This window comes from Panthera onca, chromosome D1 (genome assembly GCF_046562875.1).
Source record: "Panthera onca isolate mPanOnc1 chromosome D1, mPanOnc1 haplotype 2, whole genome shotgun sequence".
Lineage (NCBI taxonomy): Eukaryota > Metazoa > Chordata > Mammalia > Carnivora > Felidae > Panthera > Panthera onca.
The window spans coordinates 14,247,862-14,318,186 of NC_138348.1; the positions used below are offsets into that span (position 1 = coordinate 14,247,862).

General features: G+C 36.6%; 5 protein-coding genes across 5 annotated transcripts; all 5 read left to right on the forward strand.

Annotated features, from left to right (window-relative positions):
- Positions 1 to 955: 955 nt before the first annotated feature.
- On the forward strand, positions 956 to 1,924 carry LOC132662512 (olfactory receptor 10AG1-like). The gene has a single exon (XM_060607969.3). The coding sequence runs from the start codon at positions 974 to 976 to the stop codon at positions 1,922 to 1,924; it is 951 nt and encodes a 316-aa protein (XP_060463952.3). The 5' UTR covers positions 956 to 973.
- A 26,099-nt stretch (positions 1,925 to 28,023) lies between these two features.
- OR5I1 (olfactory receptor family 5 subfamily I member 1) lies at positions 28,024 to 28,968 on the forward strand. Its single transcript, XM_078434050.2, has one exon. It carries the CDS (start codon positions 28,024 to 28,026, stop codon positions 28,966 to 28,968), a length of 945 nt encoding a protein of 314 aa, XP_078290176.2.
- A 6,210-nt stretch (positions 28,969 to 35,178) lies between these two features.
- On the forward strand, positions 35,179 to 36,111 carry LOC132662511 (olfactory receptor 5W2-like). Its single transcript, XM_060607968.3, has one exon. It carries the CDS (start codon positions 35,179 to 35,181, stop codon positions 36,109 to 36,111), a length of 933 nt encoding a protein of 310 aa, XP_060463951.2.
- A 6,665-nt stretch (positions 36,112 to 42,776) lies between these two features.
- On the forward strand, positions 42,777 to 55,158 carry LOC132660685 (olfactory receptor-like protein OLF2). Its single transcript, XM_060604469.3, is given in 4 exon segments — positions 42,777 to 42,920; positions 50,767 to 51,424; positions 51,427 to 51,695; positions 55,117 to 55,158. Coding segments are annotated over 4 exon segments (1,113 nt in total).
- A 6,932-nt stretch (positions 55,159 to 62,090) lies between these two features.
- LOC132660684 (olfactory receptor 5W2-like) lies at positions 62,091 to 63,026 on the forward strand. Its single transcript, XM_060604468.3, has one exon. The coding sequence runs from the start codon at positions 62,094 to 62,096 to the stop codon at positions 63,024 to 63,026; it is 933 nt and encodes a 310-aa protein (XP_060460451.3). The 5' UTR covers positions 62,091 to 62,093.
- Positions 63,027 to 70,325: the final 7,299 nt, after the last annotated feature.

The following is a 70,325-nucleotide window of genomic DNA, read 5'->3' on the forward strand; positions in this document are numbered from 1 at the left end:
GAATATCAAAACAAGCTTTTACTCTAGTTATACAAATGACAAAAGTACATAATAAAGATAAGAAATTCATCCCAATACACTCATGTGCATGAACACAGACACATATGTGTGCAAGGAAAATACAGGATGGATTAAATGGAATCAGCAGAATAATTGCAATTATTGAGGATATGGGTAATTTAGAGAGATCTCAGAGATGAGTTTTGATCGATATTTCTTTTATATGGGAAATGTGTGAGGGGTATACATTGTAATTGGGATTGCTTTTTTGAACAAAAATGCCTCTGAGTATTTCTGAACACATAGACCATTTTAGACCTCCTTTTCTCTCCACTGCAAAATATGAAAAAAAAAATATGACTGCTTATTTCATGGATCTTACACCGAAACACGCATTTTTAAAGATTAAATAACACCCCATAATATTTAGCGGTCAGCTCATCAATTTTGTCTTATAGTAAAACAGCTGAAAGTTAAACCCACAAAAACCCACTACTTTGAAAAATGAACTACATTCATTCATAAAACCTATTCAGGTGACTTACAAGATATTGACTTATGAAGTGAAATTAACTTTGAAATTGATATTCACAGAAAACAGATTTGAGAGGAAAACACAATAGAGTGAAAGCATGAAATCATTGTCAGGATTGAAGATAAATTCAGATTTTGCAATTTCGAATGTTCAGATGGAGAGCAAAATTACAATGACATATCTTCAGAAACAAAAAAAAATATGATAATTCATAGCAGAAAAAAAAAGACTAGGGGGATTTTTCTTCTTACAAATACATTTATTTAATAATAATGAAAAATACACCTCACCACACTTTTAGAGCGCTGGAAGTTATAGATTTGTTTTAATAGGTAACTGGGAAACTTGGGAAGCATGCCATCCTCTTTGTGTATCAGAAGAAAACAAGAGCCAAAGGCATCGGAGTGACCTGCACTTCTGATTAAATCATTCCCACAGATGAAGTGTGAAGAGGTGAAAGCAGATGATAATACTTCCACCATAAAGCAATTTGTGCTCTTGGGATTTTCTGACCTTCCAAACCTCCAACGGTTACTATTTGGAGTGTTCTCCACCATTTACGTTATTATCTTAATTGGAAATAGCCTCGTAATAACAATAACCAGGCTTGACAAGGCACTACAGAAACCCATGTATTTTTTCCTGGCGCATCTTTCCTCGTTGGAAATCTGTTACGTGTCCGTCACTCTCCCTAGGATTCTGGTGAACCTTTGGACTCAGGATAGAAGCATTTCTATGCTGGGCTGTGCCTCCCAGATGTGCTTCTTCCTCGCGTTGGGAGCCACTGAGTGTTTCCTCCTGGCAGTAATGGCCTATGACCGCTACGAGGCCATTTGTAACCCTCTGCACTACCCTCTAGTCATGAACCAGAAGATGTGTATCCAACTGGCTGTTGGCTCCTGGATCGGTGGAGTCCCAGTCCAGATAGGACAAACATGTCAGATTTTCTCTCTGCATTTCTGTAATTCTAACCAAATCAACCACTTCTTCTGCGACATACCCCCCATCCTCCAGCTAGCCTGTGGGGACCTCTTTGTACATGAGATATCGGTCTATGTAGTAGCTATGTTGTTTGTCGCACTTCCTTTTGTGTTGATACTTGTCTCTTACAGCAAAATCATTTCCACCATTCTCAAGTTGCCAACCGCCAGGGGACGGGCCAAAGCTTTTTCCACCTGTTCTTCCCACCTGCTGGTCGTGTTTTTATTCTTTGGATCCGCTACCATTACCTACTTAAGGCCCAAGTCCAATCATTCTGCAGGAACTGACAGACTGCTCTCTCTTTTCTATACCACAGTGACGCCAATGTTTAATCCCCTGATATACAGTCTTAGGAACAAGGATGTGACTGCAGCCCTGAGAAAACTATTACTTAAAAAAATGGTGTGATGAGTTTAGCTGTCCACGTTTTAGCCGCTCGCCACACGGGTATCAGGGAAACATTTCAAATCTCTACGCTCCCTTTAAGGAATTAACCACTTCAGCTTATGATAGACTTCTAGATGCAATAAGTTGTATCCAGCCTACAATTTATTGTGCTTGGACACATACCAGGCAAATTAATCTGTCTTCAGTGCTCCAAGCCTAAAGAGTAATCCCAACCCAGGAATAAAATAGTAATGTGCACCACAGATTTCATATGAAATTAGAACATAAATGAAATTCATATAAAATAGAATTCCATCTTTCAAGATTTTTCACTTGATTACGCTAAACAATGTATGAGATTATTTACCTAAATAATTTCTTCAATCTTCACACTTGTATTTGTTAACATTCTTTGATTCTAGAGGTGCCTGGGTGGCTTAGTTGGTTATAAGTGCCCAACTCTTCATTTTGGTTCAGGTCTTAATCTCATGGTCATGAGCTCGAGCCCTGAGTCTGGCTCCGTGCTGAGAATGGAGCCTACTTAAGAGTTTCTCTCTTTTTCTGCCCCTCTTCCACGTGCGTGCTCACCGTCTCTCTCTCTCTCTCTCTCTCTCTCTCTCTCTCTCTCTCTCCCTCTCTCTCTCTCTCACAAAAAAAAAATAATAAAAGTTAAACAACAATAATGAAAAACTTTCTTTGATTCTATAGTCAGAGACTGGAAATGGCACGTAAACAATAAATGTTGAATGAGTGAATCTACTAAGTGAATAGGTGAATTAATATGGTTGTGATATACCTCAGATTTTTGGCCAAATAAGAGCTTTCAGAGCATCAGCAAACATTGAAAGCATATTTATTTAACCTACTATGCAACAACGTGGAGTCACTCCGATCATAATACCAAAAGAAAATCTTACATTCAGTTCACTTTCTTCCTAGTAACTTCCAGCCAGAAGTTATTGCACATATTTCTTAATGTATATCTACTTTTTAAGAGAGACAGAGTGCAAGTGGGGGAGGGGCAGAGAGAAAGGGAGACACAGAATCTGAAGCAGCTTCCAGGCCCCACCCTGTCAGCTCAGAGCCCAACTCGGGGCTTGAACCCACAAACCGTGAGATCATGACCTGAGCCAAATTCAGGTGCTTAACCAACTGAGCCACCCAGGCACCCCTGAACATATTTCTATGTTTAACTCAATAATTTTGGCCTCAAAGTAATTTGCTTTTAATTTTTTTCATTTATTCTTTAATAGAACTCTGAACCGCTACTCCTATGCCAATTCATATTTTAAAAGTAAAGTGTCTATGGGGTGCCTGGGTGGCTTAGTCCGTTGGTTCAGTCAGTTAAGAGTCCGACTTCGTCTCAGGTCGTGAGCTCACAGTTCATAAGTTCGGTTGAGCAACCAGCTTCAGCTCAGGTCATGATCTCGCAGTCCGTGAGTTCGAGCCCCGCGTCGGGCTCTGTGCTGACCGCTCAGAGCCTGGAGCCTGCTTCAGATTCTGTGTCTCCCTCTTTCTCTGCCTCTCCCCTGCTCTCTCTCTCTCTCCCTCTCTCTCTCTCAAAAATAAATAAACGTTAACAATTTTTAAAGAAAATAAAATATCCATGAGTTTGAAAGTGAAGGAATGTGTTACAGGTTATTTCAGATTTATGCAAAGTCCTTACAGTAGCATTTACCTTAGTGTGCCTATTCCTTTATGCCTTCCACCCTTTCTAAAATGTTGGAAATTTTTAAACCTTTGAACTGGTTTTATCAAGGAAAGGGATCACCTGTCAATAGAACCATGAATGCCTGTCTCCCAATCCCAGATCTCAAGCCAGTCACTGGCATGAAGAGATTGTTGAGTGCATCTGTCTCTGAGACTTCTGTTAGTAGTTCTTTGACAATTATTATGTTCAATAGTTTTAGCTGTAATTGTACATATACTTATAAAACAATATTAGCTCCCGTTCTTTATTTTTTAATGTGTTTATTTATTTTTGAGAGAGAGAGACAGCATGAGCAGGGGAGGGGTGGGGGGAGGGCAGAGGATCCGAAGCAGGCTCTGTACTGATAGCAGTGAGTCCGATGCAGGGCTCAAACTTATGAACCATGAGATCATGACCTGAGCCAAGTAGGACAATCAACCGACACAGCCACCCAGGTGCCCCTTGCCTCTTTTTTAGATGGCTATATTTTATGTCATTAACCTTTTACATCTTCTACAATCTAACATAATGTACTACCTTTATTTATTTAGGTATTTTATCCATGAAGTATATGTGTTTATATCCCTCCCCATTAATGTTTTGTATACCAATTTTTATATGGTTATGATAAAGCCCATGATGGTGATAATTATGGTGATGACAGTGATGATAAAGATACGAGTGGTGGTGTTTTCTGTTTCTGACATTTAGTAAAGCTCGAATCACAATATGATGGAAATAGTGTTATCCCAAGAGTTCAGACAACTAAATTTTAATCTTTGCTTTACCCATATCTTGAGCAATTCATTTAGCTACTTTTTCATTACATTAAAGAACAGCAATTCAACTGAGTACATCTTAAAGTTATTATTGGCTTTTGTCAGTAATTCATGAATTGGGTAGTATCCAATTCAACAGGTAGGAAGGAGTTCCAAAGAGCTACACAAGGCAAGGGGACTTTATAGGCAGGAAGAAGCAGGAAAAAGGAAGTTATGCTAGGCAAAAATTGAATTGGTTACGGCAAAATTACTTTCCTTATAAGGCATGGAGGGATATATCAGGCAGATTACCAAGCTTGATTACCTTGATTGAGTGGTTTTAGATTACATTTTTGGGAAAGCCAAAACTGGAGCTAAGTTTTCATTTGGTGATGTGGGGCTTAACATAAGCGACTCTATTTTGGGCCTGTTGTCTTGTCTTTAACAATTCACAATAAATAAAATGGGAAAAACACTATTTTCTATTAACTCCCAGGATTATTATAAGGATCAATATATACCTGGCATGGAGAAGCATTTGGAAGAGTTTAAAGCACCAAAAATGGTAGTGCTGGCTGTTTTTCTCAGGGAAATCACTAGCTGTGTTGTATTTTATATTCAAATACATAGAGATAATCAATATGCGGCTATTTTTGAGGGAATGGGATATTCCACAATATGAATTACCTAGGGAATAAAACCTATTTATCTACAAATTAGAATTATTTTCCTATTACTTTATTTATGCTCAGTTTTTAAAAATGTGTTACTTAATTCCTTGCTCATCTAAACAAGGATTATGGAACAGAGCTAAATATACATTAACACTCGAATGAAATATAACATTTATATCATTATGAACTCAGTGTCAATTAAGAATTGTATGATTATGACTTCCTTAACACTTTTACAAAATTCCTTGAAACCTTTGTTTTTTCTCTTTTTGTATCCCTTGACTTCCCAGTCTGTTAATTCACAATGAGACAGACTCTGGAAATTACTACGTGGATTCGTTTAATTATATATGATATCCCTTATGGCTAATATAATTGAGGCTGATTGAAATTTATGAGCCACAAACTATATTTAGCTTATCAAATTGATAATCTGACCTTACACATAATCCTCTGACTAACCCATGATTGTTAGTGAGGGCTCCACACATTTTTTTGATATAAAGACCAAGAAGTTATTCTCATGCACCTTCCTTTTTTTTCCTGATTTTTATATTATACCAGTCTTCTAGATAGTGCCATTTTCTGACTTCTGGCCACTCAACATATGGGGAATGCAGTATATAACTTGGTGTGCCATTTGCTAAAGATTTACATTGTTATGTCAAAATAGGTGTCAGTATATACATCATCAAGAATATGTATATTTAATGAGAAAGGAAACATGCACATTCCTGTCTAAACTTGTATTGGATGAGTGTTACTATTTGTAGAAGATTGCCTCTTTCCAAGGGCTATTTACACATTGTTTTCTCAACAAAGTGACAACTTTGACATAATGTTCCTCTGAAGAAAACACTATTAAAAAATAAGCAGAGAGACACCTGGGTGGCTCAGTCAGTTAAGCAACTGACTCTTGGTTTCAGCACAGATCATGGTCTCATGGTTCATGGGATTGAGCCCCACATCGGACTCTGCGCTGACAATGCAAAGCCTGCTTAGTATTCTTTCTCCCACTCTCTCTGCCCCTTCCCCTCCTCCGCTCATGTGCGTGCATGCACACACACACACACACACACACACACACACACACACATTCTCTCTCTCTCTCTCTCTCTCTCTCTCAAAATAAAGAACTTTGAAAAATAAGATAGTTACCTATAGGAATGTAGTAGTTATATTTTACATAAGCTTATTTTATCAAGGGATAGTATGACATATGAAAAATATGTGCCTTTACAGGATATATAAAAGATTTTAACATACAGCTTTCAGTCACAAAGTACTACGTGGCCTATTTTCTCTAGTGACTTCTAGAAGCTAAGCATACTACTTGGCTGGCCAATGGCCAGAAAGGAAACAAGTTCTTCAGTCCTGAAACGTCGGAGAACTGAATTCTGTTAATAGTCTAATAGAGCAAGGAAATGGAGTACTCACAAGAGCTCCGGAAAGAAGTGCAGCCCTGCCCATACCTTGATTTTTGCTCATTGAGACCCATGTAGCACCTACGATCCACGGAGCTCTAAGATAATAAGTGTGTGTTATTAGGGGCACCCGGGTGGTTCAGTCAGTTAAGCATCTGACTTCATCTCAGGTCATGATCTCCAAGACCCACATCAGGCTCTCTGCTGGCCATGCAGAGACCACTTGGGATCCTCTTTCTTTATCTTTCTCAGCCCCTCCGCCACTTGTGTTTTCTCTCAAAAATAAATAAGCATTAAAAAAAATAAAAGTGAGTTATTACAAGTCAACCCATTTGTGACAATTTATTACAATAGCAATAGAATACGAATACGGAGATTCACATATAACATGGGAGATGTTGTAGCCTGCCTCAGAACATGCTGAAGTAAATCTTCTATCCTATAACCAATGTAACTACAGAGTTTGAGGACTTTACACGCTCAACCTCCCAGCCCCCTTCCAGCTAAGTATGAGTGGATGACTCCATGTTGACTGAGGTGATAAATGTAGATCTCAGCTAGTGGCTCTATCTTTTGCTTTCATTTTCTTTCCTTCCTGAAAGGTTGCAGACATCATATCTAAGAATGGAAAATCAGGAAGATGAGAGAAACAGGGCTTTCTGATATCATGTTAAAAGCCCTGGACTATTTCCCCCATTCCCCAGAAATTTTGATGTGTGAAGCAGATAAATATGTTTTATTATATATGCCTAAATACAACCCTAAAGGAGAATACACCTACAATATTAATGTTTCGCAATGTTTGGCGGTGAATAGTACCTCTTTCATTTATTCTCGGCTTGTGCAGAAGTCCTTTTTGTGGTAGGCAATGTTTCTCAGAAATGCAAATTCTTGGTACTTTTAATGAGTGTGATAAGATTGAACACTTTGGGTGTTTAAAGGATGCTTTTCTTCACTTCACGTGTATTTAAGACATCTTGTGTTGTACGGACTTCTGTAGATATAGAAGGTTGGGAATACAAACATTTTATTAGTACTTGGCAAAAATTTAATATACCACAAGTATCAATAGGAGAGTAGCAAAAAAAAAAAAAAAGTCTAAGAGTGACCCATTGAGATTTCAAAGAAAAGATGTGTGTATTTCTCTAGGTATGGCTCTTCCAATTAAATCATATGCCAGACATTGGATGATTTGGAAGCAGTTCCTTCACAAATCTGTCACATTAAAAGAAATATATTTCACTGTGTCTAATATCAACTTTGCTCCACTCCTGGATGATTTTGGCATTAGAAAAACATTGCTAAATCTGTGGATTTTACAGATATTCTTTATTCCTTGGCTTCCAAAGAATATGATGTCTTCACCATTATTTGAAAGAGTATCCCAAAGTAAGGAAAACTATTTCAAGATCTTATGATTAATAGTACCTCTATCAGGGGCACCTGGGTGGCTCAGTCGGTTAAGCGTCCGACTTCAGCTCAGGTCATGATCTTGCAGTTCATGAGTTCGAGCCCCGCGTCAGGCTCTATGCTGACAGCTCGAAGCCTGGAGCCTGCTTCAGATTCTATGTCTCCCTCTCTCTCTGCCCCTCCCCCACTCACACTCCTTCTCTCTCTCTCTCTGCCTCTCTCTCTCTATCTCAAAAATAAAGATTAAATTTTTTTTTTTAAATAGTACCTGTATCAGTACTGACTTGTGGTTACTTTTTAATCTATGTTTCCTTTGAGCATTCATGCAACCATGATAAGTTCCTATAACTAATATTTCATCATCAGGATAAAGTCTGCTAAATACTGACAAATGGTCTCATAAGGAAGTATGATTTATCGTCTTGACTTGATGGGCTTCAATTTCTTGTATTTGAAATATAAGACAAATTTAACAGTTTGTGCAAATGTTTTAGTTATATTTGTGACATAAAAACCATATGTGCTCTGTTCTATCATTCACCATTGTCTGTGCCCGTTTCTACAGGCTCTGTTGACTACTTGAGAATGTCCGTGACAAACAAAAGTCAGTTCTGGGGAGCAAGAAAGACCTCCTTCCAGTATCTGAGATTATTTTTAAATATGCAGGCTGACATTGGAAAGAGTTTCTTAAATGGAGTTTCCAAGAGAGATTGTTTGTAAAATGGGGTTAAAATATAATCTTTAGACTGGATCAAGGAAATGGAATATACAGCCTCTTAGTGATGCCTTTGTCAACTGGTAGCATTATAAGATTTATTTTTAGTTTACACACAGTGAATTTTAAATTTATATACAAAGTAAAATTCTTTCTTTTCAGTCTAAGTTCTCTGAGATTTGACACATTCATGGAGGTGTATAATCACTAACATGATTAAGGCTCAGTCCCAGCACTCTCCAAAATTCTCACCTGTTGCCTTTTTGCAGTTGACAATTCCCACCAATGGTATCACCAGGCAACCTTCCTCTGTCCCTATAGCTTTCCGTTTTTCAGAATGTCATATAAATAGAATCAGACAGTAAAATCTTTTAAGTCTGGCTGCTTTCACTTGGCATAAAGCATTTGGCATCTACAATGCTGTTGCATGCATTAATAGAGTCTGTTCATTTTAATTGCTGAGTAGTGTTCCAATGTATGAGGTACTGAAGTTCGTTATCCATTTCCTAGATGGACAGCATTCATGTTGTTTCCACTTTTTAGTTGTTTTAAACAAAACTACCTTGAATGTTTTGTCTATATATATATATATATATATATATAGTGTGTGTGTGTGTGTGTGTGTGTGTGTGTGTGTGTGTGTGTGTAAACACAAATTTTCACTTCTCTATGATAAACACCCAACAGTGGGACTTTCGGGTAAATACATAAGGTAAATGTATAGTGAACTTTAATTTCAATTTAATGAAATTCAATTTCTTTTTTTCTTCCTCCATGATTCATGCTTTTGGGGTTGTATTTATGTATTTTTGGCCTAACCCAAGGTCACAGGGTATCTCCTATGTTTATTCTAAAACAGTCACAGTTATACTTTTATATTTACATCTATGATCCATTTTAATGATATTTACAAAAAACCAAGCTTTTTATTTCACTAATTTTCTCTGCTCTTTTTCTGTTTTCAATGTCATGGATTGCTGCTCTAATCTTAGTTATTTTCTTTGGTCTGTTTAGTTTGGATTTATTTTTCTCTTGTTTATCTAGTTTCTTATCATGGAAGCCTAGATTATTGGGCATTTTTTTTCTTTTCAAATGTAAGATTTATTTAATTATTTTGTTATAACAGATAAATTTTTATCTTAGTAGGATATTTTTTTATTATGGTAGGATTTATATGGCAGCTTTCTGGTGTCATCAGGGAACAGGATTGCAGGAATAAGAAAAGGCAGATGTCTCCATCCCCCTACCAATATTTTAAATTGAGAAAATTGTAGAATCACATGAATTTATGAGAAATAACACAGGGAGCTCATATTTATAATTTTCCCAGTTTCTTCTCTTGGCATATTTTACAAAATTATAATATAATATCAAAACCAGAATACTGACATGAATACAATATTGGTCTTATTCCAATTTCCCCAGTTTTTAAAGAATTTTTCTTTAATGTTTACTTATTTTTGAGAGACAGAGAGAGTGCAAACAGGGGAGGGACACAGAGAGAGAGAGAGAGAGAGAGACAGAATGTGAAGCAGGCTCCAGGCTCTGAGCTGTCAGCACAGGGCCCAACCTGGGGCTCGAACTCACAGACTGTGAGATCATGACCTGAGCCGAAGTCGGATGCTTAAGTGACTGAGCTCCCCAGGCGCCCCACACCAATCTCCCCAGTTTTACCTGTACTCAGTTGTGTGTGTGAGCACACACATACACCTGTGCTCCATGTTTCCCTCTTATATCATCTCCTTCATTCTGAAGAGCTGCCTCAGTATGTCTTCTGGAGCAGGTGCACTGGTGATAGAGTCTAACACTATTCCCTCATCTAAGAGCAGTGGGAATGTTACATCATGGAAATTATCAAAGGCTACAAATCAGGGTTTCCTTTTACTTTTCTTTCTTCCTTTCTGGGTATGTCTTTATGTCTCTGTCTCTGTCATCTCTCATCTCTCTCTCTCTCTCTCTCTCTCTCTCTTTCTCCATCATTATCTTTTCTATTGGTTCTGTTCTGATGGAGACCCCTGTCTAACATACCTTCAAAACTCTCCGACTCCAAATACCATCACATTGATCACAGCTTAAATGTATGCCTTTTTAGGGGTACACAATTTTCTTCATAGTACCCACACATTTAAAATAGTTAAAATATCCCAATGCAAAATAAAATGAGATCCTTAAGGATTTAAACGTATTATACAAGACTTATTTAGAGAAGGGGTGATTATCCCCACTACTTCTCCATCTTAAAGCCTAATTTGACCTGTATTTAAACTTGGAAATAATGGATGCCATGACATTACCACAGCCTTAATACTGTGCTCCCCCTCTTTAAGGTCCCCATGTGCAATATTATTGAAATTACTTACTCAATCAAACAACTACTGTTAAATGTTTTGAAGCTGTAGTTTTGGCTAATATGTTCCGTTTAGTGCCTATTTCGACAGTCTCTTAGAAACAGTTTGCCTTCAACTCTAAAAGGATATAATTCCCTTTGCTTGGCCATCCGTGGGGTATCTCAATAGCCCTGCCATCACATGCAATTTTTTCAGGCAAGATTTTAACAACATCCAACTGTCTCTGCAAACATAGGTATGATATTATGTATAAAGTGTCCTCCTCCAAAGAGATTCATTTGACAGAATAATTTAGGACACACAAACATTTACTAAGGAGCTCATAAAAAGGGGGTGGACCATTATCCCTTAACACAGTAAAAGACCCCACCAACTCAGTTAAAGCCCTGAAGATTATTTGGTAGACCAGAGATTATTCTATCCATGCCACTGTAAAGAAACAGCTATTGGGGCGCCTGGGTGGCTCAGTCGGTTAAGCGGCCAACTTCGGCTCAGGTCATGATCTCGCGGTCCGTGAGTTCGAGCCCTGCATCAGGCTCTGTGCTGACCGCTCAGAGCCTGGAGTCTGTTTTGGATCTGTGCCTCCCTCTCTCTCTGACCCTCCCCCGTTCATGTTCGCTCTCTCTCTGTCTCAAAAATAAATAAACGTTAAAAATTAAAAAAAAAAAAGAAATAGCTATTAATCATCTTAGCACTCACAATATTAAAACACAGGTAACATCTTATAGAACTTTGGGGATTCTGGAAGCAATATATGTTTGATTTTACTTAAGACGATTTATGCGTTTACCTGCTCATTGTTAATAGGGCTTCTTAAAAACAAAGTTTCTAAAATCCGTCCCAATCACCATACAACTGGCTGTCCTGTTAGTGCCTCCCAGAGTGTCCTTCATTTAGAGGTTTTAGCAACCTCTTCATTGGTCCTAGAAAGCCTGGATCCCCAATGGTGGCCATAAGTGTCCCAAGGACTTCTGATACAAGAAACTGCCCTCCTCAGCTCCATGCTCCGTACCATTAAAGTGGCCATTGTGGGTGCAGAGTTACCTGGGTTTTCACAGGCCCTATTCCCATGTCCTTCTATATTTAGCTGCTCCACTTTGTTTTGTGTCATGGAAACAGTACCCCCACAAGATTAGGGAAGCTGCTGAGGCCTCCCTGCTACAGGATAAAACCAAACTTGGACCCACAGGCATATCCCACTTGCAGGAGTATGTGGCCTCCCGTGCTCAGTCCCTTGGCAGAAACCGTGGTGCTGAGTGAGTTATTTTGGATAACTTAGGGGCAACTGGAGTCAACTGAATGTACAGGAAAGGGACTTTTTACACTTAGAGACAACATCTCAACCATTGCACATGATGGAGCTCCCCAGAACAGTTGCTTCTTGTCCCTTATCAAGACATCCCTGATCACAGATGAGAGCTCAGAATGGGCACAGCTGCTCAGACTTCAGGCAGTCAGTCATCTTAGTACTCTGGCCAATCATCAGTCCCATCTTTACCTTTTTATAAACTCTTGGACCACTGACAATAGTTTGTCCAATCAGCGTAATAGCAAGAAAATTGATTTCTTATCTGAAGTTGCCACAGCTTCTGGCAAATAGCCAACAAGGAAATAGGCCCTTTTATTACCATGGTAAATAAATTAGTTTTGCCAGGAACTTGAATGATCATAAACATAAATCCCTCCCCAGTCAAGCATTCGGATGATGCCCCAGCTCCAGCCAAGGCTTTTTGTTCACAGCTTTCTGGGGGACCCAGCTAAACCCTGTTCACAATCCTGTCCCAGAGAGACTGTGAGATGGTAAACAGGCACTGACTTAATCTTCTACGTTTCTGGTAATTTGTTATGCAGCAATAGATGAGTAATATAGATATTCTTTATCAGCTTGAGGAAGGCTTCTTTTTCTAATTCATTAAGACAATTTACTTTGAATGTACATTCAATGTGTCACATTGTTGGGGTTATTTTTTCCTCACTTATTGAAATAATCCTCTGGCTTTTCTCCTTTAATTTGTTCACACAGCTAAATAAATTGATTTTTAAATGCTCATCGACACTGAATTTCTGAAAGAAACTCTTCTTGGTCATCTTATATTATCTGTGTTAAGTAGCATTGGATTTGATTTACAAATATTTTGTCAAGGGCTTTTTGTATCTATTTCCAAAAGTCATATTATCATATTAGACTATAATATTCTCATTTTTTAAATGTTTATTTGTATTTCAGAAAGAGAGAGAGACAAGCATAAGTGGGAAAGGGGCAGAAAGAGAGAGAGACACAGAATCTGAAGCAGGCTTCAGGCTCTGAGCTGTCAGCACAGAGCCCAATGCGGGGCTTGAACCCACAACCCATGAGATCATGACCTAAGCACCTGAAGTCAGATGCTTAACCAGCTGAGTCACTCAAGTGCTCCTATTCTCATTTTTGCAAGTTCTTCTAAGGGTTTTTTTTTTTTTTTGAGGGGAGTGTCTTATTTGTTTATTTGTTTTGAGAGAGAGAGAAAGCTCAACTGGGGGAGACGCAGAGGGAGAGAAAGAATCTCAAGCAGGCTCTAGGCTCAGTGGACAGCCCAACAGAGGACTTGATCCCATGACTGTGAGATCATGACCTGACTTGAAATCAAGGGTGGACGTTTAATTGACTGAGTCACCCAGACGCCCCTAAGTTCTTCTCAGGTTCCTCATTTTATGGTTATTTTGGTTTCATACAGAAGGTATGAAAGTGTGCTACAGCTTTCTATTTTCTGAACTATTTTGCATAATTTTAAATTATTTCTTGCTAAAATATTTAGAATTCAGCAGATAAGCCCTGTGGGTTGGTAACATTTTTGTAGGAAAGTTTTGAGTGTTATTATTTTCTTGAATTCAGAATAATGGCTTAAATTTTTAAACTTCATCTTTCTAGTGGTAGTGTTCTAATGTCTTTTGTATATTTTATAATTGTTGTTTTGTTGTTGTTTTGTTTCATTTCCTTTTACTTACCTTTTCTATGCCTAGATTTGATTCACTTTGCATTCAGCATATGTTCACCAAGATTATAAATCTGAATATCAATGTCACTTATCTATGTTCCTATAGTATTGATTTTTTCTTTCTTTTCAGGGATCACATTTTCCTGCCTCTATACATGTTCCATTATTTTTTTTAATTTATTTTACACTGGATTTTTTTAAACTTATTTTACACTGGATATAGAGATTTAAATAGATAATATTTGCCTTCAGAATTATGAACGTTCCTCTGCATAACTGCTAGGATGAGGTGCTAAGTCAATCAAATCTATAGTTAAGCTTGTTTGGACTTTGCTGCCACTTTAATTAGATTCATTTTCCCATTCTAAATAGTTCTTTTATTTGTATGTAGTAGTGTGGTGGGGATTTTTCCTTCTTTAGTGCTCAGTTTGAGAAAAAGTAGAATTTCTTGACTATTCTTTGATGCTTTGTGTAAATTTAAAATAACTTCATTCTTTTATTTCAGTATAATGGATGGTCTGAATATCTTAGGCTGTCATAGTCCCAAAAGAAGAGTCTAGTTTCTTATGAAATACTTGCTCATTCATGTAAACTAGCTTTTCCCAAAGTTTTGACAGTTTTTCCAGGACTCATTTATGAGTTATATTTTATATATTATAAAATATATATTATATTATATTAATTTATACATTACATTTAATATACTATATATTATATATTTAATATATTTATATATAATTTATATATATTATATATTATATAAATTTAATATTTATATGTATATATATTTAATATATTATATATTAATTTAAAATATAACTATATATAATTATATAGAATTTATATATATATATAATATATATATATTTATATATAATTATATAGAATCAGGATTTATTGTTTGATGATGCTTTATGGGGAGCTGAGGGTCAGAATATCAGGTGCAGAGAGAGAAGAGATATATCTTACCCAAGTAATAGAAATGTTCCTTAAAATAAAATAACCAGGTCTGAAAAACACTTCCACAGGATGAGAAATCAAATACTGACCAGCCTAATGAAGTAACAATTACACCAAAGATCTGTAGGAACTTTGAAACATTAGGAGTCCTTACTACTGAGGTGATTACATATTTGTCTCTGGTGCCATCTAGTGTGTGGAAGATGTAACAACTCTAGACTTGGGGGTAAAAGGAAAGCACTAAATTCACGCACTCCCAAGCAGCCCCAGGGTGAAAGAGACTTGCTGGGGAAGTCTGATTTCTTAAGAGCTGGTTCAAGGTGGGTATTCTAAGTATTTGAGTGACAGAGCATATATTTTTCTGATTACTTTCTCTGCCACATTGGTTTCAGTTTCTAAGCAAAAGATCCTAATATACGCTCACTGACCCTCATCACTTTTCATTCATTTCCGTTATCTAATATTCAATGCACCGCTCATTAAGTTAAATTAGTTCAATAAGTTGATCATCATAAATATATTTTTTCAATCGATTTAATTTTTCTGTGGATTCCAATTCCTCAGTGAATTTCTCCACTCCTTTGCCATTTTCCAATTAAACACAATTTTTAAAGCTACTTTTACAATTATTTTAAAGTCCTTACTTGCCAACTCCAATATGTGGTACAATGTGCATTTGCTTTTAGCCTGTTTTCCCCGTGTTTGTTGCTCATAATGTCTTGCCTGTTCTCTGTATTTGTTTATTACTTGCCATATAGTGACTACACAGAAAAATGTTCCAGATGATTTCACCACCAAAGAGTTTTCAATCATTCCTCCAATGAAGTTAAAGCTGAAAATCTCAGTGCAATCAGAAACTGATCGAGTTGATTCTCCCTTACAGTTTTGACAAGATGCAGTGTACCCCCAGTTCACCCCTATTTTTAGGGCATGGCAATCCAGGACTTTTACTTAAGAACTTAGACTCTGTCTCTTCTGCAAGAAGAGAATGAAAAATGTCACTCCTGTGTTTCAGAGATTTCTGGTTTATATCTTTAAATTTTCTACCCCAACCAACTTTAGAATCGGCAAGTGCCATGAAAAAAAGATCACTGTGTTTGAGCCCACACAAATTTCCAATGTTGTATTAATCCTATGCAATTAACAAAGTTCTGAAAGTTTTTCTAAGTCCAGCTGAAACACTCTTCCAGGGACCATACCTGTATTCTCAAATGCTTTTGTGTGCCTAGCTTCTCAGATAAACGTGGTTTACGATTGTTAGATCAAATGACAAATCCCAGGGCGCCTGAGTAGCTCCATTGATTAAGTGATGGACTTGGGCTCAGGTCATGATCTCACGGTTCACACGTTTGAGCCCCACAACCAGCCATCCGGCTCTGTGCTGACAGCTCAGAGCATGGAACATGCTTCAGATTCTGTGTCTCTTTCTGCCCCTCCCCTTGTCTTCTGTCTGTCTCTCTCTCTCTCTCTCTCTCTCCCCTCAAAAATGAATAAACATTAATTTTCTTAAGTGACAAATCCCTCCAGGGATTTATTTTCAGAACCCAAATTAATAGCAAGTCTTTGTGTCCTCAGCACTAAGAAATTGCGAGAAATTCCACTTAGCTTATCCATTTTTTTTTTTAGCGCTTTTGTCTATTACATGCTAACGCTTTGAATTTAGAAATGGTCTGGAATAGGAAATCTACCATTTGTTTGAGGTTTCTCACATCTTCAGTTTTGATATTCCAGCACTACATAACTGCCAAAAGCTCTGGAAAATCCCGTATTCTCAGTATCTTGCCCTGAGTTTGCTCAGTCATGCTTGATAAATTCCTATAAGGACATCTGTAAGCTTTCAGCTCACCTTTAAGGTTAATAGTTATAGCTTTTCTTGAAGGTTCTCTAGTCCATAATGATGAGTTTACATATATGATGCAAAAGGTGATTTCCTTAAATATCACCAAAACAAACGGTTGATAACAAAGGTAAGCTTACTGCTCACCTTAGTAAGGGAGGAAAGAATTTATTAAGAAGTGAAAGTTTGGTTTAAAGCAGGGCTTTCAAAGGAAGGATTTGATAGTATTGGCTAGAGGTCAAGAGACAACAGTTCAGGTTGAGGGGAACAAGGAAAGGATTTTGCATCAAGAGATTCAAAGAATTTAAGGAGTAAGCTGTTGATGTTTTCCATTAAAGAGTCTGTGGGTTGTTCTGGAAATTTCTGCAGTGAGAAATCAAAACATTTACTGGGGCAAAAACTTAGGTAATTTTTTTTTGCATTTCTAACAAGTTCCATATTTTTTTATTTTTTTAATTTACATCCAAGTTAGTTAATTAACATCCAAGTTAATTTACATTCAAGTTACATCATAGCGCAACAATGATTTCAGGGATAGATTCCTTAATGTCCCTTACCCATTTAGCCCATACCCCCTCCCTCAACCCCTCCAATAACCCTCTGTTTTTTCTCCATATTTAAGAGTTTTTATGTTTTGTCCCCCTCCCTGTTTTTATATTATTTTTGCTTCCCTTTTCTTATGTTCATCTGTTCTGTGTGTTAAAGTCCTCATATGAGTGAAGTCCTATGATATTTGTCTTTCTCTGACTAATTTCACTCAGCATAATACCCTCTAGTTCCATCCACATAGTTGCAAATGGCAAGATTTCATTTTTTTTATTGCCAAGTAATACTCCATTGTGTGCGTGTGTGTGTGTATATATATATATATATATATATATATATATATGTATACCACATTTTCTTTATCCATTCATACATCGATGGACATTTGGGCTCTTTCCATACTTTGGCTATTGTTGATAGTGCTTCTATAAACATTGGGGTGCATGTACCCCTTGGAACCAGCATACCTATATCCCTTGGATAAATACCTAGTAGTGCAAATGCTGGGTCATAGGGTAGTTCTATTTTTAATTTTTTGAGGAACCTTCATGCTGTTTTCCAGAGTGGCTGTACCAGCTTGCATTCCCACCAGCAGTGCGAAAGAGATCCTCTTTCTTTGCATCCTCACCAACATCTGTTGTTGCCTGAGTTGTTAATGTTAGCCATTCTGACAGGTGTGAGGTGGTATCTCACTGTGGTTTTGATTTGTATTTCCCTGATGATGAGTGATGTGGAGCATTTTTTCATGTGTCGGTTAGCCATCTGGATGTCTTTGGAGAAGTCTCTCTTCATGTCTTTTGCCCATTTCTTCACTGGATTATTTTTTGGGTGTTGAGTTTGCTAAGTTCTTTATAGATTTTGGATACTAACCCTTTATGTGATATGTCGTTTGGAAATATCTTCTCCCATTTTGTTGGATGCCTTTTAATTTTGCTGATTGTTTCCTTTGTTATTCAGAAGTTTTTTTTTTATTTTGATGAGGACCCAATACTTCAGTTTTGCTTTTGTTTCCCTTGCCTCTAGAGACGTGTTGAGTAAGAAGTTTCTGTGGCCAAGATCAAAGAGGTTTTTACCTGCTTTCTTCTCAAGGATTTTGATAGCTTCCTATCTTACATTTAGGTCTTTCATCCATTTTAAGTTTATTTTTGTGTATGGTGTAAGAAAGTGGTCCAGGTTCATTTTTCTGCATGTCGCTGTCCAGTTTTCCCAGCACCACTTGCTGAAGAGACTGTCTTTATTCCATTGGATATTCTTTCCTGCTTTGTCAAACATTAGTTGGCCATACGCTTGTGGGTCCATTTCTGGTTTCTCTAATCTGTTCCATTGATCTGAGTGTCTGTTTTTGTGCCAGTACCATACTGTCATGATGATTATAGCTGTGTAATACATCTTGAAGTCCAGGATTGTGATGCCTCCTGGTTTGGTTTTCTTTTTCAAGATTGCTTTGGTATTCAGGATCTTCTCTGGTTCCATACAAATTTTAGGATTGTTCGTTCTAGTTCTATGAAGAATGCTGGTGTTATTTTGATAGGGATTGCATTGAATATGTAGATTGCTTTGGGTAGTGTTGACATTTTAACAATATTTGTTATTCTTATCCAGGAACATGGACTCTTTTTCCATTTTTTGGTGTCTTCTTTAATTTCTTTCATAAGGTTTCTATAGTTTTCAGTGTATAGATTTTTCACCTCTTTGGTTAGATTTATTCCTAGGTATTTTATGGTTTTTGGTGCAACTGTAAATGGGATCGATTCCTTGATTTCTCTTTCTGTCGCTTCATTGTTGGTGTATAGGAATGCAACCAATTTCTGTGCATTGATTTTATATGCTGCAACTTTGCTGAATTCATGAGTCAGTTCCAGAAGTTTTTTGGTGGAGTCTTTTGGGTTTTCCATATAGAGTATCATGTCATCTGCACAGAGTGAAAGTTTGACCTCCTCCTGGCCAATTTGGATGCCTTTTATTTCTTTGTGTTGTCTGATTGCAGAGGCTAAGACTTCCAATACTATGTTGAATAACAGTGGCGAGAGTGGACATCCCTGTCTTGTTCCTGACCTTAGGGGGAAAGCTCTGAGTTTTTCCCCATTGAGGATGATATTATCGTTGGGTTGTTCATATATGGCTTTTATGATCTTGAGGTATCATCCTACTATACCTACTGTCTTGAGGGTTTTTATCAGGAAAGGATGCTGTATTTTGTCAAATGCTTTCTCTTCATCTATTGAGAAGATCATATGGTTCTTATCCTTTCCTTTACTGATGTGATGAATCACATTGATTATTTTGCAGATATTGAACCAGCCCTGCATCCCAGGTATAAATCCCACTTGGTCATGATGAATAATTTTTTTAATGTATTGTTGGATCTGGTTGGCTAATATCTTGTTGAGGATTTTTGCATCTATGTTCATCAGGGAAATTGGTCTGTAGTTCTCCTTTTTAGTGGGGTCTTTGTCTGGTTTTGGAATCAAGGTAATTCTGGTTTCATAGAAAGAGTTTGGAAGTTTTCCTTCCACTTTTATTTTTTGGAACAGCTTCAAGAGAATAAGTGTTAACTCTTCCTTAAATTTTTGGTAGAATTCCCCTGGAAAGCCATCTGGCCCTGGATTCTTATTTTTTTGGCAGATTTTTTATTACTAATTCGATTTCCTTACTGGTTATGGGTCTGTTCAAATTTTCTATTTCTTTGTGTTTCAGTTTTGGTAGTGTATATGTTTCTAGGAATTTGTCCATTTCTTCCAGATTGTCCATTTTATTGACATATAAATGCTCATAATATTCTCTTATTATTGTTTTTATTTCTGCTTTGTTGGTCGTGATCTCTCCTCTTTCATTCTTGATTTTATTTATTTGGGTCTTTTCCTTTTTCTTTTTGATCAAACTGGCTAGTGGTTTATCAATTTTGTTAATTCTTTTGAAGAACCAGCTTCTGGTTTCATTGATCAGTTCTACTGCTTTTTTTGGTTTTGATAGCATTAATTTCTGCTCTAATCTTTGTTATTTCCTGTCTTCTGCTGGTTTTGGGTTTTTATTTGCTGTTCTTTTTCCACTCTTTAAGGTGTGAGGTTAGGTTGTGTATCTTAGACCTTTCTTCCTTCTTTAGGAAGGCCTGGATTGCTATATATATTCCTCTTGTGACTGCCTTTGCCACGTCCCATTTTGACTTGTGGTATTATTGTTTTCATTGGCTTCCATGTACATTTATTTATTTTTGAGACAGAGAGAGACAGAGCATGAACGGGGGAGGGTCAGAGAGAGGGAGACACAGAATCTGAAACAGGCTCCAGGCTCTGAGCTGCCAGCACAGAGCCCGATGTGGGGCTCAAACTCACGGACCGCGAGATCATGACCTGAGCCGAAGTCGGCCACTTAACCGACTGAGCCACCCAGATGCCCCTTCCATATACTTTTTAATTTCCTCCTTAACTTCTTGGTTAGCCCATTCATTCTTTAGTGGGATGTTCTTTAGTCTCCAAGTATTTGTTACCTTTCAAATTTTTTTCTTTTGGTTGATTTCAAGTTTCATAGCATTCTGGTCTGAAAATATGTACAGTATGATCCTGATCTTTTTGTAGTTGTTGAGTGCTGATTTGTGTCCCAGTATGTAGTCTATTCTGGAGAATGTTCCATGTGCACTGGAGAAGAATGTGTATTCCACTGCTTTAGGATGCAATGTTTTGAATATATCTGTTAACTCCATCTGGTCCAGTGTGTCATTCAAAACCATTATTTCCTTGTTGATTTTCTGATTAGATGATCTGCCCGTTGATGTAAGTCGGGTGCTGAAATCCCCTACTATTATGGTATTATTATCAACGAGTTTCTTTGTATTTGTGATTAATTGATTTATATATTTGGGTGTTTTTACATTTGGAGCATAAATATTTACAATTTTTATGTCTTCTTGGTGGATAGACCCCTTAATTATGATATATTGCCCTTCTTCATCACTTGTTACAGTCTATATTTTAAAGTCTAGATTGTCTGATGTAAGCATGGCTACTCCGGCTTTCTTTTGTTGACCATTAGCATGATAGATGGTTCTCCATCCCCTTACTTTCAATCTGAAGGTGTCTTTAGGTCTAAAGTTGGTCTCTGGTAAACAGCACAGAGATGGATCTTGTTTTCTTATCTATTCTGTTATCCTATGTATTTTGGTTTGAGCATTTAGTCCATTGATGTTTAGAGTGAGTACTGAAAGATATTAATTTATTGCCATTATGTTGCTTGTAGAGCTAGAGTTTCTGGTGGTGCTCTCTGGTCCTTTCTAGTCTTTGTTGCTTTTGGTATTCATTTATTTTTTTCATCTTTTCTTCCTTCAGAGAGTCCCCCTTAAAATTTCTTGCAGATCTGGTTTACTAGTCATGAACTCCTTTAATTTCTGTTTGTGTGGGAAACTTTTAATCTCTCCTTCTATTTTGAATGACAGCATTGCTGGATAAAGAATTCTTGGCTGCGTGTTTTTCTGATTCAGCACATTGAATATACCCTTCCAATCCTTTCTGGCTTGACAAGTTTCTGTGGATAGGTCTGCTGCAAACCTAATCTGTCTCCCCTTGTTGGGTAAGGACTTTTTTTCCCTTGCTGCTTTCATGATTCTTTCCTTGCCTGAGTATTTTGTGAATTTGACTATGATATGCCTTGTTGATGGTCAGTTTTTGTTGAATCTTATGGGAGTCCTCTGTGCTTCCTGGATTTTGATGTCTGTCTCTTTCCCCAGGTTAGGAAAGTTTTCTGCTATGATTTGCTCCCATAACCCTTCTCCACCTTTTTCTTTCTCTTCATCTTCTGGGACCCCTATGATTCTGATGTTGTTCCTTTTTATTGAGTCACTGATTTCTCTAATTCTTAAATCATGCTCTTTTGCCTTAGTCTCTTTTTTCTGCTTCATTATTCTCCATAAGTATGTCCTCTATATCACTGATTCTCTGCTCTGCCTCATCCATCCTTGCCACCGTGGCATCCATTTGAGATTGCAGCTCAGTTATAGCATTTTAAAAAGTTAAAAGTAACAGCCAATATCATACTTGCTCTATATCAGCTGATCTGGTGTGAAAAAGTTAAATTTCAACTGCAATCATTTGGTTAAGTGTTTTCCTAGAGCACTTGAATAATGAGTACAATTAGCTTATCTTTATTAGAAAGACTCCCCTCATCCCATCTTGCCTTCTATCTCTCCTGAATACGATGGCAAGGACATTTAGAATCATAATAAAGAATGGTGCAAAATCCCAGGAATTATGGAGAGATTCCAAATGTTTGCTACAGAAGCAGTGCTACTGCTACATGTTATAACAATCTCAAAGGCTTGGACCTCTGCCTATAGGTTCAAATAGATGACTCAATTGGTGTTAGGTTATCACTCTTGGAAATGTAGGAATAGGGAAAGATAATGGGTATTTTTAGCTTTTAAGGGATGAAAGTCTAAATAATTGCAGTTTAAAAATGTAAATCTGTGTATTTAAAAATGTAAATTTGTATATAAAGCATATATGGGAAATTGGTTTTAATAAAATAATTTATTAAAATTTTATTTTTTTAATTCATGTTTTTTAACTCACGTTAGTTAACCACAGTGTAGTATGGGTTTCAGGAGTAGAACCCAGTGGTTCATCATTTATATAGAATATCTAGTGCTCATCCGAGCAAGTGCCCTCCTTAATGTCCAGCATCAGTTTAACTCATTCCCCGCCCCCATCCAACACCCCTCCAGCAACCCTCAGCTTGTTCTCTGTATTTAAGAGTGTCTTATGGCTTGCCTTCTTCTCTCTTTTTATCTTATCTTATTTTTCCTTCCCTTCCCATATGTTTATCTGTTGATGAGTGAAATCATATATTTGTCTTTCTCTGCCTGACTTGTTTCCTTTAACATAATACACCCTAGCTCCAACCACATTGTTGCAAATGGCAAGATTTTCATTCTTTTTGGATGTCAAGTAGTTTCCATTGAATGTGTGTGTGTGTGTGTGTGTGTGTGTGTGTGTGTGTACCATATCTTGTTTATCCATTCATCTGTTGATGGACATTTGGGCTCTTTCCATAATTTGGTTATTATTGATAGCCAAATATTGCATTGTTATAAACATTGCAGTGCATGTGCCCCTCTGAATCAGCATTTTTGTATCCTTTGGATAAATACCTAATAGTGCAATTGCTGGGTTGTAGGGTAGTTCTATTTCCAGATGGTTAACAGATACATGAAAAGATGCTCAGCATCACTCATCCTCAGAGAAATACAAATCAGAACCACAATGAGATACGACCTCACACCTGTCAGAATGTCTAACATTAACAGCTCAGGCAACAACAGCTATTGGTGATGATGTGGAGAAAGGGAACCATTTTGCACTGTTGGTGGGAATGCAAACTGGTGCAGCTACTCTGGAAATCAGTATGAAGATTCCTCAAAAATTTTATTACAATTTTAAAACATTTCTCAATGTTTTTCATTACCATCATTATTATCACAGTAATTTTTTTTCAATTTTTAATTTTTTTACAGTATTTTTTTTACACTTTTAAATTCTCAGTATGACCATATTATGCTAAAATGGCTTCCATTTTTGCTTAAATTGTTTTTCTGCAGTCCATCACACCTGCCACTAAACTGTCCACAATCACAAAATAATTTCAGTATGGTTTACATATAGATAGGAGGATCACACTGCAAACAAAGAGGAAAAATAAATTCAGATCTGAGTTCACTATAATGGAGAAATTTTTAACTGTTAGAACATCCACAGTGAATTGAAAATGTGAAACTCTGGCCCTTATAAACAATTAAACTGAAGTTGTGTGACCATTTTTCAGTCCTGAATAAGAAGTAGATCTTGGCATTGGATACAAGTTTTAACAAGATTCCCTTAAAGATTCTGCAAATGTAGGAGTCATTTATAAACCCATTTTATACTGTGAAAAAAAATGTAGTTTATAATATAATTAGTGGAGCTCCACTAACTACGACTAGCCCTTAAATATCATTGTTTTAGTAAAGCTGTCAGATACTCTGTATGTAAGACTAATTAGCTGATGAAAGCTTGCACTTCTTAACTGGAATGGTTCTGTCATTTTTGATGCTTTCAGCACAAGATACTCACCTAGGAGTCCTTCCATCTACCAAGATGTACAGAAACCTCTACTGTGCTCAGCTTCTGATGACAGGAGAAAGATAATTATCAGTTTTCAGCACTGATAATAATAAGCAACAATGTTTGAGCTTCCATGGGGTTTTTGAAAAAAAATTAAATGGTTATAGTTAACATTCACAAATATTTGATTTCCAAAGAACCTCCACAATAGAGGATGCTTTGGGATTCCAAGTGTCAGTACAAACAACCCCAATATAACTGAGAGTAAAAACTGCCTATTCAAATTAACACTACCAGAATATCTGTTATAACTACCCATGGGTTTTTAGAAACATGACTCACAATGGCAATGACTTGTTAATTATTCTCTAGGTGCCCCTTGGAAATGAGCACATTTGGAATCCTTCATTTATGAGGTCCCCAATGACATGAGAATGCATGTAAAAGTCATCGGTGCTTCTGGAAAAATTATCGATGCAGGTTATTGGAAAACAGTTCCTTCCTTGGTAAGTGGTTTCTGTGCTTTAATAGAGAAAAGACAATCTTTTGAGTTTCTGAGAGCAAGAACCACAGAATTGCGTCTAAATGGTTCAGAGACCACATTCATCCATTAGTGTTAGACCCACAAGGTAATCTATTACGTAATGTATCTTGGGTCCTTATTGCTTATATAGCTTCTCCAGGCATCTAAAACACTTTTTGGTTTAAATAAGCTTTTTTGTTACTGATAAGAGAACAGAAGCTTGGCTGCTACCTGATAGATTGAATTAATTTCTTTTCTTTTTTTTTAATGTTTATTCCTTTGGAGAGAGAGAGAGAGAGCAAGTGGGGGAGGGACAGAAAGAGAAAGAGAGAGAGAGAATCCCAACAGGCCCTGTACTGTCAGCACCAAGCTTGATCACATGAACTGTGAGATAATGACCTAAGCCTAAATCAAAAGTTGATTTAGCTCACTTAACTGACTGAGCTACCCAGGAGCCCCTGAATAAATTTATTGTCTATACCAAGATAGTTTTGTTATAGATTTGGAAATAATTTAGTGAATCACAGTATTTTGATTCAATCTTTGTGCTCATTACCTTTTGAAGCAAGAATCTAACTTTCACTATCTTTTCCTACCTTTACCCTCATTCATGCTGTTCTCTCTTTTTTTTTTTAATGGAAATGATGACCAATTGGAAGCTCTCAAAACATATGCCCTGCTTTTTCTGTAAACATGTGAGAATTTATTCCCCTTTTCAGCAACCCTCGGCACCTCAGCCTGTCTTACAGTGGCCACCCCCCTTAATATTCCAAACACCTTCATGGTGGCTGTCATGAGCTTTGGCTTGGGACACACCCAGACTTGAGCTATGCCTATAAATGAGTAGCTGAATGACATGGTGTATTACTCTAAACCTCAGTGTTCTTATCCAAAATATGGAATTAATAAGAATGCAGCTTTGTAGAGGGGTGCCTGGGTGTCTGAGTTGGTTAAGGGTTCGACTTTGGCTCAGGTCTTGATTCCACAATTCGTCAGTTTGATCCCCCTGTCGGGATCTGTGCTGACAGCTCAGAGCCTGGAGCCGGCTTCTGATTCTGTGTCTCCCGCTCTCACTCAAGCCTTCTCTCTCTCTCTCTCTCTCTCTCTCTCTCTCAAAAATAAATAAACATTACAAAAAAATGATTTAAAAAAAAAGTATGCAGCTCTGTAGAGAGCCAAGGCTTGGGAGTCAGAAGCTTGGGATCCAATCTTGTTTCCATCACATCTTACCTGTCAAGCCCTGATCACATGTGCTTTAGCTTCCTCACCTGCAAAAGAAAGACCGCAGTGAGGGTAACTGCATTGTGATTTTGTTAGTAAATGGTGTGTGTGACCAATTATATATAAAGTGTTTAGACTGTTGCATTGCATGTAGTAACCATTGTATAAATGATAGTCGTTATTAGTAAGACCTTGCCACCTGGCACTGCTCATAAGCCAAGGATGGAAGAGAACAATAGAGAAATTAACACTAATCTTTGCTCTTTATATACCATGTGTCAGTCTCTCTAAACTGTGACCACATAGAAAGGTAAATAAGCAGATAAATGATAGATAGATAGATGATGATAGATGATGATGATAGATTCAGAGACGGACAAATTTTTCTAATACATGCAACAACCTTGTGATATACTTGTCATCTTTACAGTATAGATGATATAGATAGATATAGATATAGATATATATAGATATAGATATATATATAGACATAGACATACATATAGACATAGACATAGACATAGACATAGACATAGACATAGACATAGATAATTGCACTAGGTCACAGCTCACATGGGGCCAATATGAGATTCTAATCAAATTCTTTCCAACCCTGAAATAAAATCTTACCCTTTCCATATATCTTGATGAATTTGAAAACAGACAAAAGAATACATTAATCATTATCCCATTATAGTCCTTCATCTCATTCACACTCTGAGGTAATAACATGACAGTATATTAACCCTTCAGTCTCTCTCAGGCTTCTCCGTGCCTGTGTCTTACAGTGTTTGAATGATTCGATGACCTAAACAAATGAAGCTCACACCATTGTCACTGATAGAATATGTTTTACATAAATGAGAAAACAATACAAAACAATTTTGTTCCCTTTTTGGTAACACTACCATAGTTCACCGAAAACTGCTTGCTTGTTTTATATATTTTCAAATACACACTCTAAGATTAAGATAAAACTTTTTTTACTTCAAGTTCAAGTTTATTTTTTTCTACTTCTGGAAAAATTCAGAGACCCCATAAGCAAGTATTGACATAATTTTTAGACGCAGCACCCTGAATTAGGCTAGTGTAAAAATAAAAGGGAGGTGACTATTTTTGCTTGCACGGAACATATAATGCATGAGAAGGCCATGTAGTATAACAATATTATTTAATTAGAAATCAACCTACTACTAAATTTTTTCCCCACTTTATCCAGTTAGTCAGCTAATATTCATCAGGCCTTTTCTAGAAGCCAAGTATTCTAATAAATGCCAAAGCTGAAGAAATGATTTGTGTAATCATTTTGGTTTAGTATCTTGATGGGATTTGTGGAATTACCCTAAACTCTTTCCTGTCAAAAATATACTCAGAACTGATGTTTACTGGCATTTCCCCCTTTTATTATTATCACTTTGACTTTACATTAAAAAAATTAGCCAGCATATGTTTCATAACACCATTGTATCTGCTCTCTCAACAGTATAGCATACCCCTGTCTATTAAATCTTGAACAGAAAATGCTAATTGGTCTACAGTTATCATTCTAAGGTAGACTCTAAAGTCAAACTGATGTTAAGAATATCATTAGTCCATTAATCCATTACTTCCTTAATCCTCTACACCAGCTATTGTGCTATCCTTGAGTACAAAAAAAGTAAGCAAAACCAGATCCTTACATGCAGAAGCCAACTATCCAATGGAAGAACTCATCAATAATCAAGCAAATACGATAAAACTAGCAACCATGGAATCTGATAGCTACTAAATCCTGAAATATATTTCTCAGAGTTTATTTTTGAAAGGGAGTTTGGGTTTGGTTCTTTATTTGCTTGTTTGTTTCTTTATTCATGGAAACAATAAAATAACCTTGTAATTATATCTGTTTTTCTCTTTCCATCGATATACCATTTTAGGACATTAGAATTCCTGTAGGAAGAAAACAACACAGAATATGGAATTGATAGATGGAAACTACACTTTGGTGACTGAGTTTATTCTTTTAGGGTTTCCGACCTGCCCTGAACTGCAGATTGTCCTATTCCTCATGTTTCTGACACTGTATGGTATGATTTTAACAGGGAACATTGGACTGATGATATTAATCAGGACTGATTCTCACCTTCAAACCCCCATGTATTTTTTCCTTAGCAACTTATCCTTTGCAGACCTCTGTTACTCCTCAGTCATTGTTCCCAAAATGCTCATCAATTTCCTCTCAGAGAACAAATCTATCTCTTATTATGGCTGTGCCCTCCAGTTTTATTTTTTCTGTGCCTTTGCCGATACAGAATCTTTTATCTTGGCTGCCATGGCATACGATCGCTACGTCGCCATCTGTAACCCTTTACTGTATATGGTTGTGATGTCTCGGGACATCTGTATATGGTTGATTGTCTTGTCCTACATTGGAGGCAACCTGAGTTCCCTGGTTCATACGTCCTTTGCATTTATTCTGAAATACTGTGATAAAAATGTCATTAATCATTTTTTCTGTGACCTCCCCCCACTGCTTAAGTTATCCTGCACAGACACATCAGTTAATGAGTGGCTTCTCTCTACATATGGCAGCTCAGTGGAAATTATCTGTTTCATCGTCATCATCATCTCCTACTTTTTCATCCTTCGCTCAGTCTTAAAGATCCGTTCTTCCAGTGGGAGGAAGAAAACCTTTTCCACATGTGCCTCTCACCTGACTTCAGTGACCATCTATCAGGGGACTCTCCTCTTCATTTACTCACGGCCCAGCTATCTATATTCTCCTAATACTGATAAAATTATCTCCGTGTTCTACACCATCATCATCCCAGTGCTGAATCCACTGATTTATAGTTTGAGAAATAAAGATGTCAAAGATGCTGCTAAGAGAGCTGTACGATCAAAGGTAGATGCCTCGTGAGCTATAAAGTTCGGAGATTCATCTAAATCCCCAGTTACAAACTCTGGGAACCTGCAACACATGTACCAGCAGATACACAAGGGATTTTTATCAAACATTTGTTTTTCATACAGCCAAATTTAAATCATAACCCACGATGTAAGAAAACATTTAGAAGTTTCAAAATTGCTGCTAAAGAATAGACTACTGTTCAATGATCGCTAGCTTGGAATTAATACTAAAATGTGTTTTATCAGGCTGTCTTAAGGGATATAGTAAATACCTAAGAAAAGTGAGTGTGCGCGCATGTGTGTCTGTAATATATCTCATTTATATGATAGATTACTGGATGAAGAAGGAGGCCAGATTCTATTGGTTCATATGGAAGCTCTGTACTTGGCTAGTGAGAGGCATTTTGAACAAGTTACTTCATTTTCTTTTTTTTTTAAGTTTATTTATTTATTTTGAGAGAGACAGAGAAAGTCTGAGTAGGGAAAGGGCAGAGAGAGAGAGGGAGAGAGAGAGAGACCCCAAGAAGGCTTGTGCTGCCAGTGCAAAGCCTGATGTGGGGCTCAAACTCACCAACCATGAGATCACGACCTCACCCGAAGTCAAGAGCAGGGGGCCTAACCAACTGAGCCACCCAGGTGCCCCTAGTTCATTCATTTTCTATGCTTGTTAACTTATCTGAAAAATGGGGAGAATAAAGTATGCATGTCAGTGATTGTTGGATGAATAACTGAGCAAATGCTGTGAATAACACCTGTAATTTTTAAGTACTTGACAGGTGTTAATTATAAATATTTGTATTATAGCTAACGTTAATTCAAATGTACACTTTATGATGAGATGGTGAGAGGCAGGGATGTCATAGAAGCATTAATACAAAATCAAGTACACTTTCTTAAGTTCAGTTCAATAATACGCTGCTAATCTACCCCCATTCTACTCCAAAGTAATTTGAAAATTTTTTCTAAGTAGTACTTTGAAGAATATAGGTTAACTGCAAGGCAAACTTTTTGTCTTCCTATATTTTTCTTTTTTATACACCAAAGTATTACTAGAGGTATGGAAGAAACATCTTTCTCTGTCTTCTCAAAAACAGAATTGGCTCTCCAATATATATCACCTGTATCCTTTTGGGAGCTCAACCCATATGCCCTGGTGGGATGTTTGAAGGCTGAAATTGGAGGCATGTATCATGCAAAATGTATTTCAGTAGCTGATGTGGTTTTTTTTTTTTTCTGTATGTTATTTTTATTATTTTTTCTCTACATAATAAATATTTATAAGCTTTGACTCAGAAATATTAAAGTTTATAAGTACATTTAAACCCATGTACTCTTTGTTGTGAAAGTCCACAAGATCCAGCCCAAATCATTCTCAGTTTTAAATTCCTCTAAGAATCGTTTCTTTAGATTTCTGACCAACAATGCTTCTCTTGAGCATGTCTGTTGTTTTATTTGCTAAAAAGAGAGCACAGTCACTCACAGCTACATACCCACCACCATACTCTAATATTAAGTTTATATTTCCTTAGCCAAGGATTACTTGGCCAAGGCTATAGAGAATCACAAAAAGCAGTATTAGATAAGTATATCTCAACGGCTTTTCATGTTCACTAAACACTTAACAAATGCAAATATCTGGGGCACCTGGGTGACTCAGTTACGTGTCTGACTCTTGATCATAGCTCAGGTCTTGATCTCAGGGTCATTAGGATCTCGGGTCCCACGTTGGGTTCCATGCTGGACATAGAGCTTACTTAAAACAAACGTATGCAACTATCTATTAATGATATGTCTACAGCACAATATTACATATCCAGATGCCTGTGAAAATCTTATTTTTCCTACATCACTATGTTTTGGTGCTCAACAGTTATATCACCAAACATTATGCCACTTATGAGAAAATTTAACAGTTTCCAAGTAAAGGAATAACTAAAAATACAGGGTATCAGTATGTTTTCAAGGTCCCCAGAGCTGCTGTTAATTGCTGAGCTTTCTAGATGGCCTACACTGCTTTTCCTACTGGTAACATACAGTATTTCATTAGCCATAGGCCACCTGCTAAATCCCCAGGACTGTATGATAGTCAGCAAGGCCTGAATTTATATTTCAGGCCCGGAATGGTCAAACTTTCCATGGCAACCCATTTAGCTAAGCCGTCCTCTGTGGTTTTTGCTGAAGTCTATGTGGTCCTTGTGCTATTACTGAAGCTGCTTAATCATCATTTCAGTAATAAAAACAGAACCACTGTAAACATTATGGAAACAGGAGATTTATGCCCAACCCTCATGTAAATTCCTATTTTGTACCAATTCCAACCTGAAAACAGCATTGAAACAATTTAGAAAATGCATCTATAGACACACTGACGGCAAGATCCCAAATAATCCACTCCTTTTCAGCATGCCATTCAGGGACTTTCTTATAATCACATTCAGCTTTCAAATAAAACAACAGCAAACACATGCTTGCTTTTAACAGATTCACTCATACAACTGAAAGAAAAAAGAGGCTACACAAAGTTTCATGTGCCATTTTATCCTTACGGGGGTGACCTAGGGTTCTTCTAGCTAAGTCACACACCTTTGACAGCCTATAACTTGTGAAAATTTTGAGATAGAAGTCTAAACCTTCTCACGCTATCTTATGGAAGGAAGTAGGGGAATAGGCAAGGTGGGAATATTAGTTAACATATTTACCTCGAAACAAAAGGAAAACACAATCATAACTCCTACGGTGTTGTTTTCATTACTGGCCACGTGATCATCGTTCAAACATAGAATTTCCTTTTCTCTGCAACCTCCTCTGAATTCCCCTTAACTTCAACAAGCACCCCGTTGTCTTGCTTTCTTGCCTTGTAAAGTGGCCCAAACCTATATGCCTCAAGTATAGATATCATTGCTAGTTCTATTTGGGGCTGTTATGGTTTTCTATCAACATTCTAATAATGGATTTGAGCATTCTAAAAGGTGCCCGGGAGGCTCTCATGCATTCCAGGAACACTCCCTGCTACCTTAGCTCTATAGTAAACATCACATGTTCCCTTTATATTCAGGAACAATCATCCCAACTGGTAGAGAACCCCCTTTTGCCTGTTGATTAAGGAGCATGAGGGTCTTAAGTGACCAGATAGCTGTCTTGGCATTTGGTTCAATGGAACTAATTTGTGTTACCTGTTGGAAGAATTACTTTTTTTCTTTTTAAACAAAGACCAAAGACCCTAAAATTACAAAGGAGGGAAGCAAAGTTTTTGTTAATGGACCATTAGGAATAATAAGAGAAGGGCTACATCTTTTTCTCTGCTTTTTTAGAATTATCAGCATCTATGTGAATTTCCTTAGATGCATTATCCTTGTACATAGGAGGTATATTAATAGAAAAAATCCCCAAACCCAAATCTAGTATATTACTAATATTTTCACTTCACCTTCCATTTTAAATAGCCAGAAACACCCAACAATAAATATTTAGAAAACCACGACTTTTGCAAATCCCTATACTAGATAGTTTAGAACACAAATACAAACACTGGTCTTATTCCTGAAGTCTCAAATGTAGTAGATGAATTTTCATATGAATAAAAGGAACAGAATTTAGTAAAGAATGTACTAAGTGTAGATAATGTGAAAGAGTTCTAAAGTCAATGAAATGGTGACTTGCATGTGGTCAGGGGATGGGAAGAAGACCAAACTCCCTGAGGAAAGCAGACCGGCAAGCCAAGTACCATGGACAAGAATATTTTTAGCATTGTTGTTCGCAATAGCCAAAATGCGGAAACAACCCAAAATGTCCATCCAACTTATGAATGAATCAACCAATGTATTATATCCATAAAGTGCATCCAACTGATGAATGAATCAACTAATGTATTATATCCAGACAGTGAAGTATTATTCAGTCATAAAATGAAACAAAATTCTGAATCACGCACCAACATGGATGATCCTTAAAAACATTAGGCTGGAGGAAAGAAGCCCATTTCAACACAACACAATTGATGTTGTTTATTTGAGATGTCCGGAGTGGGCAGAGTGGAAAGTGGATTAGTGTTCTGGGAGCTGGGAGAGAGGGCAAGGGCTGTGGCAATTAACAGGTATGGGTTTCTCACAGGTCTGGCATTAGATAGTGGTGATGGCTGAACAGCCTTGAAAACATGCTAAAAACCAAAGAACTGCATTCTTTGAAAGGCTGAATTTTACAACGATCAATTATATTTCAATAAAAAGAAAATGTTATCAAATTATGCTAATATGCCTCAATACAGTGGGAAGGAGAATATTTCAAATATGGAAGAAACAAAATGAACAATCAAAAGGAGCTAGAAATGATTAAGGAGGGGTTTACTTGGGTTTTATTAGATTTCCTCTTTGACTGGAGAAGAACGATGCAAATTCTGAGAAGCTGAAGCATACTATAAAAATAATTTGGGGTTTTCTTCCTGGCAGAGATCAACAGTAGTGAAGCATTAAAGTTCAGCCTTTGCTACAGTTGTTTCCGAATTCACAGAGGGAATATACAGAACAGGAATATAATTAATGATATGTTTGCCTAACATCAAAGCCTAAGGGTAGTAGCTACAGATTTAAGTCCCAAATGCACCTGCTAAAATAAAATGCCCACTGCCTATTGTTCAACCACCAAAGACCTGCTCATCTCAGGTAGGCTTTTAGGTTGTAATTTAAAGAATATAGGGTTAAAAACTTAAATTTTTAAGAAAAAAAGTTCTTTTTTTAAAAAAGCATCTTTTTGCCTGTTTACTCAATGAAATAAACTCTGCAGTTTAATGGACAAAAATATTTTCTTCTCAAAACTGAATCTGTCTGAGCTTAGTATTCACAATATAACTTTTTAATTATTTTATTTGGATGTTGGTTTACAGGAAAGCTTCTATTACTGTTATTGCTGGGTAAGTATATACATGAATTTAAGCAGTTTTTTTTTTGTTTTACTTAAAAATAATGTAGGCACCACTTTACAAATAACAACATACACAAACGCATCTCCATGTGAACCACATGCCATATTTACCTCAGTCTAAAGAGCAAGTCCATTGTCCACTTTCTATTCTTATGTACGAGAGAGACATATATACACATGCAAATACATGACACACACATAAATACACACACAAGGAAGAGAACCTGTATCACTCAGACGTGTTTATCATTCTTCATCTTACTTTCGTTTTTTAATATAAAAGTCCATTCAAAATCCAAAGACATGCAAATGTATGTGTTGACTTCTTTTTTTTTTTTTTTTTTTTTTTTTTTGCCCTTTTCTTTGGTTAAGAGACTCCTCCTTTGCATCAGACCACTCCACAAACAGGTAGTGAGTATTTTGGCAAAGCAATAATACATTTCCTGAAAAAAGTCAGTAATTCTTACTCCTTGTCCTAGCAAACACTGAAGACAACTCACCCCAGGATCAGGAATATAATTATTTTCATTGTTATTAGTGTGATATGCTCATTGTTTCTAAAAACTAGTATAAAAAAATCTTTTAAGCCGATCATGTTTTTTTTAAAGAATAGAATAAATATACTCATTTTGTGTGTGTGTCCATGGAATACTTTCAAGCAGAGAAAAGGCTTAGTCCTCCATTTTATGGCCTAATATTGGTGCTTCTTCAGGTTATTTTGAAGATGAATGAGATATCAATTCACCCAAATATCATCCTTGATAAAAGGAGGGTGATATTTGGAGGAATTAAAGAGCTTGTTGAAAGTTGCATCCCTCATAAATGACATCTAGATTTATACAGTTTATTTATGTATTTATTTACTTGCTTATTTTGAGAGTGAGAGAGAGAGAGAGAGAGAGAGATAGCAGGGGGAGGGGCAGAGAAAGAGAGAGAGAAGCCCAAGCCGACTGTGCACTGACAGTGCTCTTCACAATGTGGGGCATGAACTCGCAAACCGTGAGAAACTGAGCTGAAATCCAGAGTTGGATACCTAACCGACTGAGCCACCCAGGTGCCCTAAATGACATCTAGATTTATATCAAAGTTTCTTAACCACCTATCGTAGATATTTTTATTATTGTCATAGAGGTAGCGATGCCTCTTTAAAGAATTGACCAAGTAATTTTATGAGTATAAAAGACAATTGAGGGAAGAAATTGTGTTCTGCCTTACAGGTATTTTGTGGCTGTCGGAAGAGTTACATGTGTATCTATCATCGTCTTGGTCATGTTCTCAAAAGTTTAGACAAGGATATAGAAGAATGGATGGAGGAAATTGTTCATCCTTGAGTGATTTCATTTTCTTGGGAATTACCAATAACCCTGGGATGAAAGCAACCCTATTTACAATGTTTCTTGTTATTTATCTCATTAATCTTTTTGCAAACCTCGGAATGATTATTCTAATTAGAATGAATTCTCAGCTGAACACGCCAATGTACTTTTTCCTTAGCCACCTCTCTTTCTGTGACCTCTGTTATTCCACAGCAATTGGACCCAAAATGTTGGTAGACCTTCTAGCCAAAAACACATCAATCCCTTTCGTTGGCTGTGCTCTGCAATTCTTGGTCTTCTGTACGTTTGCTGATTCCGAGTGCCTACTGCTGGCGGTGATGGCCTTTGATCGGTACAAGGCCATTAGCAACCCCTTGCTCTACACGGTCAACATGTCCAGCAGAGTGTGCTTCCTGCTCATGGCCGGGGTTTACGTGCTGGCAACAGCAGATGCTTTGATACACACGACACTAACATTCCGGTTATGTTTCTGTGGATCAAAGGAGATTGATCATTTCTTCTGTGATGTACCTCCTCTCCTATTGCTCTCGTGCACAGACACACAACTCAATGAATTAGCAATATTCACCATTTTTGGCTTCATTGAACTGAGCACCATTTCAGTAGTCCTTGTCTCTTATTGTTATATAATCCTATCCGTCCTGAAGATCCACTCTGTTGAGGGGAGGTTCAAAGCTTTCTCCACCTGCACCTCCCACTTAACTGCTGTTGCAATTTTCCAGGGGACCATTCTCTTCATGTATTTCCGGCCAAGTTCTTCCTACTCTCTTGATCAAGACAAAATGACCTCCTTGTTTTACACCCTTGTGATTCCCATGTTAAACCCACTGATTTACAGCCTGAGGAACAAAGATGTGAAAGAGACCCTGAAAAAAATAAAAATTAAAAGATGGTTTTAAATATCACATGCACACACACACACACACACACACACACATACTTTGTGGTTATAGTTTATATAAAATTATATTGCATAACAGAAGAGAAATAAAGTTGTCTCGAAAACTTTAATTGAATAAAATGAGTTTGTTTTGAAGCCCTATCACAATAATATTGCAGTTCCTTATATATATCATACTTTATTATGCATCTAGATTTTGTATACGGTACTCTTTCTTTGTGGAAAACTTTTCGCACTTTTCTCATTTTGCCAGATTTTTATTTGTTCATTCTTTCATTCATTCAAACATTAATTTATTATACTTAGATTGAGTGTGTGCTTACTAAGTGAACTTGGGTATTTAAGTGCTTTGTATCCCATGGCATATCCAGTAGTTTCTATACTAACGAATCTTGTTATCTACTCAAGGTAACCAACATTACTTAACTAAGCACCAAATAATTCATAACTTTCAAATTCATCATGAAGTAAAAAACAGGGGGCTTTATCCACAGAAAATGTCTAAACCTAGTATAAAAGAAAGGCTTCATTGGCTGGAGATATTGAGTCTCAAAAGATCTCAAAAGATGCAAGTTGGATCCTGGAGAAGTAAAGATAGTAGGCAGTGTATCTGACAGTTAGAGAGGTCTTGAGGTGGCCAAGTCATGACTTTTCAAAGTAAAGAAGTTGTGGTTGCCAAAACATGGATGGACCTTGAGGGCATTACGCCGAGTGAAATAAGTCAGACAGAGAAAGATAAATATTATGTGATCTCACTTGTTTGTGGAATCTAAAAAAGCTGGACTCATAAAAGCAGAGAGTAGAACAGTGGTTGCCAGGAGCTTGGGGAGTGGGCAAAATGGGGACACGTTGGTCAGATAGTACAAACTTTCTGTGATAAGCTGAATAAGTTTTGGGGGACATAGTGTGCAGTATGGTGACTACAATTAACAATACTGTATTGCATAATTGAAATTTGCTAAGAATTTGTTCTTAAACGTTCTCAACACGATATAAAATTGGTAACTATGTGAGGCAACGAATGTGTTTATTAACGTTATAGCAATGATGATTTCACCAAGTAGACATATATCAAAACCCACCTTGTACCCTTTTAAAAATGCCCAATGTTATATGTCAATTTGATCCCAAGAAAGTGGGGGAGAAGAAAAGGAGTCAAAATGGTTAGGTTATAAAGAACAGCGGAAAGGGCTTTGGGCATCATTGTGCTGTAATTATCAAAAATCAGCTCCTCTACCAATCCTCCAGGGAAATTTCCTTCCTTCCTTTTCTCTTCTCTGTCCTGGATAAATATCTCTTTTTTGTAATACATAGTAAAACCTCTCCCTGAAACACTGTTTTAATATCATTCCATTTATTAAATAACTGCTTCTAATATGTGGTTGGGAGCATTCTTTGTCAAGAATTGAACACTTTGGGGGCATGTGAGTGGTACCTGGGAGGCCCAGTCAGTTAAGTGTCTGACTTCAGCTCAGGTCATGATCTCATGGTTCATGAGTTGGAGCCCCATTCTGGGGTCTGTGCTGACAGATCAGAGCCTGGAGACTGCTTCAGATTCCCTGTCTCCCTCTCTCTCTGCCCCTCTCCCAATCACACTGTCTCTCTCTCTCAAAAATAAATAAGCATTAAAAAATTAAAAAAAAAGAATTGAACATTTTGTTTGTATTATCCAAAGTACCTGCTTACTGTATGGGACACAAAATGGAAAAAAAAAAAAAAAACAATTAAATGATAAATTAAAAACACCAGGCAACATTTTTGAATGTTTATTACAAATTAGTAACACAATTATATAACTGTAAAGTATGTAGCCAGAATATATATATATATATATATATGCAATTTATTATTATACTGTTATGTTATATATTATATTATATTATTATTATATTATATTATGTTATATTATATTATATTTTGTTTTCTATAACTTTTAAGGAAGTACATAAAATGATTGTGGATACCAAGATAATGAGTCTGTAAACACCTACATATTAGTTACACTAGAAATAAAGAGCATTTATGTGTGTATCTTCTTGATATTGGTGTATTTGAACTTTCTCTGTTTTAATTTCTAATGACTAAAACAACTTGTTGAAATAGCATGGGAATATCCTTATATTTAAAGAACTATATCAGACCCAAAGACACTCTTAATTATCCATTACAATTGTTGAAGCTAAAAACCACTGAATTTCTTAGATTTTGTAGCTGCTACTTTTAAATAGTTTTGTGAGCAAACATTTTAGACTGGAAGAAACAATTCCTCTCCTTTTTCAGAGGGCATTTGTGGAATCCTGTGACCTGTCACTGGGTGTCATGCTGGAAAAGAAAAACTGTGAAGAAATTTATTTATTAATAAAAGGTTTGAAAGGTTTTCATCTGTACCATATTTTCTCAATGAACACAGGCACTTTTAAAATTAAGAGCAGCAGCATGGAAGAAAACATTGCTTAAAATATTTAAGTCCAAAAAAAGAGAGCGTGAGTGGATTGCTACTTAAAATTAGAGAATTTTAATATGCAATCTGATTAACCAGCATTGCTCCCTTAGGACAGCCACCATATTTTCCAGTATCTGAAGACTGATTTGATCTACCTATTAACTGTTTTTTCAGATCTAGTGGGTGTGAACGAAGAAATAGGAACTTCTACACCCCAGAAATGGAATTCCAAAAATAGAATTGACTGACTCAACTAATTTTGGGTTACCTCTCCCTAAATTTGAAGCCAGGTAGATAATACCAATTTCAGAGGGCCAAGTACTTGTCAGGGTGACCCTTTTTAGTGGCCAGTTATGCAAATTCAGAATTTCCTAGACACTTCAGAGAGTGGATATCCAGCTTCATTGGTATTCAAGAAAATAAAAATGAATATGTAAACGTAGTATATTCTGATTCACATATAGAACAGCAAAATATGTAAACAATTGAAATGCCAAGTATTGATGACGACATGGAAAAATCGTAGCTCTTACACACTGACAGTAGAAAGCAGAATTGGCATTTTACTTTGCAAAACCGTATGCTTTTGTCTGCTTGTGCTGGCCATATAAATGTCTTATGACCTAAAAACTCTATTCCCAGATTTATGCTGAGGTGAAATGAGCGAGTATGTCTGCCCAAGACATGTGTGCAAATATTCCTCATTGCATTATTATCATTAGCATCAAACTGAAAACAACTTAGATCAACACAACAGGACAAGAGTTAACAAAAATTTTTCCTAAAGTGTTAAATGCGGCATATTTTAGGGTTTGCAGGCCATAAATTCTTAGTCACAGTCCCTTAGGATTGTCCGTGTATTGCCAAAACAATCCTCGACCATATATAAATAGGAAGTGTCTCACGTCCAAACATACTTTGCACTATAGTTTGACTCCTGCTCTAGAGGAGATAAATTATTTCATGACATGTTAGCACACTGGAAAACGACACAGCAGGGAAGTGAACTCACTGCTTCCATGTGCAACAACACGGAGAAATTTCACAAACATACTGCTCCGCGAAATGAACAAGTTAAAAAAACGTGTAAAAGCTGTGTATACTTTAAGAACTTAAAACTAACCTAGCTCGCTAGACGTCACCTTGCAGTGGTTCTCGGACGATTTCTACAGACGCTAGTAACGTTCTCCTTTGGACTGAAGGAAATTTTTGTTTCTGAAAATAACTGCAGTATACATCCTGAGAAAGTTTCTATAAGTAGATTATACTCTAAATATATTTCCCAAACACATAGTATATTTTCTACCGTATGGTAAGCAACCTCAGGGTTGCTTAACCTAGGTTAACAACCTGCGTTGTTTAACCTAACAGTTCCTTGTACACAGCATGTGTTCTTAATATATCTGTAAAATTGATGTAGTGCCCATATGTCATAGAATATCTCAGTACACATTCTTCACGTTATTAAAAATTCTTTTTTTTAATTTTTTTTAACGTTTATTTATTTTTGAGACAGAGAGAGACAGAGCATGAATGGGGGAGGGGCAGAGAGAGAAGGAGACACAGAATCGGAAACAGGCTCCAGGTTCCAGCCATCAGCCCAGAGCCCCACGCGGGGCTCGAACTCACGGACCTCGAGATCCTGACCTGAGTCGAAGTCAGACGCTTAACCGGCTGAGCCACCCAGGCGCCCCTCACGTTATTAAAAATTCTGACTTGCTTGCAGAACGCCTTTATCCACCTGCAGGAACTTCTAGTCTTTCTTCCAGCAGCAGGGAAACTCAGTGTACTTTGGTACCATCATCATGCCAGGAACCCTTTGTCATAATACTCAATGTGACAGGACAGACAACTATTTTCTGAAGAAGGTGATCTTCTAGGTAGATGGTTGCCTACCTCCTACTGCTTGAGTATCACCAGGGTGATCCAGAAATCCCTAATTATACATACATTTTTCTCACTTGCCTATAATTGATGTATAGAATTTCTCCTAAAAACATTCTTTTTTCAATTATTTATAACTCTTCCTCTTTTTTTAAATTTTTATGCTTTATTTTATATTAGAGAGAGAGAGAGAGAGAGAAAATGGGGGGAGGGGCAGAGAGAAAGGGAGGCACAGAATCCGAAGCAGGATCCAGGCTCTGAGATGTCAGCACAGACCCCGATGTGGGGCTCAAACCCATGAACCGTGAGATCATGACCTGAGCTGAAGTGGGACGCTGAACTGACTGAGCCACCCAGGCGCCCCTGTAACTCTATTCTTTTAAAAACAATTTAACTAGTTGTTTTTAAGTTTATTTATTTTGAGAGAGAGAGAGAGAGAGAGAGAGAGGCAGAAAGAGGAGAGAGAATCCTAAGCAGACTCAACACTGGCAGCACAGAGCCCAACACAGGGCTGGAACTCATGACAGGGGAGATTGTGACCTGAGCCAAAATCAAGAGTCCGATGCTTAACCAACTGAGCCACCCAGGTGTCCCTTTATAACTCCATTTTTAAGAAAACCGAGATCCATTAGGGTACCTAAGTTATAATAATAATGTGGCTATAAAAGCTCAGATTTAAATCATGGGAAGGAGGAGAGTGAAGGGAAGTCAGTTTACATGGTCTTGAGGAGAAACCCTGTTTTAGAGGCTAAAGTTAGGTCCTGGTTGAACAAAATGGAACCTGTGGGATTTTCACATCCCTCTACACAGGGGAGCATCTGAGGAAACAATTAACTCGAAAAGAATCAGAAAAAAGGACTGAGGACAATTCCACATCCTCTGAATAAGTACCAAGGAAGTAAACAATGGCAGAAAATGTCTTGGGTAACAAAAATGAGTCGGTTTCTTAATTTTAACTGGTGGGCAATTAGTAACAATTAGTTACATGGTTTGAGCCTTGCCTCAACAGTATCTCCCACACGAATACTTTTGTTACCTTAGTACTGGGACCATCACACAAAGAATGACAAAGGAATATATGAAAGCATCAAAAATTGTCACTGAGAATCATTTTTTCAAATTTAAAAGTATACTAATTTCATTGTGGAGAGTTCTAGCTTTATAGAAAGCAAGAAACAAAAACAATACACTAATAAGAGAAAGAAAAAAAAAAGCAGAAGAAATCTTGTGCCCCTGCTAAGTCCCAGATAAAATTTCTGATTAAACAGGAAAGTACCGGACTACTCAAGAACATAAGCTAGTATACGCCTAACACATCTTAGTTTCTTTCCTCCTCAAGTTTTGCATTTACTGGTTTAGGAGCAATTAAATGAACTGCATTAAAGCTCAGAAAATACAGCTGATGTGCATGATTATTATACATTATCTGGAGACATTTATCCACAGTAGATATTCAATGAATGCATAGCAAGCTGTGATATTTAGGTGTCCTGTCTTGATTAGCATGTTGTAAAATGTCACTCAGAACATGGCCACTAAAGAGAGCATCCCCTGTGGCTACCACAGTGCACAAATTCAGAGGCCACTGATTTTCTTATTATGTGTTTGCTCTCTGGAATCCTGCAATGCAGCCACCTTCCACATTACTTTCTCATCACACCAATGTCAGCGATGTTCAAGAGTTCAGCTTAATATAAATTACAGACCACGCTTCCATCTGGTGACCCTCCTTATATGCCGCCTTCAGCCATCAATCACACAGGCTGGAATCCTGCTGCATTAGAGAACCAACTTAGAGGACCTTGAAGTTGCTTAGAATCCTGGAAATCTGTCATCCCCGGTTTTGTTCATTTCCAAATGAGACTTTAGGGTAAACACACTTTAGCATTCCCTGAGATTAGCCATGAGAATGATTTCTGGAGAGAGATTTATTTCCTGATGCTGTCATCAGGAATCTATCGAGAGCGAGGGTATTGCATCCAGAAAAGCCTAGTATCTGTGAGACTCCAGATGCCCATGTCTGCATCCGTATGAGAAGGTTGTTAATAACCAGTTAGAATACATAAGATAGCATATTAAATATGTGATATTGTATAGTAGTGAAAGACGTAATATATGACAAAATGGTCTTTCTTTCCTTAAGTTCATTTTGAAGGATTTCCATATAGAAACACAGCATCTGATGAATTATGGATGCACACTTTCATTTATCTCAAGTTATTTATGATATAAAAAATTGCATATAATATGGAAGGGAAAATTTTCCTTACTTCTCTCCCACGTTCTCTGGTCGGTCTAATAATTAAATTGGCCCAAAACAGACTAACAGGAGAAAAATGTGTAATTTCATATGCTCGGAGCTCATAGAAATACAAGACTCAGTGACCAAAGCAGGCAGCTTTTATACATTCTACACAAAGGAAAAATACAGCGTGAAGAACTGGAAAGTCAAAGAAGTTTGGGCTTCGGGGAGCAAATTAGTAAGGAAGTAATAAAGGTTTCTTTATACAGCCCTTTCTATTCTGACTTTTTCTGGTGATAAAGATGTCTCTGTCCCTTCTGGTACAGGGAAGGCACTTTTCACCTGGGACATTTAGTCTCTTCTTTCGGGGGGAAAAAGAGAGTGTGTCCTTCTTGCATCTAAGAAAAATATCACTAGTTCAGTTCTAGATAATAATATATTGCTGTGGTTTTCTTATTTATATTTAATTTTCCCTTAATTTAATTTAATTTTCCCTCAATTTAATTTAAATTTAATTTAATTTTTTTCATAAAAATAAAAATGTTCCCCTCTGGTAAACAAAATTGTGTCATTTATTGTGGAGACAATCTTAATTAACTACACGTTGTTACCACATAGTGAATCAGGACAGGCTTTAGAGATGTAAGTCCTAAGGGCTATCAAACAAAAATGGTATATTCTCTTCTTACTCAGTTTCAGAAAGAAATAACACATTATCAGTCATTTTTGTTCAGGTCGACTTTTCGCCAATTAAACACAGATCCATATTCTTTTTATGATAAAGACAGGAACTCAGAATAAGGGTTTTATGGTGATGCTGTATGTATTTAATGCATATTTATAAGTTTTAAAAGTAACCCCCATCTGTTAAATATGGCCAAAAAATATTTTTGACTTGAATTCAGATATATACATATATATATATATATATATATATATATATATATATATATATAAAGAGAGAGAGAGAGGAAAAGAGGGAGAGATATTTATATATCTATCTACATCTATCTATATGTATATATCTATCATCTATCTACATATCTATCTATGTATCATCTCTCTATCATCTATCTATCTCCCTGTGTGGGTGAGAGAGAGTGATAGAAATGACTATAAAAAGGCTATACCTGCCAATCATTAATCAGCATAGAAAGAATATCCTAACAGTTTCATACATAAACCACATACCATATTCTTTCTTGCTATTTATCTATTTCATCTGTCTCTGCTCTAGCTTCTGAAAATAAAAGCACTGAATCCACTTATTGAGATGCCATACATACAGCATATATTTGAAGGACCATGTAAGACTCAAAGATACTCTTAATTAATCATTTCCATTGTAGAAGTTAAAACCAGTGAATGTCTTCAATTTTTTAGCTGCGATTGAAAAATGCCTTTGTATGAAAACATTTCAGAATGGAAGTAAAGCCCAGGGAGATTCTCAGGTTTTCAAAGGAGCATTTATAGGATGCTGTGACTTCTCACAAAGTATCATGCTGAAAAAATATCTATGGAGAATTTTGTTTTATTTTTTATAAAGCGCTTCAAGGGTTTCCACCTGTATGATCTTTTTCCATTTAACACATACTTTTATGGAGCTCTTACTTATAAGTAGCAGCACAGTAGAAAATATTGTTTGAAATAAATTGTTCAAGAAGAATGGGTTGTCACTGGATTACTACTAATTTAGAGTATGTAAACCTATAATCAGATTAACCCATCTCTCTCCCTTATGTCAGCTATATATTATAGCATCTAAAGGTTGATTGATCTACGTATTGGCTGTTTTATCAGATCGAGTGGTTTTTAACTAAAGAATAAGACATTTTAATCCCTAAAAATGGAATTACAAAAATAGAATTGACAGATTCAATTAATCGTGGGCCTCCTATGTCTGAATATATGAAATTGAACAACACATTCTGGAAAATATTTTTTAAGGAATCGTGACTCAAATAGAAGCTTGGGCAGATGGCCTATAATGACTATCTTGGCATTTTTACATAAATAGGAAACACCACATTAAAAGGCTTTATATATTCTAGCCTGTCTACTTCAACCCTCCTTTTAGTCTCTCTACATCATATCCTTCTCACACATTCCCAAAGACTAAAGGTAAATAGCTGCTTCCAAATGCAGTATTATCAGGGCCAAGGGGAAGTCTTTAAATATGGTGACATAAGAGGCTCAACACCCTACTTCCCACGGACACACCAAATGCATAGCTACACATGGTACAATTCCTTCTGAAACAAACCAAGAAACTAGCTAAATGACTCCTGCACATCAGACAATTAGCAAAAAAAAAAAATACAATTGTGGGTCTTTTGTAAAAATGAAGTGGTACAACACAAATTTACTTTTTTTTCCAAATTTTTATTTAAATTCTAGGTAGTGAACGCATAGTGTAATATCGGCTGCAGGAGTAGAATTGAGTGATTCATCACTTACAGACAACACCCACTGCAAAACACAACAAGTGCCTTCCTTCATACCCACCACCCATTTAGGTCATCCCCCCCACCAACTCCCTGCATCAACCCTTGGTTTGTTCTTTATAGTTAAAAGTATCTTATGGTTTGCTTCTCTCTCTCTCTTTCTCCCTTCCCCTATGTTCATCTGTTTTGTTTCTTAAATTCCACATATGAGTGAAATCATGCAGTATTTTGTCTTTCTCTGATGACTTATTTCACTTAGCATCATACTCTCTAGATCCATCCACATTATTGCAAAGGACAAGATTTCATTCTTTTTGATGGCTGAGTAATATTACATTGTGTGTGTGTGTGTGTGTGTGTGTGTGTGTGTGTGTGTGTGTGTCCACCACACCTTCTTTATCCCTTCATTAGTTGATGGACATTTGGGCTCTTTCTATAATTTGCTTATTGTTGATGATGCTGCTACAAACATTGGGGTCATGTAGCCCTTTGAACCAGTATTTTTGTATCTTTTGGGTAAATACTTAGTCGTGCATTTGCTGGGTCATAGAGTATTTTTATTTTTAACTTTTTTGAAGAACTTCCATACTGTTTTCCACAGCAGCTGCACCAGTTTGCATTCCCACCAAGAGTGTAAAAGGGATTGCTTTTCTTCACATCCTTACCAACATCTGCTGTTTCCTGTGTTCATTTTAGCCAACCTGACAGGTTCATTTTAGCATCTGACAGGAGCTATCTCATTGAGGTTTTGATTTATGTCTCCCTGAGGATGAGTAATGTTGAGTATCTTTTCATGTGTCTGCTACTCACCTGGATGTCTTCTTTAGAAAAATGTTGTCTATATGTCTTCTGCCCATTTCTTAACTGGTTTATTTATATTTTGGATGCTGAGTTTGATAAGTTCTTTATAGATTTTAGATACTAATCTCATGCAAAATTTCAGAAAGCAGGAGAAAACTCCACAATATTACATGTCAATTGTATCTCAGTAAAACTAGGAAATCATACCCTCTTTGAAATACACAAATGAAAACACAAACACACACAATACACACATATATATAAAAATATAAATGGGATTAATTTACGTATGTTTTAATTTTATTTTCATAGTGGATAATTTTTCCCCTCATTACTTCATTCCACACATCGATCTCAAGTATGCTACATCTTTTTTTTTCTTATTTTCTCATCATGGTCATTCATTAGTGACTATATGATCATCATTTGCTTTCCAGAAAATAGTGTATAATACTGTATAATTCATTGCATGTTAAATTTCCCAATTAACTGTAGTCTTTTGCAAATACTTCTACACCAATACAAAGGGCACCAATGTATTCCTTTTAATGATTTTATAATGTTCTTAATATATTTATTCCCCTATTTGTGAACATCTCTTTGTTTCTAGTTTTGACTACCATTAACTTCATTAAAATAATTACATTTGTAAAAAGTATACACCATTTGAAAGTTGGTCCCAGAATGACAATTATTTTTTCTATACTGTATTCATCAAAGCAGTCAAAGTCCAGCCCAATTTAACAGAAAGGGGTAAAGATATCATGTGTCCATGATATCAAATATCAAAGAGTTTGAAATCATCTTTAATTAAGCACGACTACCATCAATCAGTTGTAGAACCTTGAAAATTCCCATTTTCTCATTTTTTATTAGTTTTTTATATATTCAAATTAAATACATAAGTGTGTGTGAATGAATTTTTCTTATACTTGGAAGTACACACAGAACAAAATGCACTAATAGAAAAGATAGTTGAGGGGTGCCTGGGTGGCTCAGTTGGTTGGGTATCTGACTTCAGCTCAGGTCATGATCTCACCGTTCATGAGTTTGAGTCTTGCATCAGGATCTGTGCTTACAGCTCAGAGCCTGGAGCCTGCTTCAGATTCTGTGTCTCTCCCTCTCTCTGCCCCTCCCCTGCTCATGCTCTATCTCTCAAAAATAAATAAACAATTTTTTTAAAAGGAGGGCACTGGTGATGAGCACTGGGTGTTTTATGTAATTGACAAATCACTGGATTCTACTCCTGAAACCAATATTGCATTGTATGTTAACCAACTAGAATTTAAAAGAAAATTTGAAAATAAAAAAGGAACAAATAGAACCTTGTTTTTTCCTAAACCTTTTTCATGCACACATGTACTTATGATCTATATTAGCTGAAACAGTCCAAAAGAGCTTCTTTATTCCAACTATTTATCACCCACCAGCCTATCCACTTAAAATACTTAAGAACAAAGTTTCAGTTTGTACAAGTGCTGGTGCTAGGGCTGCAAGATATACACAAATTAGCCCATTGCAGTTGTTATTATGAAAGAGCTTATAAGGTAGTCAAAGATACATATCTGAATAAAATAAAGATAGTACAAGAAAAAGTAGGCTATGTATAGTGGATGTGATGGTCATAAAATACTTTTTAAGTGTATATATGTCATAGACTCTAAGTCTAAAGTTCTTTCTTGGCCAGTAAGAAAGCAGATGCAGGATTAAAATGCAAGAGATGGCCAATGTCCAGAAAAAGACAAGATCCCCGAATAAAGGTTCTTGTCCTGTTTTTATTAGGATCAGCAGGCTTATAAACATGGTGATGGATGTGCACAAAGAGACAATGAAACTGTGAACATTAACTCATGGATGTGAAGGAAAGGGGGTCTTGAAGACATTTGGGGTTAGGGGTTTGGGTTAATACAAAACAAAATCCTGGCACTGGCAGCTGGGCAGAAGGTTGTTTACAGCAGACATGAGGCACCACCTCTGTTTATTTTAGCCAGCCTAGGGGATGAGACAGATAGAGTGAGTAACTTCAGGGTAAACAAGGCACCTTTTCTTTTGCTAATCAGCTCCACTCTGGGCAGCTTCACAAGCAGCACAGCAGCAGTCTATAACCCTATTTACCTGTTTACCTAACTTGGTCCTTCCCTCCTGTGAAAGCAATTTTCTGCTATACTACTAAGTTGGGGGACGCTTTCGCCCTGACTACCTAATCTTGCTTACCTCATATACCATTGTATTGGGGGCCTTTGCCCCCCTTCACTATTCTGGAAGCCTTTGTCCCCCCAACTCTATTCTGGGGCCTTCGCTCCCCTTCTTTATCCATATTCCCCTAATCTTGTTTACCTAAACTTGGGTGTGAGCATCCTATGGCTTTGTAATTCTTTGTGCCTTTTTAACGCATTGGTGCAAGCCCAGGGAATTCCTAAACTTGTTCCTCACATATTTACTTATTTTGAAAGAGAGAGTGCAAACAGCAGGGGAAGGGCACAGAGAAAGGGAAAGAGAGAGAATCCCAAGCAGGCTCCACACCAGCAGCATGGAGGCCAATATGGGGCTTGAACCCATGAATCATGTAATCATGACCTCAGCCAAAACCAGGAGTCAGACACTTAACTGACTGACACACCCAGACACCCTTAGTCATAAAGTAATTCAAACTTATTAATTTAATATATTTAATGGAATAGATAGTAATTAACAAAGTAATTCAGTAGGAGGCCTATTTGAGTTTCATTAGAAGTCCGATCTGATTGGAGGAAGATGTTATAGACTCAAGGTAACAATGAATCATACTATAAAAATCATTTTACCTTCCTAACGATGACCCATTTGGTGCAAGAGCAAAGAATTTAAATTCAGCCTTTGTGGAAATTGTTGCAACATTCACGGGAGAAAATACAGAACTAGATGTCTAATTGGATGCTTCTGTATAATATAGAAGCATGAGCACAGAGGCCTGAGATATTTAAATCCCAAATGACACTGAGTAAAAATAAAATACAATCTGTCTGCAGCATTCAGCTATCAGGGGCCAGCACAGAAAGGCTTGCCCATCACAGGTAGTTTCTGAGTCACTAAATTTAAATAATCAACAAAAAAAAAGTTTATATATGGAAAAATGAGGAATCAAATATTTTTAAAAGTGTGAATGATTATTTTACTCATTTTCTTTGGTTAATAATCTGCAATCAAATAGCAAAAAAAAAAAAGAGGTATTTCTCATTTAAGTAGGGTGAATCCATTCATTTTGAGTAGCAAATAAACAGTTTTACTTATTTGTATCCTAATCAAAATTTATATAGATAGATAGATATGAGATTTTTTACTCACTGTGAAAGGGTATATGCAAAGTTAAGATTTTTTTCTACTTTTTTTTACTAGTAATAGTTGAGATATCACTACACAAATACTAATTTGTGTAAATTGAACCCATATGAACCACATATGATATTTACTGAAATCTAAAAGAAAATCAGTTATCATCCATATTTCAGTTTTCATATATCAGTAGAAAGACGGGTACATGCATACACACTCACACACACACGGAAGCCTATAAATCAAAGGTATGTTTATTACTCTTGTTTTCCTCTTTATTTTTAACAAACAAGTCAGTTTTAAAATCCAGAGATGGAAATGTATGTGTTAAATTCTGCTGTATCCACCTGTTTTTAATATTCTTTTTTTACTGGTCAAGATAAATGTCTTTTGGCATGAGACCACTCTTGCATGTAAGTAATATAAACGTGGCAAAATAGTAATATATAACTAGAGAAAGGTTTATTAAGATATATCTAATGTCTCAGTAAATACTAAAAACAATGTGGGTGGAAATAGTCACAAACATATTGTTCATTATTCTTAAATCAGAGATACGTTCATTGTTTCAAACTTAACAAGTCTTAAATAAATCATGGTTTCTTTTTTCTAAATGTTTATTATTTATTTTGAGAGACAGAGAGTGCGCACAGGCTCGTGAGTGGGGGAGGGGCAGAGAGAGAGAGTGAAAGAGAGAAACCCAAGCAATCTCCACTCTCTCCCTATAGAGCCCAACTCTGTGCTCAATCTCAAGACCATGAGATTATGACCTGAGCCAAAATCAAGAGTCCTATGCTCAACCCACTTAGCCACCTAGATGTCCCAAACAAATTATGATTCTTAGAGAATTCAATAAATGTAATCATTTTATGGTCAATTAGGTATTTGGTTTTTTTTTAATTTTTTTAAATATATATATATATATATTTTTTATTTTTGAGAGACAGAGTGTGATCAGGGGAAGGGCAGAAAAAAGAGGGAGACACAGAATCCAAAGCAGAATCCAGGCTCTGAGCTGTCAACACAAAGCCTGATGTGAGACTCAAACTCACAAACTTTGAGACCATGACCTGAGCCAAAGTCAGGCACTTAACCGACTGAGCCACCCAGGCACCCCAATGAGATATTTATTTTTAAAACACAAGAATTCATATTCCAACTTTGTTTTTAATTGAGGTGTTACTTGTGTATTATATTTGATCTATAATGACTGACTACTGATATAAAGCAACGAAAGTGCACATAAATCATATATCTTATGGACGATACCTAAATTTACAATCAAACTTTCTCTAAATTCTATACCCAAACACTTTAACTTCTGCCAGCAACATAACCATGAAACTTGTCGGGACTGCTGTCTCAAGATTAAGACCGTAAAGAACATAATGTGTTGAAATAAATCCTTTGTGATTTACAGATGGTATTTTTCTGAGTGTTAAAACTTTTTTTTTGAGTGTTTATTTTTCTGAGTGTTAAAACTGAGAGTTAAAACTGTGTTCTACCATTTCTTGATCATTTCTGTAGCATTTTGGAAGAATAAAGAAGAATGGATGGAAAAAAAATTGCTCTTCTGTGAATGAATTCCTTCTCCTGGGAATTAGCAATAACCCTGGAATTAAAGTGACCCTATTTATCATATTTCTAGTTGCTTATCTCATCATTCTGGTTGCAATCCTTGGGATGATCATTTTAATCAGAATGGATTCCCAGCTTCACACACCAGTGTATTTCTTCCTCAGCCACCTCTCCTTCTGTTATTCTACAGCAATAGGACCCCAGATGCTGGTAGGCCTCACTGCAAAGAACAAGTCAATTCCCTTCTATAGCTGTGCTCTGCAATTCTGGATCTTCTGCACCTTTGTAGATTCTGAGTGTCTACGGTTGGCAGTGATGGCCTTTGATCCCTACAAGGTCATTAGCAACCCCTTGCTCTACACAGCCAACACGTCCAGCAGAGTGTGCTTTCTGCTCATGGCTGGGGTTTACATGATGGGAATTGTGGATGCTTCTGTAAATACAATATTAATATTTCACTTATGTTTCTGTGAGTCAAATGTGATCAACGACTTCTTCTGTGATGTCCCACCTCTCCTTTTGTTATCTTGCTCAGATACACAAGTTAATGAGTTAGTGATATTCACCATTTTGGGCTTCATTGAGCTGATTACCCTTTCAGGGCTTTTGAGTCTTACTTTTAGATCATCCTGGCAGTGATAAAGATCCGCTCTGCTGAGGGGAGGTTCAAAGCTTTCTCCACCTGCGCCTCCCACTTAACTGCTGTTGCAACTTTCCAGGGGACCCTGCTCTTTATGTATTTCCGGCCAAGTTCTTCCTACTCTTCCTACTCTGATCAAGACAAAATGACCTCCTTGTTTTACACCCTTGTGATTCCCATGTTAAATCCTATGATTTACAGCCTCCGGAACAAAGATGTGAACAAAGCTCTGAAAAAAAATTAAAAATAGATGGTGGTTTCATTGAAAACTTATATGTAGGCATTTTTTTTCTCACAATCTTACACTATAAATCATGGAAATCAGAATTGTTTTGGCTATAAGCGTGTGATTCAATAAGTATTTATAACATGTACCAGCCATGCCAAAATGTGTCATTCCCTAAATACTCCAGGCTTCATTTTATACATTGAATTTATGTTGGTACTCCTTATTTGTGTGAAATTTTCAGATTCCAAGTTTGCCAAATTTTTGTCTTCAGTCTTTCATTTGTGTATGAATTTAATTTTCTAAATGCTATTGAGTATTTTCTAAGTACCTTTATGTGCTTTGAATTTCGTGGTGAATCCAGCAGTTTATTTACTAATAAATCTCATTGCCTAATGGAAGTTACAATTTTAATTAACACTCAGATTATTTATAAAACTATAATTACCCATAATGTAAAAAAAAAGAAAGAAAGAAATGCTAAACGCTGTAAAACCAAAGTACATTTTTCAAATACAGTGAAGGAAATTGTTGTTTGAGATGACTTCAAATCCACTTATGACAAAATAAAATTGTTTTTGAGAGTAAAGTTGTTTTGATATAAGGATATCAAAAGGATATAAGGATATAAGGATGAAATAGTTTTTCCAGGATTTTGTTATCTCATATGTTTTTACTGATAATAACTCAGTAGCTCAACTGATGAAGGGCCCCACTGGGAGCTTATGAATAAACACACATGAAGAATCAACTATGGCAAAGGAGTACTTAGACTCTAAATATTGATTCTTGTGAGGACCACCTAAGAGGGTTCTGTCTGAGCAAGGCTACAATATATATCTCTATGTGTATTGCAGCATTATTTACAATAACCAAGGCATGAAAGCAAGCCGGTGTCCATTAATAAATGAACGGATAAAGAAGGTGTGGTGTATATATACAATGAAATATTATTCAGCTGTAAACTAGAATGAGATCTTGCCACCTGCAGTAACATGGACAGACATAGAGGCCGTTATGCTAAGTGAGGTCACTCAGACAGGGAAAGACAAATACCATATGATTTCATGTATATATGGAATCTCAAAAAACAAGTGAATAAACAGGCAACCAAAAGGCAGACAAGAAACTCATAAACGCAGAGTTTTGTTGTTTGCCAGAGGGGAAGTGGGGGCAGGGGAGGTGTGCAAAATTGGTGAAGGGGATTAAGAGGTACACACTTGCAGTTATAAATAAGTCACAGGGAGGAAAAAATACAGCGTAGGTGATATAGCCATTCATATTGTAGTAACAGTATCGGCAACAGATGATGACTACACTTAGTGCGAGCACTGAGTAATGCACAGAGTAGTCACGTGACTATGCTGCACACCTGAGCCTGATATAACATTGCACATCAACTATACTCAATAGTAAATTTTTTTTTTAATTAAATTTAATTAAAATAATATCTCTCCAATGACCTCGGGTCAATAAGCTCCTGCCTGGTAACGGTGACTCTTCCACTGGCGGTGGCAAAAACCAATAGCCAGGTAGCAGCAGCCTGTGCAGAAGATCATCCTGCCCATGATGCTCATGATGAGTGATTCTGTCATTCCCTAGCAACGTGCTCTAGCAACAGGGGACTGTTACTTTTGCACTGGCAACCGGACGTCAGCTCAGGATTGGCTGAACCGTCTCTCCTGAGCCCCAGCTCCCCTAAAGGTGCACTTCGACTAAATTTGAACTCCATTCCTTTCATCTCTCCCTGCCTGGAGCACTAGTGTGACTAATCTATCATTCACTGGAGTATATTATCCTTTATTGGCTTATTTGGAGACATTATTGTGTATGCCATTGCTTAGTGAAACTCCCACTGTGAACCTGCGTTAAATACATTGCTGGCAAAGACAAACCAGTCTCTGAGCATTAATTTGCTTCCCAAAGCGAAACAGAAGTTGAAAAGTAATTCTTGCAAATTCAGACAATTAGTCTGGGATCTAAAAGATAAGTAGGAATTCGCTGAGAGATGCACTAGGTAGAGAAAGCATTCTATGCAGATAGATCAGCAACTAGAGGGTCCCCAGGGGGACAGGACCACATCATTTCTGTGGAATTTAAAGAAAACCAGTAAGGCTGGGCTGTAGTGCTACCATTCACCACTCAGTCACTTCCTCCAGGGGCTTTTCTTCCCTCTAGCACTCACTAAAGCTTGGGTCCCACACCACCCTGAGCCTGGGAACTTTGTTGAATCTACTCTGTTTCCTAAATCGTTACCTTCAAGGTGGGGTAATGAATACTCAGAGTTTAAGGACTGGGTATTTTCATCTCTTTACTCAAGCCCCGCTATAGCATCTGGGTAAAGAAAAAATGAAAAAAGATGAAAAAAGTTAATTGTTATTGAATGTTTATTCATGGGAAGTAAAAGAAAAAATCGCTGAGGTCAAGTATGTGCCTTAAGTACGTTTTTGTATCATATACGTAAGCACGTAAAGTAGTTGTGGATGCTAAACGTAAGGGAAGCTTAAAGGCATATAAGTTACTTGGGAAAATAAACCAAAGAACTCTCATCTGGGCGTTCACAAGGTATTTGACAACTTAATTTGGTTCTGCTCCAGTTTGTGCATGATCCCATTGAGACAGGGAATTGGAAGGGACCCCGTGAGAGAAAAAGCTGCTTCTTTTCTGGCTTCCATTCTTGCGAGCACCTGCACCCGACCCCATCTACACATGCCTTGTAATGTAAATAACATATGTCCTCCTTGTAAGGGACAAATGTCTGCTACAATTACATAAACTAAAAGTCACTCAATGGCTAGGACTACCTAGGTGCCATTGTAGATGGCTTTGGTGAAAACACTTCAGATTTCCAGTAAAAACTAAGTAGGACGATGAGGCTCCTCTTTTGTCCAGGGTGATATTCTTTCTGACATTCTGAGACATGGTACAGGAAGGTATAGAGGTAGAAAAATACATAACGAAATAAAACAAGGGGGGGATGCTTCCTTTAGCCAAAATCTCTCCTCAATTAGGCAATGCTATTCAGACATTTTACCTATCAGTTAGGTTCTTTCATGAAGTACAGCATGTTAGGAGTGTAATTTAATCAGAACAAAGCCCAGACACAGATGGGTGTCAATCTTAGAAGCACAAAGATGCCATCTACCAACACATTGCCCCTTCATAGGACAACTGTAATGTATTTAAGCTCGGATTTGATCTACATATTGGCTCCTATAAGCCAATCTAAGTCTGATGTGTGAACTAAAAAGAAGGAGATGTAGGGCACCTGAGTGGCTCAGTCGGTTAACAATCTGACTTCGGCTCAGGTCATTATCTCACAGTTTGTGAGTTTGAGCCCCTCATCGGGTTCTCTGCTGTTGGTGCAGAGCCCCGTTCAGATCCTCTGTGTCCCTCTCTCTCTGCCGCTTCCCTGTGTATACTCTCTGTCTTTCTCAAAAATAAAATAAACATTAAAAAAAGAAGCAAACGTTAAGTCTATTAAATGAGGCACTGTAAGCTCAATGAACAAGTGTCTAAAAATAGAATCAACTGATCTATAAAATTTGCAAAATCCCTGTGCCTAAATCCGTGAGAGTGGGAGACGTGTAACTGCTTCACGGAAACTGGGGAATTCAAGAGTGAACGAGGGCTAAGGGGCTGCCCAAGATTTCTGTCTTGATTGTCCACAGAAAATCGGAGAAAGTTACCATCAAAATATTTTATGTTAACTTCTGTAATCCAATCCTCACCATTCCTTTTACCATCTATATCTGTAACCCACATACTTCTCAGAGCATACCCGCCACCTGTTGGCAGGAAATGTAACTGTCCCAGTAAGACATTATCAATGTCTGCATGTGATGAGCCAATAACACATGTCCCTTCCTTCATCTCAGTTCCTTATTTCTGCACAGGCACTGGCATCTTTAAACATAAGCAGATTAATGTGTATGTGTAATTACACAAGCAATTATTTCTATACTGTGAAAAGCTTAGCAAAATTTGCTAAATGCTGTACTGCTTCTCACTACTTTGCTAAGTGCCTTTAGAGGCAGCGAATATGACCTAGTTTGATATCCTCCCTAGAAAAAGGCTACCAACCGGAGAAGCAGCAACAACGTTGGGTCTGACTCTATTCCCAACTCACTATAATTGTGACCTTTAACAAATCACGTTTCCTTGTCAGATCTCAGCACCACCCTGTCAAAAGAGGAGTTTCTACTGGATAATCTTTATTGTGTGTTCCAGGTGCCACATTCTCCATCTATATTGATTTGATTCTATCAAAGAATAATGCACAAGCCTACTTCTATCTGTGGGAAGATTAAAAAAAAGAATAACAGATGGGTGGCAATATATTCATACCAAAGGACTACATTACATCACTAGGTCAATTTGACCCAAAGTAAGGGTGGTAATAAGGACAGATAGCATGAGCTACAGAAACCCCAGTACCATTAAGCTGGACTCATTTAACTTTCCTTCTGTTCTGGCATTTTGACTTTAAGAGACACTTAATAATAGCAGATACCCAACTTTATTAGTCATCAGGAAACCACATATTCTACCTAATGGCTAATATTAAAATGACAGACAACATTAAGTGTTAGTGAGGATGTGGAACAGCCAGACGACTCACACACTGAAAGTGTGATAGTGGAAATATGGATTGGCATGCTTCTTTAGAAAACCATATGATGATATTTATTAAGTCTAAATTTTATACAGATGTGTGTGCACACATTTCCAAATCCTGGTCTTATATTCCTGGTCTTATGTATGTCCCAAAGGGAGTACAAAAATGTTCAAAAAACATTTTGTGTATTGGTAAAAAGAAAACAACTCAATTGCCTATCAACATTAAAGTAGATAAATAATGGTATTTTTGTACAAAGAATACTATTCAATAATGGGAATAAATGTACTGCAACTGAGGAAATATCATGAATGGATTGCCCAAGTATGTTGTTCAATGAAGCAACACATATTGTAAGCATCGGCATAAGTGTGATTCAAAAATATACTAACCTGATATATCGTGATAAAAGTCAAGAAAATATTTACTCCTTGGGCTAAGTAAATAAAAACTTGGGAGGGAGCATGTAGAAGTCTTTGTTGATTCTGGTTTTGTTCCCATTCTTGGTCTGGGTCCTGGTTGTTACAGGTGTTTGTTGTTGTTGTTGTTGTTTTAATTCATCTAACAGTATGTTTATTATTTAAGCATTCTCCATATGTATATTCCACATCAAAAAGACTTTCCAGGGGTGCCTGGGTGGCTCCGTCTGTTAAGCATCTGACTTCAGCTCAGGTCAGGATCTCACACTCTGTGAGTTCGAGCCCTGCGTAGGACTCTGCACTGACAGCTCAGGTCAGAGCCTGGAGCCTGCTTCCAATTCTGTATCTCCTTCTCTCTGCTCCTCTCCTACTCTCTCTCTCTCAAAAATAAATAAACATTAAAAAAATTTACAAAAAAAAAAAAAAAAAAAGACTTTCCAAAAGCAAGGCCTATTCACCTTTAGATTATAAGAAATTGCAGAATGTTATTATAAAGTTTTATCCCTAGAAATGCTTTATACACAATAAATCTGGTCTATTTTTAAAAATTAATGGAAAAACTCTCAGAAGATATTTCAGTAAATAATTATATCTTTTGTTGTTGAAAAAAAGCAAAGATGTCTTATTCAATCCATAAGCACTCCGAATCCTGTTTAAAACAACAAAGGGACTTAGTGAACCTGGTTTTCCCTGCTGCCATTATCATGCATAAAACTTTTTCATAGTGACCCATGACTCAGGGCCATTCAACTATTTTCTTTTTTATCTTATCTTATCTTATCTTATCTTATCTTATTTACATTTATTTACTTATTTTGAGAGAGAGAGAGAGAGAGAGAGAGAGAGAGAGAGAATCCCAAGCAGGCTCCGTATTGCCATTGCAAAGCCCAAAACAGGGCTCAAGACCAGGAACCATGAGATCATGACCTGAGCTGAAGTTGCGCACTTAACCAACTGAGCCTCCCAGGCCCCCAGGGCCATACAACTATTTTCTAAAGACAGGACTTTTTAAGTAGACAGATGCCTTTATAGGATTACATATAGAAGCTCAGTGGCATCAGGGAAGTCATGTAGACACAGATTTTTTTTCCCACTTGCTTGTGTCTCATGTCTTAAATTCCAACTGCCAATTTTTCGTAATGTGAGAAAGCCAACTTCAATTAAAAACAAATCCCTTTAGGATGGTAATCATCCAATTTGTAATGATAATATAATCACTAAGGCTCAGATTTTAATGGAAAACTTTAGAAGGAAGTTAGATTAACTGGTCCACAGGGGCAGTCAAGTTGAAGAAGGTAAATTTAGGTTCTATCTACACTGAGTGCAACCTGAAGAAATTTGTTTTCCCTGGAGACAGAGAAGCATCTGATGAGAAAATGAGTTTGGAAAAAAAAAAAAAAAAAAAAAAAAAACGCTCTCTGGTAACACCAATTATTAATTGAACACACAGATTTGGCATTCACTGGATTTTTTTAAAGAAATAAATTAACTGCAATAAGGCAAAATATAGAGCAAGAATACATTATTTAAGTTATAACCAAAAGTAGACTTTAACAACAGATAAGCATCTGTACTGACCAGCATCCTGCAATAATTCATCTATTATAAAATGTCACTCAGGACAGGGCCAATACAGAGTGTTCCCCAAGATTGCCTGTTTGCACAACCTCAGGAGAATCATTTTATTTATTTTCTTGGCTCCTTAGATTTGTGAAATGCAGTGTTTATTTGACACATTTATATATTGGAGTTATTACCACCATAGCATTAATAACACCTGCATCCCATCATGTAATTATTTTTTTTGTAGTGAGAACATTTAAAATCTACTCTCATAGCAACTTCGAAGTATCTAATACAATATTGTAACTATAATCACAATGTTGTTCATTAGATCTTCAGAATGGGTTCATCTTATAACTTCAAGTCTGTACTCTTTGACCAACATCTCCCAATTCCTACACCCCCATTGCCCCTGGTAAATATCATTCTACACTCTACAAGTCTCTGTGAGTTTGGCTTTTTTAGATTAGACTCATAAATCATACCATACAGTGTCTGTCTTTTTCTGTCTGGCTCATCTCACTTAGCATAATGCCTTGAAGTTCATTACCCTGTAGTCGAAAAACTATTAAGGGCAAGTTCTTTGAGTCTTAAAAATATAATGTTTATGAAATTCCAGAATGTTACTGATTATTTCTGGATCCCACTTTCAGTATAAGTATAATGAGGTTGTTAAAGACAGCTCAGGAAACACAAGATAATGCTAGAAATATCCGATGATATATATGGATAAGCTAAATAATATATGAAAACCACAAATAATTTGGTAAGATCTCCATACCTTTTCCATTACAAATTGAGTGCTAAAAAAAGTACATTTCTAGAAGAGAGAGTTGAGATGTTTTATAGGGCAGAATAATGGGAACACAGGTTTTAACTCCCTGTCCCAGCGAAGAAGTCCAAAGAACATTCAGGGACCAACATGGTTGACCAAGATACAGGAAGGTGGAGCATTTCATTTGTATCTGTACCAGTGGGATTTGGGTAGGCACAAATTTCTCATCTCCGTTTCTCTCAATTCTCAAAGTACTGCCATGAATAATGGCACACAAAACTTGTTTTTCAATAAACAGAAGTTGGCTTTGTTTCAAAAGCATTATCCCAACACATTTTTTAAATAAAAAATCATCCTTGTACAGGTGAGTTATGTACATAGAAAGGTTGTTTATTACTCCTCTTTGTTGAACGTCCACCAGCCTAACAACAGGAAAATATTCAATACCCCACATTTACTGGCTCATTACTCATGCATATCCTATGCTAAAGGTTTTAGGAAAGTGAAAAGACGTATGTATAAATAAAGAACATAACTTGATGAAGAATGTACTAGGTGTAGTAGATGTTATACAGTTGAAATAAGGAAGAATCCGGCTCTGAAAGCACGAAGTTAATCCACCATGGGAAAAGTACACTCCCTGTAAAAGGAGATAAAGTAGCATCCTTATCATCAGAGAGAGGGAATTTAGGGCCATAAAGGCTATACAAAAAAAAAAAAAAAAAACCTTTTTAATTCCACACTAATTTACTACCCCAAGGTCAAACCTCTTTGTCTTCTCAATTCTTCACGAATTTACCACTTCCTTGTCTAAAAGGTATAAAAGCTGCTTGATTTGGTCACTGCTTTGAGTGTCATATTTTTTATGGGGCTTCCATATGCAGGAAGTTAAGTGTGTTTTTCTTCTGCTAACCTGTCTTATGTCAATTTAATTATTAGACCACTGAAAGAACCTAGAAGGGAAAGATTTTCCACCTGTACACAGTCAAAAAATCACTGAAATGGGAGTTGTTGGCGTGTTCCTATGAAAAAGGAACCAAACAATGACTAATGAAAAAAACAATATATAAGATTATCATGTTTCTAAATGGAAGGTAAAAGGGATGTTTCAGAAATGGAAGAAACAGAGCGAACAATGAAAAGGAACTGAAAATAATATTAAGTAGAAAATCTATTTGAATTTAATTAGACATCACTTTCACTGAAGGAGAGTGTAGATTCATAGTAACCATAAGCATAGACTTAGAATAAATTCTGGTAAACTTCTGGCATTGATCAATTTGTTAAGGAGTGAAGAATTGAAAGTTCAGCCTTTGATGCAGCATTCATTGGCAGGAAGGGGGGGGGGGGGGAAGGAAATACAGAAGCAGAAGCCTAATTAGTCACACTCACATAACCCAGAAGAGCAAAGGCAGAGTCTTTAGAGATTAAAGCCCCAACAGTCACAAGGTAGAAATAAAATGCCATCTATTTATTGTTCATGTACCAGAAATAAGAACAGAAAGACGCTCATTTCAGGTAGGTTTCTAAATAACCAAATTTAAAATTTTTTTTTTAACGTTTATTTATTTTTGAGACAGAGAGAGACAGAGCATGAACAGGGGAGGGGCAGAGAGAGAGGGAGACCCAGAATCAGAAGCAGGCTCCAGGCTCTGAGCCATCAGCCCAGAGCCCGATGCGGGGCTCGAACTCACAGACCGCGAGATCGTGACCTGAGCTGAAGTCGGATGCTTAACCGACTGAGCCACCCAGGCGCCCCAATAACCAAATTTTTAAAAAATATATACAGACTGGAAAACACCTTACTTTTTTTTTTGGAAAAATTAGGAATCAAGTATTAAGGAATTTATAAATGAATCATTTTATATCTGCTTAAGTCAGTTAAATAAATTCTGCAACCTAACATCTAAATAATGATATTTCTTTATTAGACTTATGTGGATTTGGCCTCATTTGTCATTTGTATAAGGGTGGTAAAGCTTTTCCCTATTTATATTTTCCTCTAGGTCAATAGGTATACCATCACTTTCTATCTCTGTGTAAGTGATACTGTACATTTAAGTGGCACATTTGCTCTATTTTTATCAAAAATAATAGAGATAACACATTATGAACACTAATATATACAAATCCAAGCCCATATAGACCACATGCCACAGCATTTAAGTCTAGAAAAATAAAAACGAGACCACCACTCACATTACCATTTAAGTTCTCAACAGATACACACATACATAATGTGTGTATATAAATTCAAGACTGAAGACTGTGTCTCTCAGAAACATTTATTTTTCTTCGCCTTTTTTATTTTAATGGAAAAGACAACTGAAAATTCAAAGATCTGCAAATTTGCATATGATAGTCTGTTGTTTCCACTTCATTTTATCACCTCTTTTTGTCTTTCAAGGTATTTGTCCTACAGCAAAAGTCAATCATACAAATGGATTCTCAGCGCTGTGTCAAACCAGTGAGGAAGAGTGATAGAATAGTTGTATAAAACATGTTCATATTTCAGTAAACACTAAAGTCAGCATACACCAAAATCTAATCCATACTAATTTTCATTTGTTATATGCGGTATCACGGTGAGTGATAAAGTCAATTACCTTTCTTCAAGAAAGCAACTTATACTTTTGTTTCTTTTCGTCCAACTCATATTATCCAGTATCTTCTGACACTTTCTAAAAACTTTGTAGTTCCTTTTATATGATTTTGGCTCTAGAGTGAACTCACAGTTCATTTGGATCTGCTACTTGACATTGGACAACAGAAGCCAGGGCAAGTAACATATCTCAAGAATGACATGTATTTAGAATTCAAGTTTATCACCTTTCTATCCCCCAAATTTTTAGTTTTTTATAACACAGCAAGGCTTCTTTAATAGGGACACTCACCGGACTCTTTTCTGAGGATAAAGAAGACAACATAAAATCACGTTTTGTCTTATGGTGTTTTGGGTACCCAGAAAAGCCAAAGCCTGATCTATAATTTGCTTGGTCATTTTGGAAAGCAGTTTAGAACAAGCACAAAGAAGAATGGACAAAGAAAACTGCTCCTCCTTGACTGAATTCTTTCTCTTGGGAATTACCGACAACTCTGAGATCAAAGTGACTCTATTCACCACCATCCTGCTTATTTATCTCACTAATCTCCTGGCAAACCTCGGAATGATTATTCTAATTAGAATGAATTCTCAGCTGAACACACCAATGTACTTTTTCCTTAGCCACCTCTCTTTCTGTGACCTCTGTTATTCCACAGCAATTGGACCCAAAATGTTGGTAGACCTTTTAGCCAAAAACCCATCAATCCCTTTCGTTGGCTGTGCTCTGCAATTCTTGGTCTTCTGTATGTTTGTAGATTCCGAGTGCCTACTGCTGGCGGTGATGGCCTTTGATCGGTACAAGGCCATTAGCAACCCCTTGCTCTACACGGTCAACATGTCCAGCAGAGTGTGCTTCCTGCTCATGGCCGGGGTTTACGTGCTGGCAACGGCAGATGCTTTGATACACACGACACTAACATTCCGGTTATGTTTCTGTGGATCAAAGGAGATTAATCACTTCTTCTGTGATGTACCCCCTCTCCTATTGCTCTCTTGCACAGACACACAACTCAACGAATTAGCAATATTCACCATTTTTGGCTTCATTGAACTGAGCACCATTTCAGGAGTCCTTGTCTCTTATTGTTATATAATCCTATCTGTCCTGAAGATCCACTCTGCTGAGGGGAGGTTCAAAGCTTTCTCCACCTGCACCTCCCACATAACTACTGTTGCAATTTTCCAGGGGACCATGATCTTCATGTATTTCCGGCCGATTTCTTCCTACTCTCTTGATCAAGACAAAATGACTTCCTTGTTTTACACCCTTGTGATTCCCATGTTAAACCCACTGATTTATAGCCTACGGAACAAGGACGTAAAAAGGGCCTTAGAAAAATTGAAAAACAAATTACAGTCTTAAGTATTTATAGTCTGTATATGTGCATACACCCACACTCATATCGTGATTGTTGTTTTCATAAAATTATATGATATGATTTATTTATTATTATGGTATTTATTATTATGGTATTTTCTCAAATACTTAAAGAAATGAGTATCTGCATTAAAACTCAACCATAACAAGACACTGTATTTCCTCAAACCTGTCATGTGTCACTGTGGTCTTCAATTTATTTAAGAAACTCATTTGTGCAAAACATTCTGACTCTTCTAATTTTCCATATATTTATTTGTTTGCTTTTCATGTAAGCTTAATTACAAGTATACTTGGATTTATTATTGAGTGTTCACTAAGTACTTTTCATACATGTTAATATTTTGAATTTCATGATAAATACAGTAGGTTCCAAACTAATGAATCCTATAATCTAGAGGAATGAACAAACATTAATTAACTGAGCACCCAAATAAGTCTTAAAACATTCATGAAGTAAAAGAGTTGACAGTTACAAATCTAGAAAAAAAATGTCAAAAGCTAGTGTGTAGAAGAAAGGTTTCCTTCTATGATGATGTTTAGTCTCAGATCTAATTAAAAAAAATCAAGCTGGGGAAAATAAAAGATTCCAGGCAAAGGGTCTAACATTACAGAGGTCCTGAGGTTCTATACCATTTTGGGATTTAAATAGTCCAACATGCAAAGGTTATAAAGAGAAGTGTAAAGTTCCTTGGTAAATTACATCATTGTACTGAAATTATCCACAAGTCTTTCATAACTTCCAAAGGAAGATTTCCTTCCTATCTTCCTCCTTCTCTGCTCTGGTTAAATGTCCCTTTTTATAATTCATAGACAATGATCTCCTTTAAGCATTTTTTTTTTTTAATATTGCTTGGCTTATTGCATCCAAAATAAGATGGTAAGTGTTCTTTGTTCAAGGATTGAGCATTCCATCCCTGTTATCCAAAGTGCCTTCGTGGTGCCGGAGACAAGAAATGGCAAAACAAACATATACCCAATGAAATATTAGATAACATTTTTAAGAGCTTATTAGACATTGGTAACACAATTAACTGAGGGTATGATAAGTGATTTGAATATATATATTTTGTAACTCTCCAAAAAGTGTATAAAATGGTTGTGGATACTAAGGTAATGGATCTATAAAGAGCTACATACTAATTTCATTAGAAGCAAAGAGTATTTTCCCATGTATATGCTTGGTATCTATCAATTTCATCTGTCTGTGCTCAACTTTCTGATGGCTAAAGCAGTGAGTTAGCTTGTTGAGACAACATGGGTATGGCATATATTTGAGAGACTATTTAAGACTCAAGGACAGGGGTGTCTGTGTGGCTCAGTTGGTTGAGCGTCTGATTCTTGACTTTGGCTCATGTCATGATTCCAAGAGCCTGCATTGGGTTCCACTGAATGTGGAGCTTGCTTAAGATTCTCTCCCTCTCTCCCTCTCCGCTTTCCCCCCACTAGCACTCTCTCTCTTTCTAAAAAAAAAATTTAAGAAATTAAAAAAAAATTTAAAAAAAATTTTAAAGATTCAAGGATACTCTTACCAATTGCAATCATAGAAATTAAAAGTCACTGAATGCCTTAGATTTTCCATTTGCTATTTAGAAATGCCTTTGTGTGAAAACATTTCAGAAAAGATGTAAACCTAAGATTTTCTTGTTTTCATAGGGGCATTTGTGGGACCCCTTACCTGTCACACAGTATCACAGTGGAAAAAAATGCATGGAACATTTTCTGTTTTTAATAAAAGGAGTTAAGTGTTTCTACCTGAATGATATTTTCTCAATTAACACACACTATGTCAATATTGTTACTGATAAGCAGCAGCATGGTAGAAAACACTGTCTGAAATACATTGTCCAAAAATGAATGGGGTATAAGTAGATTGCTGGTAATTCAGGGAATATACATATGTCTTCTAGGTAACTAGTCTCTCTCCCTTTCAACACCTATACATTACAACATCCAAAGACGGATTTGACCTACATATAGCAGTTTTATCAGATCTGGTTTGACCTAGAGGGAAGAAAAATTTAAAGAGAAAGAAATTTTGAGTCCTATGAATGGGATTCCAAATATAGAATTGACTAATTTAACTAAACATGGACTTATTTTCCTTGAATATGAGGGGTTTAATAACACATCATGGGGAACATTTTTAGATTTGTCGGTGGATGGCCTACAATGACTCTTCTATCTTATTTATTTTACATGAAAAAGGAGTATCACATCAAAATACTTTATGTACTCTAGCTTACTTCAACCTTCATCATTCCTTTCCTCTGTAACCTCTATCACATCCTTCTCACATATACCCAATAACTGATGGAAAATATTATTGTCTGGAGGCATCTGGGTGGCTCAGTGAGTTAAGCGTCTGACTCTTGCTTTTGGGGAAGGTCATAATTTTGTGGTTCGTTAATTCAAGCAGCTCATTGAGCTGCACGTTGACAGGGAAGAAACTGCTTGGGATTCTCTCTCCCTCTCTCTGTCCCTCCCCCACTCACTCTCTCTGTCTCTCTTGAAATAAATAAATAAACTTAAAAAGTTTTTAAAGAAAATATTATGTCCAAATGTAGCTTTTTTTGAGTGAAGGGGAAGTCTTTAAAGATGATAATATAAGAGGCCTTAAATTTCCCTCCTCCCCAAATTAACAGCTACAGATGCTACAATTCCCTCTGAAAGAAATCAAGAAACTATCTGAGCAACTGTTATACATTGAGCAAATGAGAAAAATAACCACACTGAATCACAGAAAAAGCTAAGACAAAACTTTGCCATAAAATTTACAATTGGGAAGAAACTCCTGGCTACCAGCTTCTCCATGAGGTATGGAAGGTTTATATCCCACCCCCCCCCCAATCTAATGTCCTACCATTTAATAGTCCCACTAGAGGGACAGGCCTCCAAGTCCTCTGGCTCCAAAGGTCAATGAGTCTTATATCACAAGAGTCATAAGACTATAGCAAATAAAATAGGAGATGCAGCTATCACACCAGGGCTCAGAGCAGAGATAATAGAAAAGACCATTCTTCAGTCTTTTCCTGAATGAGATTTATTTGTACAATTTAACAGACTGAGGGTCCGGCTTCTGATTTTGCATGCTTCTAGGGGCTGACTGGGATCCTCCCTGGACACCAAGGAGCCTGTGGACATGTCCCCAACTCTCTCCCTCCTGCCAACCCCAAGTCACCAGTATCTTCCTGGAAGGAATTTGTACACATGTCTGCACCCCAGTTTTTGCAGCTGCCATCTGAAGAATGTCTTCCCAGATCATCTGACTACAATAGCCAACAGGGTTTCCATTAAGAAATGCCACAGAATTTTGGGGGCACCTGGATGGCTCAGTCAGTTAAGCATCCGACTTCAGCTCAGGTTACGATCTCACGGTCTGGGAGTTCAAGCTCCACATTGAGCTCTGTGCTGACAGCTTAGAGCCTGGAGTCTGCTTCAGATTCTGTGTCTCCCCCTTTCTCTGCCCCTCCCCTGTGTGCACTTTGTCTCTCTTTCTCAAAAATAAATATTTTTTAAAAATTAAAAAAAAAAAGAAATGCCACAGAATTTTAAAATCAATTCAGGTAACTTTTCCAACCATAATAGTATGAAACTAGAAATCAAACAGAAGACAAGAACTGGAAAATTTACAAATATGTAGAGATTAAACAACATGTTCTTGAAAAAAAAAAAAAAACAATAGGTTAAAGAGGAAACCAAGAAAGACCAAAAAATCTCTTGAGACAAAAATGGAAACACAGCATATCAAAAGAAAATGCACCAAAAACAATTCTAAGTGGAAAGTTATAGTGATAAAACACTATCTTGGGGTGCCTGGATGGCTCAGTCGTTTGAGCATCAGACTTCAGCTCAGGTCATGATCTCGCTGCTCAAGTGTTTGAGCCCCATGTAGGGCTCTCTGCTGACAGCTCAGAGCCTGGAGCCTGCTTCAGATTCTGCGTCTCCCTCTCTCTCTGCCCCTCCTCTCCTCATGCTCTCTCTCTCTCTCTCTCTCTCTCTCTGTCTCAGAAATAAATAAACATTAAAAAAATAAAAAAAAATATTTTAAAGAAAAACCAAGATCTTAAATAAACAGCCTACATTTATATCTTAAAGAACTAGAAAAGAGAAACAAACTGGGCCTAAAGTCATTTGAAGGAAATGACTAACAAAAATCAGAGCTTAAATAAGTGAAAGAGAGACTAAAAAGAAAATAAATAAGATCAATCAAACTAAGATCTGGTTTTCTGGAAAGATAAACAAAATAGAAAAATATTTAGATGAATTCACCAAGATAAAAAGAGAGAAGACTCAAATAAATAATATTATAACTGAGAGAAGATACATTTCATTTGATAGCAAACAATTACAAAGAACAATAAGAGACTACTATGAACATTTATATGCCAATGATTTGGACACCCTAGAAAAGGTAAATAAGTTTCTAGAACGTACAACTGACTGAGACTGAATCATGAAGAAATAGAAAATCTGAACAGACCAACTGCTATTAAAGAGGTTAAATCAGTATTCTAAAACCTCCTCAAAAAAGAAAATTCAGCACCAAATCCCTTCATTGGTGAATTCTATTAAAATTTTATGAAGATGTCATAGACAATTCTTTGCAAACTCTTCAAAAAATTAGAAGAAACAATACTTTCAAACTCATTTTATGAGATTGGCATTACCCTACTACCAGAACCAGGCAGAAACACTATAAGAAAATTAAAGACCAACATCCTTGATGGACATAGATGAAAAATCATCCACAAAATATTGACAAACCAAATTCAACAGTGAATAAAAAAGGACCATAAACCATAATCAAGTGTGTTTAGTCCAGGGATGCAAGAATGGTCCAACATCCCTAAATCAATCAGTGGGTTATACTATATTAACAAAACGAAAGATAAAAATCATATGATCATCTCAATAGCTGCAGCGAAAACAATTGACAAAATTCAACATCCTTTTATGATAAAGATCTCTGCAAACTGGGTAGAGTGTGAAATTACCTCAACATAAATAAAGATCATATGTAACAAGTCCACAGCTAATATAATACTCAACAGGGCAAAGGTGAAACTTTCCCTCTCACATGAAGAACAAGACAAGGATGTCCACCCTTGCCACTTTTATTTAAAACAATAGTAAAAATCCTAGCCACACCAATTAAGAAAGAAAAGAGTAAAAGCATCCAAATTGGAAAGGAAGAAATCCAACCATCTTTATTTGCAGATGACATGATATTGTATATATACAAGATCCTAAAGATGCCACCAAAAAGCAGTTAGAATTAATAAAAAAAAAAAAAAATCAGTAAAGTTGCTGGATACAAAACTAATATACAAAAAAATGAGTTTCTTTTTATGCACTAACAGTGATCAGCCAGAAAAATATTTTTTTAAAAACAAATGTCTTAACAACAAAAGAATACAATACTTAGGTATAAATTAATCAAGGAGGTGAAAAAATTTTACAAATTTCACACTGAAAGCTATAAGATATTGATGAAGGAAATTGAAGAAGACACAATTGGAAAGAGATTCCATGCTCATACATTGGAAGAATTAATATTGTCAGTATGAAATCAGATACTGTGATGCCTACAGTTTTGTTCTGCTTTCTCAAGATTGGTTTGGCTTTTTAAGGTCTTTTTTCTTTGTTTCATAGAAATTTTAAGATTCTTTTTCCTACTCATGTGATAATCACTGTTGGACTTTAGATAGGGATTGCACTAAATATGTAGATTGGTAAAATGGATATTTTAGGTAGGATGGCTATTTTAACAATATTTGGAAAGGACAGAAAATTATACTTTAATACTTCTTAACTTTGTAAAAATTGCAACAAATAAAGCACACCAAATTGTTTAAAAAAGCAAAAAAAAACTGTGGTGTTCCCTAAAACCTCTTCTATGTACACATGCACCTATGATCTATATTAGTTGAAACAGTTTGCAAAACTCATATTTCCTCTTCTTTCTGTTACCCACTTATCAAATCACTAAAATACCAACTAATATTAAATTAGGCATTATTTGTGAAAGTCCTGGTACTAGGGCTGCAGGGTATACAAAAATTAGCCAAGAGTAGCTATTATTTCTCAGGAGCTTACAATGGAGTAAAAGACTGAATGAACTGAAAATATATGAATGAAATATCTGAATGAATGAAATAAAATATCTAAATGAAATAAAAATAAGTCACGAAAAAGTGCTGAATGGAGTGGATGTTACAGTCATAAAATAATTGGAATCCTGTTAGATAATATGTGGTTGAAAGAATGCCATTGAATATGATTAATGAAAATATAAACATTGAAGAATTTTATACTTCCTTTTTTTAAATTTTTTTAATGTTTAGTTATTTTTGAGAGAGAGAGAGTGAGCAGGGGAGGAGCAGGGAGAGGGAGACAGAGAATCTGAAGCAGGCTCTGCACTGTCAGTGCAAAGCCTGATATGGGACTTGAACCCAGAACCATGAAATCTTCACCTGAGCTGAAGTCAGATGCTCAACCAAATGAGTCATCCAGTTGCCCCAATTTTTATACTTACTAAGTGGGAAGGGGAAAGAGACTTTTTCCGAAGTGAAAGAACCAGGATAAACATCATTAATAATAAATAATTAACAAATAAAATAATCATTTTATTTAACAAATTTATTAATTTAATAAATTAAACAAAAGGAATAATATTTGAGATAAAATATTTAAATTTGAATTTCTTTAGAAGTCTGGAAGAAGACGGTATAAACTCAAGATAGCAATAAACCATACTACAAAAATCATCTCACCTTCCTAACAACAAACAATTTGGTGCAAGTACAAAGAATTGGTCTTTGCTGAAGTTGTCGGCTATGTTCACCAGGGAAAGTGCAGAATTAGAAATCGAATTAATCACATGTTTGTTTAAGTGTGAGGGCAAAGGCTTGAGAGATTTCAGTCCCAAATGACACTGAGTAAAAATAAAATGCAATCTCTAGTGTTCAGCTACCAGGGGCAAGCACAGAAAGACTTGCTCATCACAGGTAGGTTTCTGAGTCACTAAATTTAAAGAGTAAAGAATAAAAACCTTGCATTTGAAAAAATGAGGAATCAAATATTTAGGACATTGTAAGTGAATATTTTTTTTTACTTCCTTTGGGTAATAATCTGCAATCTAATGGCAAAAATATGTACTTCTGATAAAAGAGGGTGTTTAGAAGTAATTTTATTTTAAGTTTATTTATATATTTTGAGAGAGAGACAGAGAGAGTCCAAGCAGGGGAGGAGCAGAAAGAGAGGGAGAGAGAGAATCCCAAG

What these genes read in the sequence shown, in the direction of transcription:
- LOC132662512 (XM_060607969.3), top strand. Translation starts at nt 974, where the DNA reads ATGAAGTGTGAAGAGGTGAAAGCAGATGATAATACTTCCACCATAAAG.
- OR5I1 (XM_078434050.2), top strand. Translation starts at nt 28,024, where the DNA reads ATGGAATTGATAGATGGAAACTACACTTTGGTGACTGAGTTTATTCTT.
- LOC132662511 (XM_060607968.3), top strand. Translation starts at nt 35,179, where the DNA reads ATGGATGGAGGAAATTGTTCATCCTTGAGTGATTTCATTTTCTTGGGA.
- LOC132660684 (XM_060604468.3), top strand. Translation starts at nt 62,094, where the DNA reads ATGGACAAAGAAAACTGCTCCTCCTTGACTGAATTCTTTCTCTTGGGA.